Below are 72,089 nucleotides of genomic sequence, written 5' to 3' on the forward strand. Positions count from 1 at the left end.
ATAATTAAAGAGCAGTCATTGTGTGTGTCTTTATGTATGATGTGTTTACATTCCATTGTCATCTAAGGTGTGTGAAAGATTCCCTACCTAAATGTTTTTGTATGCCACCCTTCTATACCACCTGGCGATGCTGGTGGTGTTTATGTAGGAGGTTGTTGTATTGTTAGTGGTAGTTTTTGTAATATTTAGCTTTTCATACAGTGTTTATAAATCATATTATTAGGTGGTGTGTATGCTAGTGATCAGTGGGTGATATTCGGTGTGTGGTAAAGCTGATGTGTTAGGGAAATGAAGTTAGTGCTCCAAGGATACCGAAGTGAGCAAGAGGTGTGTGACCGGCTTCCCATGTCTCCTTGTTATTTGTGGACAAAGTTAATAATTGAAAAATATGCTTCAGAGAGGTACATATTTTGTAAGTGAGGATGGGGATACTTATATTGTGGGTGTGTGGGCAGAGCACATGTGGTGGTGGGTCCCACGTGGCTGATGATATAATGTACGGTGATGACAGCAGTCCAGAGAATCTCGAAGGTCAACACCTCGCTCATTAACCGTCCCTACACACACACACACACACACACACACACACACACACACACACACACACACACACACACACACACACACACACACACACACACACACACATCACCCTTCCTCCCCCTCACATCGTAATTTTAACACTTTTTCACATTTTCCAAGCTTTACAGAGCTGATATTTAAACAATTCTTTCACATATGAATCGATGTCCACTTTATGCTGGAGTGGGTATCAGTTTCTAAGAGCCCACAGTCATGTTTACTATGATTTCATCTTCACCATACAGAAGACGTACTACTACAACTACTAGTACTACTACTACTACTACTACTACTGCTGCATACTCTTTTCCAGCACCATGTCTTGTATTATTTCTTGTTTTCTTCAAGACACTATATTCACCATACAGAGGACATACTTGTAATGAAGGGGAGAATGACACTCTGCTCCTCATTCTGACTGCGATGCCTCCTTCATGATACAGAAGTTTTGTTATTTTATTTTCCGTTCTTTCTATATGATTTTATTCAGCTTAGAAGAGACCCCTCGAACATGATGATATAGATTTAGGCCCATATTTGCGTCAGTTAAGGAGACTCCGTAGCACCTCTTCCTCCATAATTTATTTTTGGATCAGGCTGGCTAATATCCTTTTGTACTATACTTATGCAAAGTTTGGCTATATTAAATTGATTTAAGCAACAAAAAATGCGACAGTAACGTGTAATCAGCAAAACAAATCGCCCCCCAAAAGGTGATATGGTGTTTCCTTAACCGGTCAGAATTCGGGCCTCATCACATGGGTAATAACGAACAATAGGCATGATAAATTGCATAGGGAGAGGTCTTAGGAAGTTTCCTTAACCAACAGGGGTACGGGCCCTAATCTTCCTTCACTCCCTCAACCCTGTATTGACATCAGACCATTTTTCCTTTCCACTGACGTAATAGCCATTGCAGTCTCTTACTCTAGTAGAACTGAATAATACACTATTCACAGACTTTACAACAGAGCCGAGACGATATACATCCTACACATAATTCTTCCAGTGTCATGATGTTTCTTTTAACATAACACATTAATATCATGTACATATGGCAACATATGAGCTTGGGACAGCATCAGTGTGTGATAGAGGTCTGGTATTTGGTACACATGACAACCTTCTCATAATCACTTGTTTGTTAGTGGCACTGATATGTCAAATATTAGTGGAAATAATTACTAAATAACTGTGATGCATGAACGTCGGAAATTCTAGTGAGCCCTCCACATCACACAGAAACTGTCCAGAGTTCTTATGTGGCCAGCAGTACCTCTCTCCTATTACAATCATTTCTATTAAATGACTGGCAGATGAGCTAAACAAATCTTTATTGGGGTCCTTTGGATTCCGAGTTAGGGAAGTCAGGGGCCGCTACAGGACCAATAGGTACAGAAGTATTTAATAATTTAGGGATTAAAAAGGGATTTGCTAAAGTTAAGCACTATATGGACTAGATTAAAGTACAGTATGTTTTTTAGAGACAAACATCTTTCACGTTAAAATCCTCAGAGAGATACTGAATGACTTTACTGCATTTCGCTAGAGTGCACAACCCTGCATGTGAAAATCCAGCGTTAGAGTGCACCACCTTGCACTTGAAAATCCAGCGTAAAAGTCCATCACCTTGTGCGTAAAAATCCTGCATTAGTGTACATCACTTTATGTTTAGAAATCCTGCATTGGAGTACATCACCTTGTGTGTAAGAATAATGCGTTATGGTGCACCACCTTCACTACATTTCGTGTGAAAATCCGCAGGTACGACTGAATGACCGGGTCATCATAGGAATGATTTCACACCAAAAAATATTGGAAAAGCATAATTACAACTTTGCATTATCCTTCTCACTGAGGTAAGCGTTCTAAACAATAGTAGTTGATATAAATTCCAATTTCCACCGTGCCACAAGGGTCAGTTCTGGGGCCAACCCTATTCCTAGTTCATATTAATGATCTCTTATCTGTCACCCACAATCCCATCCATTCATATGCAGATGACCCAACACTTCACAGTTCATTCACACTCAAACATCTGTTTACAGAGTCAAATATCTCTAACTTCCAACCCAGTACAGCCATCTCCATAAATCAACCCTCATCTAAGATCAGTGAATGGGGACAAAATAACCTTTTCTCATTTAATGGTACTAGAACCATTTACTGTACATGCAGTTTACTAATACACAGGTATTGCCAGATTCGTATATTACCTTCAGTGCTACTAATATAACTATCTCCCAAAGTTTTGAAATTCTAGATGTTTCTTGTAACAGTGCCCTCACCTGGACCTCTTTTGTGAGATCGCATGCTAAAACCGCCCCAAAGAAACTTGGATTATTGTACAGAGTCCATAACTTCTTCACCGACGAGCAGCTAGCTATAATTTATAAGAGTCATGTGCACTTTCAGTTTGAATACTGCTCACCCTTTGTGGAATGGATGTGGAAAGGTTGCACTAAAAGTAGACAAAATTCAGAACAAAGTTGTTGGGGTTATTAATAACCCTGCTATTATAAACTACCTCCCTTACGAGTAACAAGGAACGTTGCCTCCCTTCCATTATTTTACAGATACTTTTATGACAAATGCTCAGACGAAGTTGCATCCTTTGTACCATCTCTCCATTCCTTCCCTCGCGCTACACTGGGATCTGGTAGCGCTCAGGACTGGAATGTCACTCGGCTATATTGCAACAATTTTGCTTTTCAGAATTTTTTTCATGGCCCAAACTGCATCTCTCTGAAACTCCCTTCCCTGGACTTACTTTCCCCCAAATTTCAACATACAGCTGTTCAAGTCTAATCGTTACAGATATTATACGAATGGTGGACTCCAGTACTATGGTATATGGAATATTTTTTTATTATTTATTTGTCTTTCCTTTCTCTGCTCCGTTATTTAAAAGAAAGCCAGTCATCCTAAAACATCAGCCGGAAATTATTGCCTTTATTTTGTCACTTAGCTGGTCAGTTATTACCACCATCGTAGCGAAGCTAGCGGAGTGGTAACATTTTCAGCTATGGGGATGGTTGTCTGGCTTTGTTTGTGTATGGGTAAACAAGATATCTCATGAATGTCTTGAGCTATCAACATGAAACTTTTAAAGGTCTCAAGATATGGCCAAAATCTTGGACAGGTTCGAAAATGGGCACTCGGGGTTAGGGTCAAGGTCACCAAAATGGCTGTCATAGGTCAACTAGTTGACCTACAGTGAGCTTGACCTTGACCCTGAGTGCCCATTTTCGAACTCGTCCAGGATTTTGGCCATATCTTGATACCCTGAACGTTTCATATTGATAGCTGAAGCCGTTCATGAGACATCTAGTTTACCCACACACAAATCCAGTAAGCCAACCTCACAACTGCAAACCTCACCACTCCGTTTGCATACCACCCGCGTTGCAAAGCGAGTGGAGTTATAATGTTTTCAGTCGTCAAGTTAGCTGGCTGGCGTGGTTTGTGTGTGTTTTACAGCCTAAATTTGCGTCAAATCAGAAATGGAGGTGCAAAAACATTATGTGCTACGGAAAAACTTTCTAATCTAAATCTAAAATTATCTGTAACTGTTTGATTCGTAATTTATGTTTCTTTTCCCGCAAAGTAAGCCACACTCTCTAGATCAGATAAAAAATATCACTTGGGAACGTGTTTATATTCATTTCAGTACTAAGCTTTCAAGATTAATGCAGGGTGATTATTCTGTGTAATAAACAGTCATTTGACCTTAAATGTAGCCGAATATTATTTTAGTTACTGGTGAAACACTACAAACTTGTGAATGTGTGTGTGTGTGTGTGTGTGTGTGTAAACTTGAAGCCTAACTTAACCTTAGATCTGTCGCATGGTGAGTGTAATTGTAAGCACAAATATTAGAAGCATTAATTTGTCATTGTACAGGAATATAAAGCAAAAGCACATCCTTCGATATTCATATTAAAGAAATAATACGGTGTTGCTGGAGACTGATAATGATACTGAGTAGAAGACGTGTTGCTTGACTTCGTTGCCAATGAAGATCGCAAGTCCCCTTCCGACTGCCAGTGCTTCACCCACCTCCGCACAGTGGTGGCGCTTGTTCTCATCCTCTTCGCTATCATTCGGAATGACAGCCCGCTCAGCCACAGCAGTATAAACATCTCTCGTTCAGCAATCACGGTTTTTCTATGGGTGCGGCGGTGTAGCATCCCCGTCTGTGTAAACCAAAGCACGTGCACTCGGAATCATTACTGAATAGATGACTCGGACGTAAAACTTACTGTATTTGCAGATGTATAATATATTAGAGTTTCCCGTGGAAAGTGTAAGCTATCAAGTATTAGCCGGTTTTCATAGGTCAGTTTTGAGTGAAGTATGATGGTACTGTAACAGGTCATACGAGATTTGCTTCAGGGCCAAACCTGGTCGATGGGAGAGACGGAGTCAAAAGTTTCTCATTCCAAAGCTGGCCAATTGACTTGGTGTCTGTAGTGAGAATCACACATATGGAAATTGATGTATTGGAATGGCGGTTTGTTTGTTTGTTTGTGTGTGTGTGTGTGTGTGTGTGTGTGTGTGTGTGTGTGTGTGTGTGTGTGTGTGTGTGTGTGTGTGAGAGAGATCAGTATGAAACAATAGAGTGTGAACGTACACAAGCATATGAAAACACAAACTACCACTTCTCGCTTTTAATGACAGTCGGGGCTTACGTGTCTAACCTCAGATTCCATGTAGAAGTAGAACAGGAGAAAAAAGCATCTACTTCGATGTTGTAACAACTATTTTTGAATCATCAGTGGTATATGAGCATGAATTCGACATTGCTATTAGGGAGCTACAGTTACTGATTGCCTTAAGGACAAAAATATTCCTCATAATTCTGTAGTTCAATCATTAGGACAACAAGGACTTTAATTTCGTAAACATATTAACGTTTACTGTGTAAATGACAAGGAAATCACAAGAAAAACATCCCCTTCTACAACACTCAAACACTGGTTTAAAAACTAGATCCCTTTTTCAATTCTAGGTTGTAGCAAGGTAAGGTAAAGAGACCCTGCCGAAGAGAATGTTACTGTGAAGGAAACACTCACCTAAATTTTTGCCAGGCTTGCCGCTAAGTAGGAAGGAAGGCCGGGGATAGAGAAAGAGTTAGTTGGATAGACAGAGGACAAGTGTCAGACTTTAAGTCCACTTGCGTTTACAGCATATGGTGGGCAAGTTGCAGCCACACACAGTTACTGTACGTACCAGCCTGTGTGATAAGGAAAGCACTCATAAAACCATTTCCTCAGATTATACGATACAAAAACGTTCCTTTACAAATTCATGTCTCTTTTTCAGTTCTAAGTGCAATCAGCCGATGGTAAAGAGAGCCTGCCCACTGGTCTCGTGGTCAACAGCGAAATCCTTCAGGGGACCTTCGTGTTACGGACCAGGACCGATATTCTTACAGGACTGAGGGAGCACTTTAGCATCTTTAACTAAGCGATGACTTTTTCGATTATCGCCATATTCTCCATCATTAACGTTCATTCATTCATTCATTGCCAGACGCCATGTATCCCAAACAGGGTGGCCAAGGGCTTAGAATTAATTATTTTACAGGGAGGGGCACTAATCCTCCACCAACCCCACTTGACACGTAGGGAGTTATGCCAACAGCATCTGGTTTTCCCAGGCGGTCACCCATCCAAGTACTAACCAGACCCAACGTTGCTTAACTTCGCTGATCGGACGGGAAGCGGTGTACTCAACGTGGTAAGGCACCAGAGGATATTAACTGGCAATAACCAAAAACAAGTTACTGAGGAAGAGGTATTTCGGAGCTTCTTTAACCGTCGAGTACGAACCCACGTTTGGTCCCGATTACACCACCGTTGCTGTTGCTGGGAAGGATAGCACCAGAAGCCAAGAATGAAGGAAAGGATACGTAGGCCAGTGGAAGAACAAGGTTATTATTACTCTTATCTGCCTTTGCAGTATCTTGTCATTAGTCAATAAAACAACCACATAACCAAAACTGACAAGGAACACACCCAAACCTTTCCCCACATAAAGACACACAACCAGCGCTTTACATCGAGGTCCCTAATGCAGATATAGATACAACAGACTAGAATAAAGGCGACCCTGTCTAAAGGTTTCGTGGTTCTTTGGGAATCGAACCTAGGACCTCTTCCTGCAACTGAGTATGGTTCTGATATCACAAACACCACTCACCAGTGTCCATGATAATTTGGTATTATGGTAATCATTCAGGCGAAGAAATCTCTCATAATTCTTCCATAATGCCACCGGTAAAAGTAGCGCTCCTTATGAATGGACCATCATGTTTTGGTTGAATTTGTACTCAAAACCAGCCCTAGAATTAGATCCAAATGTTGTTTACACTTTTTGGTGAGGCACTATATATTTTTCGATACTGATTACTAATACATGTATTGCCTATACCCTTGTTATTCAAATTTGGCCTAATATTGCCCTCTTCCATTCTTACTGCTGAGACGAAGTAAGACATGAACACAGGAAATCGGCTCGAGTCACAAAGAAGTCTTTTGGTAAGAAAGTAGAGTTGTAATATTGCCTTTTCGGATTCTGGGTTTCGTGAATTCAACTGCAACGGTACGAAAATCTGGAGTAGAGTAAAAATACTATATTGACAGTCCTGTAAGCTATTGCCAGTGAGCTTTTATTTAGAAACGATTGGTTGTGCTGAGGAAAAAATTTCTCAGTTCGGATAGTTTTATTAATACGCAGCCGTAAATATATGAAACATTAAAAACTAGAACAAATAATATTAAATTGCGAATCAGATGTGCTGATACAAAAATAATGTATCTTGAACACAAAAGTAGTTCATAACTTAACTATTCCACAGATACTCCAAGTCATATCTATGTTGCATAAAAGCTTTTTCATATTAAAGCCACACCAGCACCACACTAACACCGTCAGCCACACCACCACCACACTAACACCGTCAGCCACACCACCACCACACTAACACAGTCAGCCACACCACCACCACACTAACACCGTCAGCCACACCACCACCACACTAACACCGTCAGCCACACCACCACCACCACACTAACACCGTCAGCCATACCACCACCACACTAACACTGTCAGCCACACCAGCACCACACTAACACCATCAGCCACACCAGCACGGCACAGCACTCTAAAGACTTACCAGCAGAGAGGCGATGGCCAAGCAGCGGCGAGTGAGACAGTCGGCCGCGCAGGGTCAGGCGGCCAGTGAAGGGGACAGGCCAGAGGTTCAGTATTTATCTGTGTCAGCACACCCACACTCCCCTACCACACAGCCAACACGCAGCCGTCAACAGTGGATCAATGTATATTGCAAAATTTTTCCTTTTCCTAAAACTCATACCTCTAAAAAAAAAAAATTGCTTTTTACATGGTATTTATATTGATATACTATGCATGACTGACGTACAAGAGGATAATGGGGTGTAAGGTGCGGAACAAATCGCTGCATATAACTTATTACGAAACCAACAATGTCATCTAGGCCAGTATTATCGTTGCCTAAGGGAGGTTCCTAACACCTCTTCATAAGCAATTTATTTTGCCTATTACACTTTAAAACCATTCTCTGTGTTATACAAATCCTTCTAATACCCGATATTCTGCATAAACTGCATACAAAAGGAGTTTTAAGCAGTCATATCCAAAAATGAATAGTTAAGGAAGAGGTGTTACGAAGCCTCCTTACCTAACGAGAATATGGGCCCAGGTGACCCTGTTGGCTCAGTAGTTCCTTTTACATAGCGATTTGTTCACCACCTGACACCTCATCATAATCTTGTACGTCGTTGATGGAAAGCATGTCGGTTTTGAAAGCGATATAAACAACACAGTATAGACTTTTTGGTTATAATAAGTAAAATAAATCGCTTAGGAAGAGGCGTTACGATGCCTCGACTTACTACACGACCCTTAAACACCGACACAAATATTCTTTCCTTATTAATTGAAAGAAGCCATGTACAAAATTGGCCTGCATAAAATGTATGCAGTCAATAATATTACCTTTATTTATAATGATTATCTTAACTTTTTCTCCCTACGTGTCAAGTGGGGTTGGTGGAGGATTAGTGCCCCTCCTTGTAAAACAGTTAACTCTAAGCCTTTGGCCACCCCGTTTGGGATACATGGCGTCTGGCAATGAATGAATGAAAAGTGAATCTTAACTTTTGTATGACTTAAAGACATAATGAATAGCCTAGCCCTAGGAAAACAGCAGAATCAAACCATTTATTCGGTTTTGTAATGTTAATGAATATACACAAAAATTTAATTTTTGCTACACTACTTTATAAACAAACTGATGCTTGAAGAGAGGCTTATATTTGAAGTCACTGATTCTGTTTCAAGAAGTCGTTTTGCTAAGACTCTTTGCCTAAATATCTGTTTCATAATTTGTCGACTACCGGTAATGTAAAATATCCTCTCTGTTTGTGCGAGCTCAGTATATTACAAATGTACGTATTTGTGTGTGTGTGTGTGTGTGTGTGTGTGTGTGTGTGTGTGTGTGTGTGTGTGTGTGTGTGTGTGTGTGTGTGTGTGTGTGTGTTTCAATATTCTGAACATATTAGTCAGGTAAAATAACATTATATACAATGAATCAACACAAGAAAACATACAAAATCATTGAAAATTTACAAATGTACTGTAGTTACAGTATGTCTTAAATTTTCGCCAAAGCAAAACAAGTAAAGGTACAAGAGTGTTTGAGTGTTCAGCATGCGATTACCTTTTACAGTTTATTCTTTCCCTCTCCAGACGCTTTCATGCAGCATCGCAAAGGCTTTCCTTGCTGGAGAGGAAAATACTTTCGGTTTATTAGGAAATACAGTAACATACCGATATTTTTCACTGTATCCTTTGTCTCTATGAAGACAATGAAGAATGAGAGACTGAGTACAAGAGTGTATGCAAGTGAAGTGGTTTGGGAGAGGAGGAGCGGGAGATCAGGGATAAGATGGGGGAATGGAATGTAGAGATATATGAGAGAGGGGGTTATGAGCTGGAAGGAGGACAGCCGGATGGCATAGGACATGGAGACTTTAAGGTGATTTCTTTGTGGTCACCCCTGACGGGATTGAGCGTCTGGCAATAGATAGATAGATAGATAGATAGATAGGTAGACATGTAGATCCTTGCTGTGTGGAGTAAGTTTTGTAAAGCTTTAGACAGTTCTCGTCTGGGAGGGATTATAAAAAAAATCTTATTCTATTCTTTATTAAGGATCCTTTTACCGTATTAATGTTTTTTTTTTTTTAATGTAGCTTAGAATATACAGGATTTCGTGTACTTAAGAGGTTGCAAACAACGCCGATTAGCTTTTAACTCTTTCAGTCCGGTGACATTGTATTCTATTATAGTCCTGCTATCATTAGATGATTTAATGCAGCGTCAGGGAGACGTGCTGGAGATATTGTGGTGAATGAAGGTCATATTTAATCCACTTCACTTCGAAAAGTTTGTTATAATCTAAATGAATCGTCTGTAGCAAGGATGAAATATAAATTGTTTAAATACGTTGATACCTTTCTTATTTTGTCTTTGCCATTTCAAGACGGTTTCTTTCAGCTTACAAGTGTTTCAGAATGTGTCCAGTCCAACTCGATATCATCCTTCTCTCACAAAAATTTCATTAACAACAAAAATTATATAAAAATGTCGCTTAAACTGAAGAAATTGAAGTTTTATTTATTTTCCTTATAAACTCGGTCTCACAACGTTAGTAATTTAGTCACCAAAACATCTAGTACACAACCCGGTCAGTAACTTGCAATATAAACCCCAAACACCGGTGGATAACTGATTCAACTCTGCCACTCCAACGGCCTCACATCCTTCATCACGGACACATTACCGGAGGTGTGAGTAGATGAGCTCGAAGCAGAACACGTGAAAACTAATTGCCAGGCCAGCCACGTAAACCACCAGTGTTCCCTGCAATGTCAGAGAATATACTTTTATGAAACTGCAACATATTTCGTACAGGGATTACCGGTTCATTTAATTTATTTGAATATATAGAAAGACAGACAGATAGATGCGCAGAGAGAGAGAGAGAGAGAGAGAGAGAGAGAGAGAGAGAGACGTTGATGGATGGATACGTGGGTTCGATCAATGGATGGAATGATAAATAGATAGATAGATGGATGGATAAGTAGAAAGTATGGCTCACTAAAGCACAGTGAGGAAGTTACCCATATATTGGATAGGCTGAGTGAGGATCTGACGGCCATGGTTGTGGGTGGGTTGAGGCAGGTGGTCATGTTGGGGGTGTAGCTGTTGATCCAGTGGTCGTAGATACCTGCTTCTCTCACTGTTATGATCCTGGAAACACGTGATTATGAATGTTACCATAAACCTTTCAAATTAACTTGGCCCAGATTTTCGTCCTTTTGTAGCTTTCTTTACGTAACTACTTCTTCATGAGCAGCACGATTCTAGTGATATGCAGCTATTACAAGACCGTATTCAAAAGGCAGAGATGGCAATTTTTGGCCAAGTTATGGTAGAAACAGACTAGCTAATTGATAATCTATTCATCCAAATAACCTTTTTAAATATTAATATTGATAAAGCCGGATAATCTTAATCACCTCAGAAGTAGCTTAGGAGACCAAGCATATAAAACTGATGTATGGTAGCTGACCTGCGGCTGACAGCGTTGATGAGCGGACTGTCTTTTGGCCCAGTCATGGCAAGCATCGATGTTAGGAACTCCTCACGTGCTAGATAGAAGTCACACTTTCCTGTTGACACCAAGAATATAGTTAAATATAACCAAAATTAGTGCCATGCGTACACAATAAATTATGATCTTTCCGGTAAATGTGTCAGCGATCCTGTGATATATGAAATATATTATCGTAAAATACTGGATGTTAAAAAATCTAATCCTGGTCAACAAAATACAAGCTGAACTGTCACTGAAACCACCAAACATTGTCTCGGAATAATGCTGACTAAAGTTCTTTTATTATGGGGTCCATTTTCCTAATCGTAACTAACAAAAGATCACAAGTACATTTCCAGGTCAAGGTCAACCTGAAAATTGTCTAACGTCTCACGGGAGGGCTGTGAGTAACTGCAACTACATGTTAACACTTTCTGTACTCTCCCTTATTTTGTGATCAATCTCTACCATTCAGGCATTATTTTGTTCAGAATTTCCAGGAGAACAAAACGACAGGAAGCGTGTTTACTTATAACACTATATTCATGATGTAAAATTAGAAAATCTCAAGTATGAAAGCAACCAACACAATTATGCAAATAGAGCAGAAAATATTGAACTTATCCAAAAACCCTTCCTAACAAACTATGCAGCATAACATGCTGATCAAAATGCCTTTTTACTGATGAAAATCCGTCAAGAACTATCCGAAAAAGTACTGATAATGTGCAAATTTGTGCACTTTTACAGTATGGCCATTTGAAATTTGGAATACTTTGCAATACTGTAACTCTGGTACAGTGGCACTAGAACCAGATATACAGTACACCAAGTTTTTCTCATCTTTCTGCTTATCAAACGTCCTTCTATGCAAAAAAAATTATATATATATATATATATATATATATATATATATATATATATATATATATATATATATATATATATATATATATATAGACTAGTCTTTATTATGCTATTTACAAGTCACCTGTAGGCTCAGGTAAAGTGGCAGAAATACCACAAGACACTCCATCACCACCACCGAGATACACTGTATATACCAAGTTTTTCACACCTCGATGCCCATCAAACGTTATTCTGTGAATATATATATATATATATATATATATATATATATATATATATATATATATGTAAAGGCTATATATATATATATATCTATATCTATATACCTAGGCTGCTTCCCCCAAGGAAAGGGAGGTAGCCGAGACAGGACGACTCACTCTCCATTTACTCATCCATTCAAACACATTCATTCGCATCTTAGCCCCAAAGGGGAGAACAGACAGATCCTCACCGCATCACACTGCACAAGGGTCAACTGCGCAATGCAAGCAGTGACATCCACAGCAGGGCCCGACAGCAGAACTGGTTTACCCCTGCCACATCATAACAGACCCATCCCCTTACCCGCACCTGACCTGACTAGCTGATCAGACCAAATGCGGGAGAATATCCCTCAGGGCTGCGTCATCACTTATTCATTCACAATTTCTCTCCATTTATTTCTGTCACGCACAGCCACTCTTCCTTGCTCAACAGACATCCCTCTCGCATCCAGCGCTCTCTTCACACTGTCCATCCATCCTATTCGTGGTCTTCCTCTCAGTCTTACACCTCTCACATCAGATCTAGTTATCTTTTTCTGTCGCTCCTTATCCATTCTCTCCATATGCCCAAACCATTGCAACACCCTCTGCTCAACTCTACCAGCCATCTCCCGAACAACTCCAGTTCTCCTTTGCACTTCATCATTTCGCACTCGATCCATACGCGTCACTCCACACATACTCCTCAGACATCTCATCTCCATTACATTCAAACTTTTCCTCTCTGCTACACCCATATTCCATGTTTCAGCCCCATATAACGCAGTCGGTACCACAACACCCTCATACAGCCTTCTCTTTACATCCAATCTAAGCAAACGACATTTAAACACTTTTTTCATTCCTCCCAGCACCTTTCCTACTTCATTTATTCTAAAATTCACTTCTGCATCTATTCTTCCATCCACAGCAACATGTGACCCTTGATATTTAAAACAATCTACCTCCTCAAGCAACTCACCATTCAAAACTATATTCATCCCCCTACCATCTATCAACCTCGTACACTTCATCACTTTACTCTTATTCTCATTTACTTTCAATTTCCTCCTTTCACACACCCTTCCAAACTCCTCTACCAACTGTCTCAATCTCTCCTCTGAATCAGTCACCAGTGCAGTACCATCTGCAAACAGCAGCTGCTTCAGATTCCACTCTCCTCCATCAACATTTACCAGACTCAGACCACCTAAATCTCTTGCATTCACCTCCCTTACAACACCATCCATGTAAATATTAAACAACCAAGGCGACATCACACATCCCTGTCGCAGCCCCACTCTCACGGGAAACCAATCACTCACAGCATTTCCCACTCTTACACACACTCTACTATTTACATAAAAACTTTTCACCCCTTTTAGTAACCTACCATCAAGTCCATACAATCTTAAAACAGTCCACAAAGCCTCCCTATCAATTCTATCATACACTTTCTCTAAATCCATAAATGCCCAAAACACATCCCTGCCTTTCGCTAAATACTTTTCACACACTTGTCTCACAGCAAACACCTGATCAACGCATCCCCTCCCTCTCCTAAAGCCACACTGCTCATCACTAATCACTCCCTCTGTACCCTCTCTAACTCTCATAATTAACACTCTACCATACACTTTACCTACAACACTCAACAGACTTATACCCCTAAAGCTAGTACATTCATACTTATCACCCATGCCTTTATACAACGGGACCACACAAGCACTTGCCCAGTCAATTGGCACCATACCTTTCTCAAAGCACACATTCAATAATCTTACTAACCAGTCAACAATAGTCACTCCACCACCCTCCAGGCATTCCACAGCACACCCATCCATACCTGCAGCTTTCCCTGTTTTCATCTCCTTTACTGCTTTCTCCACTTCCTCCTTCGTGATCAAAGAATCATTCAACTCACCCAACACATTTATTCCTTGCACCCTTCTATCTGCCACAATCTCAGCCACGTTTTCCTCCTCTACATTTAACAATCTTTCAAAATACTCTGCCCATCTCTTCCTTACTGCATCCATCTCAATTAACATCCTTCCATCCTCTGCTTTTACTCGTTCTTCCTTCCCAGACTCTCCCTTTCGCACCCTTTTCACCTCCTTCCAAAACATTTTCTTATTCTGTTGAAAATTCTCTGTCAGCCGCCTACCCCACCTCTCATCTGCTGCCACTTTAGCATCACGCACAGCCCTTCTCGCTCTATTCCTCTTTTCCTTATACCTTTCATATGACATCTCATCCTTCCTCTGCAGCCACACTTCATATGCACGTCTCTTCTCAGCCACAGCCATACTTACTTCCTCGCACCACCATTCACTTCCTTTTCTTACACCACCACCCACACGTCTCACACCACACACCTCTTCTGCATGCCCCACCACAGCACTCTTAAACAACTGCCATTCCTCCTCCACACTGCCATTTTCCCGATCTTTCACTGCGTTCCACTCATCTTTCAATTTCTCCTGATACTCTATCTTTTTCTCTCTTTTATCCAACTCACTCACTTTCAAAACCTCCCTGCCACACCTAACCCTCCTAGCTCTCACCCATCTCTTACCTACTCTTAACTTTCCCTCCACCAGGTAGTGGTCAGACATACCTCCACCCTCCCCTCTCAGAACTCTCACATCCAACAATCTTCCTATTACATTCCTAGACACAACCACATAGTCCATCAAGGCTCTATCAACAACCCTTCCACCCTCCTGTCTCACCCATGTATACTTATAAATATGTTTCTTCTCAAACAGCGTATTCCCAATCACCATCTCTCGCTCAACACACATCGCTATCATTCGTTCCCCATTTTCATTTCTTCCAGGCACACCATGCATACCAACTACGCCTTCAACTGCTACATTTCCCACTCTAGCATTCAGATCTCCCATCATTACCACATTCACATTCGCTCCAAAACTCTGCAGACACTCATCAACATCATTCCAGAAAGACTCCCTCTCTTGTTCATCCCTTTCACTACCAGGCCCATATGCACTCACAAACACCCACAACTCACGTTCAAATTTCACTTTCACCCACATCAGTCTCGATGACACCTCCTTCCATTCAATCACACACTGCTGTACTTCCGGACTCACTAACAAGGCCACACCTTCTCTTGCCCTTCCTCTATCAACACCTGACAATCTTCCATTCACACTTCCAAACATAGATTCCCCCTTCCCTTTCATCTTCGTTTCACTCAAAGCTAACACATCCAACTTTCTTCTCACAAACATTCTCCCAGTCTCCTCCCTTTTAGCCTCAGTTGTACTACATCCACGCACATTCATAGACCCAATCTTCAGGGTACGGGGATAACTCCATCCCCCGTCCCTTTCTCTGGCCTGTCTCTTTTTAGGAACTAAAAAACAGAGGAGGGGTCCCTAGTCCCTCACCCCGCCCCTTTTAGTCGCCTTTTACGACACGCAGGGAATACGGTGGCAGTATTCTTCCTAACACAACCCGGCCGCAGAGTAGTAGCACCACCCCATAGTGCGGCCAGGTTGTGTCCCCCCCGCCACAGGGGACATATATATATATATATATATATATATATATATATATATATATATATATATATATATATATATATATATATGTAAAGGCTATATATATATATATATGTAAAGGCTAGTTTGTATCATGTTACAAGTCACCTGTAGGCTCAGGTACAAGACCTGCTACCAGACCTGCCACCTGACTTGGCATCACCCCCACCAGGATATCTACTGAGGTTTTCTTACCTTCATGCCTATGAAACGTTCTTCAATGCAAAAAAAATAATAATAATAAATAAAATAAAGACTAGTCTACATTCCACGGTATCCGATTTATTTATGAAAACAAACCTATATAATATACCAACTCACCTGGCGGTGCCGTGCTTCCAGCCTCTGCTCATTTGGCAGCCTTCTTTAAGCTCTATATGGTACCCTACAGCCACATTGCAGGTACTCCAGTCTCATCTTGGAAGCTTTGGTAATCATCAGCACATTTATATTCACCAATATATCGATAGAGATGAAATAATTATCCGTCCAACCTAAATTTTACCCTACCAACACTAAATCACATGACTCACTGGCAGCTGCTTTGTAACTTTGTCTTCACCGATTCACACGTCAAGGAAAACGTCATAGGGGTACCTAAGAGAAAAGTATTTGAAGCAAGAGACCCATTTCAATTCTTTTTACTCTCCATCGCGTACGGCTGGACACTCGCCTCCCACGACTCATGTGGGAAATAGGGCAAGAACACCTGCTTATAACTGAAATATGACAGTAACATATATCTAAATATGTGGACCAGTCACAGACAGAGCACTTAGGCACAAAGGAACCAAACTTTGGTCGAAAATTCGCTCACAACCTCCCCTTATTGTGGGGTCCATTTTCTTCATCGTAAATAACAAAGTATCACAAGTACATTTCCAGGCCAAGGTCAACCTGAACATTGTCTGACGTCTTACAACATATAATAAAAAGAAAATGTGAAGGTTCTATTCTACGGCAAGTAAGCTAAATAAGATGGCCTTTTTTGTTGTTTGTTCTTGATATTGATGAGCCACTTTTTGCATTTTAGGTGAGTCCCTAGACATTGTGTGGGTGTTCTGAGGTACATGACACTCCCATCAGCTCTCATAGATATATTAGTGTAAGGGCAAATTACAGACACTCTCTCTCTCTCTCTCTCTCTCTCTCTCTAACCCACCTGTCACTGAGAAGTCCTGTGCCATCATCATCTTGGTCACCTCCTCCACATTTGTTAGTGTGTGGTACCCACTCCTCACTTTCACATCTAGGTTCTTCGTCAGCTCAGCGGAGTCGAAGGTTTGAAATCTACCTTCCTTCTGTAGATTATTTATGTCGCGGAAAACGCCACTCTCAGCCGTCTGCAGGTGGCAAAATGATTGTCTTAAAGGTTGTACTTACAGGGCCCACCTTCACTAAGGTAGAACTGTACATATTGTTAAGCGACGTGCTTGCTCTTGTATTTATGTCATTGGAAAGCACCAGTCTTAACGGTCTGGAAGTATGGGAATGAATGTATTAAAGTGCTATTTATCCTTTCTACAGTTACCCCAGAACCAGATATACTGTGACCTAAATTCCCGGGCAGTGTAAGTACATTTTAAAACTGGAAGAATAACCTGTATAATCTGTTCAGGTTCTTCGCATATGGCTTCTCATTGTCCCCTAACTCTTGTATTGAGGAACAGCTTGCTCAGAACATGACCTATTGATATGGAATACGCTTAATTTTCTCGCTTTATCTTGGCCTTCATCATAAGACAATTTACCTCAGAATATGCCCGCGTCTTGCCATAGTCGCAGTAGGTCCACTGATTGAGAGAGCCAAGAAATAAATCAATGCCCAATGACGTTATGTGCTACTATACGAGCCTTCATGGGGTATATACTAACCTGAATAATGTAAGCCTGCCTAGTTCCCTCCTGCACTAAAAATGTAAAAGGATTATCAACCACGTCCCTGAGAGACTGTATGGGCATTGGGATGTATCTGACGGCCAGGAGGGACACCAGGTTGCCTGCATAGCTACGTGTCAGCACCACAGTTGTCAACATCCACACGCCCAATACCACACGCTCCCAAACCCACCATGTCCTGACAGGGCTGACATCTGAAATATGCACATGGATTTATTCTAAATTAAGGTATTACTTAGATAGGACTTCATTCTGATAGTTCTCTCATGTGGTATTGTGTTTGTTTACTGCTTGTGTAATCATACTTATTAACCCGTCCCATCCCGACGTTTTCTGGGCAGTGGTACGCCACAGTTCCGACATTTTTGGACCCTATTTTTTTTAGGCTCAAACATTCGCTTTTACTGAGAAACATCGGAAATTCATAGAGAAATCGCTCACCTGAGGTTTAAAATACTCGATCCAGGTACGAGTTCCTCCTTACCTGACTGGGTTTTCTAACAGGCTGGCACCAAAGAAAACGAATTCTATGGGAGGGTAACTATTTTATCCACTCATAAACAGTATTTATTTATTTACTTGGTACGAATTTATATGTAGTACAAGAGTATATTGGTTTTCAAACAGTAATATAGGCATTATAAGTATTGTTTCACTCACTAACTCATCACCATTCATGACCTTTTTTTCCCACATTACCTCATCATCATTTCTGTTTCATCCTCTAATGCTATGTAAACTTTGACCTCCACATTGTCATCGATTGGGGAATCACTCTGGCCCTGAATGTCTTTATTGGCCAGGTCACTGGTAACAGGTGAATTGCGGAGATAATGGCGTGCAGGGGGGGGAGGAGAAGTTATGCGGTGTAAGGCATTGTCCCTGCTTGGCATCTTGTAGAGGAATAGAGGAAGGTGTTCCGTGTATACGTGCCAAAAAAATCACTCGCGAAATCACTCGCGAAAATTGAAAATTGTACAAATTAGGGACCTTGCAATGTTGCCGCATTAATTTACTTCTCCGGGATATGAGTGCACATCGTGTGAGGACGTGAATTCACGTCTCCGGGACGGGGCGGGTTAAGATTATTTTTGCCCCATATATGCATTAACATATTCTTTTGCTTGCATGTATCTTTCTACATGGCCTTCAGCGACAACATTCCTTAGAGTGCAGGAGGTTGTCATAAACTGTAAATCAAGAACCTAATAAAAATTGGTAATATTTGCATGTATATTCACTGTGATGTAGTTGAACCGTTAACAATCGGCATCAGACAAACCTACGTGATATGTCATTATTATTTAAGCAAATGATATCTCAGCTTAGGAAGTGCAATTAGAAATGTTCTCTTTTTGCTGTTTTACTATAAATTTTATCACAAATTATGTCCTGCTACACTGCTAAGTAGTAACCATAAACCAAGGCTGTCTGGCAACTCATTAAGGAACTATGCAGCAAATTCTTTGTAATTTTGATCTTAGGACACTGTACAGTGTGAATAACAGCTACCAATATTACCTACGAATCCATACCGACAGTATTTTTAAGACTGATTTCTCTGATTCTCAGTAATATAATTTGGTGGTAGAAATAGTTTTTTTTTTTTTTATACTAATTCACTACTGCATACATATGTGTGAAAATTATTATAGATATTCAAGATAACCATTCTTATCCCTGCCACCACGTGATATCAAAACAAAACTAAATGCTGGGAATGAGATGTTATAATTAAGACACGGAAGTGGTAAACCCTGATGCAATTCAGCAGGTAATAAGATATTTGTTAAAACTTTGTTGGAAATGACCGAGCAAATGCATCTAGATGCCTGGATCAATAGTCCAATGAACTGTACGACCACATATGGTGGTAGAAAGGCAATACTATCCTGAAAGTGACGACTTCCACAATAACATATAAGACAAGCTGCAGGTCTTACCTTGTTGTAACAGCACTCGAACGCAGCTGGATGCCTTCACCATTAGCCCTGTACAATGACAAGCCTGGGTTTGTAGACATGAGGGAAATATTGTCATTACTGCAAGGACCCCCAACAAAGCCGTAAGAAGCGCTCCCCAAACACAAGAACCCAGGGGTAGTAGGAAGCTCCAGGGGTTCACCTCCGGCTTGCCAAGACCCACGATCATCCTGTTGTACATGGTGTCGACGGGAAAGGTGAAGTCCACTACCTTCGCTCTCGTGGAAGTGATGTCCAAGAGGCCAAGGCTGATGTCCACTTCCTGAAATAAAGAGTTAATTTGTATTTGAAGTGCAATACTCTCAGGTACCTCAAGCTCACACATATTTTCCTAACTACATTTTTTAAAAATCAGCCTCCTATGACTTTTTGTCTGTTTTGTCCCAGGTAGTTTTATCTATTTATCTGTCTATCTTTCAGCCTCTGTACGCATCTCTACTACCAGTTTAATCGAGCTAACTTTCAATGAATTGATTAGATGGCAATATGTAAAGGAGATAAAGTTACTTAATTCACATCCGATACATAATGATGCAAGGTTGTAAATGGACCTACTTCCCTCATTGACATTCCGATCATGCCAGTCCAGGACCCGTTAGGCTGTTCCACTCCCCACGCTCTGTCAGGGGGGATCACGTAGTCGTATCTGCAACGTTAGTGACAGGGAACGAATCTAACACCATTTCCACATTAACATCATAGTTGTATCTATATCTATATATCTATATATATATATATCTATCTATATATATATATATATATATATATATATATATATATATGTGTGTGTGTGTGTGTGTGTGTGTGTGTGTGTGTGTGTGTGTGTGTGTGTGTGTGTGTGTGTGTGTGTGTGTGTGTGTGTGTGTGTGCGCGCGCGCGCGCATGCCCCCGCGTTAATGATAGGCTATAAAGACACTGAATGGTAATTCATGATTTTGAGTTCGACACCCGTTTTCTTACGCAATTGCCTCTTAGGCGATAGGTAGGGGCACTCACCATTTACCCATATGATAAGGTCATAGGAGGAGCGAACACCAAGAAGTTTAATGAATATAGTAAATGTGGACCCAGATACCCGTGCTCGACACATGTGCATGGAACATGTACGAAAAATTGTCTTGATTAAATTTGCATGTATGTTCGAAGCACCATTGTCATGGACATGTTCATAAAGTCGTTTGGAAGCATGTTGGTAGCCCTAGCGTGGAAGTTTCCTGCACTGGACATGAAAGTAGCTGGCCAGATAGTTAACTAAGGACCACAGCTGGTGGTGGGGGGAGGGATTGCCTCATAATCATGAAGTGGGCCAGGGACCAGGTATCATGATTAACAGGACTTTAAGCACATCATGTGTTCTTAGCTCTGACAGACTCAGAATACAAACACGAGATTAAGAAACTAGACACATGGAACAACATCAGTGACATATTTTGGGTGGAACGTGCCGATGTCATAAATAAAATCGATATTTTGATAGGGCAGGTTCGGTGCATGACAGTGTAAATATAGAGAAAATCATGGCAGGATTCAGAGGACGTTTGTAGGGGTTCATCGTCTGCTTCATAAACCAGAGCTTTCTGCAAAAAAAAATATAATCCAATCGCTACATTAGATGCTGAATTTCCGTTAAAAAAATCTGAATAACCCACTCTTACTTACCTGTGCAGCACAAGTCCAGTATCGTCATGTATTATATCACTGATTACACTGTGTCTTTGCCCACTCCTACCACTTCGTGATGGGCATACTTAATATTCGCCCAGACTATTGCTTCTTGCCTACAAATCACCATTGAGACAGCTTCAGCAAGCAACAGAATTTCTTCCGCCAGTATAATGGAAGCTCTACTACAGACGTGTCTGTGTAGACTGCATGTCAGCTTCGAACATGCTGAAGCTGTTGCCACGAAATTTGTCGTGAAACATTGTTATGGACATGTTTGCTGCATGTTCGGCATCAGGATTCTGACCTGTAGGTAAACGTTTGTCTCAATGTTTCGAACAATTTAGACGGCGCGGGTGTCCAAGCAAGAAAACGATATAAGGAAGCTGAGAAAACGAAGAAACTGACAAAGGATCAAATTGGAGGGAGGAAGTATGTAAGAATAAACACTTACCAAAAGTATGGCATTACATAATCAGTTTGGTTGTCATGGGAATGTCTATTTAACAGGTGTATCTGAAACTCTTTTACAAATAGAAACTCAAGAATGTATATTTTTTAATTCAAAGGTTTCAGTCTCTCAATACTTGTGTTTTTCATTTCAGTGCCTATGTGATTTGATGGTTCTGCTTTTGTTATTTTTGTTCAGTAGTTTCTGAATACTATTTCGTCTCAACTTTTTGGTGGAAATTAGGATCGGAATGACAATGATGATGATGATGATGATGATGATTTTTTACCTGATTCCTTGTCAGCGTTTAGGTATAAGAAAGCAAATGTGAGCGCTAAATGTAAGACATTTTACATTTATATAATTGTTGAAGTTAAAGGTATCTGAAACAGTTCGACCTTCTGATATGAGGGTGTTTTCATGTACAGTCGTCAGCATAAATTCGCTGCAAGTCTACTCGTGTGATGTGAGTCCTTTTGTCTGGCAACAGTGTAAGGGGACTAGTTGCCACGTAGACTTTTATACACTTTAACGACGTGTTTTTTAAAAGTGGTACTAGTGGCTGGCTAGAGTACAATATTATGTATACCGTATTTAATTAGTATTTAATAAAAAACAGTGCAAGAGTTGACAAAGTTATGAAACGACATACGAGCTTAATACTCTGACATTCCTCATAACCGTGTCTAAACTCCCTTCCCCTCTCTCCCCCTTTCTTCTCCTGATGTCCCCCCACCCCTCCTTCCCCCTCCTACTCCCCCCTCACGTTCATGCCTCTCCACTTTCTCCTCTCCCACCTCTCTCTACCTTTATTCATTTATCCACGGCACTAACTCGACTGGTGCATCACAATTCTCTCTTGACTGTTTACTAAACCAATATTGTCCTTTTCTCAATTGCTCGAAATGCTTTAATATAATGTATCCAAGGCTAATTACCAATATTCCTTCCAGTTCTAATCCCATTCTCACCCTCCCCGTCTGATTCCCACTCTTTTTATTCCAGTTGTCATTCTTTTCTCCACCCCTTGTCACTACCAACAGCCGCTAGATACTGAAACGTTTGAGGTCTCGTTCTTGTGATGTATTCCTTACTGTGTGTGTGTGTGTGTGTGTGTGTGTGTGTGTGTGTGTGTGTGTGTGTGTGTGTGTGTGTGTGTGTGTGTGTGTGTGTTTAGTGAGCCTGGCAGTTGGTGGCTATTATTTCAGTAGGCGAAATAAAACAAACATTTGTGCCCATTCCTCCTACGTCCTCTCTCTCTCTCTCTCTCTCTCTCTCTCTCTCTCTCTCTCTCTCGTTCCAAGGAAAATGTTCCCATCCTCCTCATACTGTTCACTGATTCATGAAGCAGGATCAGAACCCATGTTTCGAACTATTGCATCACGTTCGGAGTAAAGAATGGGTGAAAAAGACTGAGGCATGGCACGATACTCTCGAATGTAAGGAGCTAAAACGTTACAGGAAGAGACAAGAAATGGAGAAGAGTGCAGTTCATTACGTAGATCTGCGCCGTGGTTAAGGTAGACAGGGTGCGGAGAGAGGGGAGTGAAAATGAAGGAACATGGGGGGGGGGTTGAGAGGTAGGGTTGGGAGGGACATGGAGTGGGTACGAGGGAGAGAGCAGAAGTTTTATCACTCTACAACATTCTTCTGTCGTCTTTTGCTCATTTTTATGCTAATCAGATATAAAGACTATTGCATTCTGGGCGATTTATAGCACAAATTCTTACAAACACGTCTTTAAAGCATATAAAAGCCTGTGTGGCAACTAGTTCCTATACACTCTTGCCAGACAAAACAAGCACATCACACGAGCAGGCTTGCGGCGAATTTGTGCTGACGACTGTACCACCATCTATAACATTTACGTATTTCTTTAGGAATATGATAATGGACTCATGCCATTTTTTGAAACACACACACACACACACACACACACACACACACACACACACACACACACACACTCTTATGGTCACATGCACAGTCACACTCAGGCTCACGCCCATATTCTCGCTCATACACTGAAACACGCAGCACAGTCACCGTCACACTGACACTTGCTCACATACACTTGATTGCAAGTCAGATCTCTTACGTGAAGTTCATAGCCTTTGAAACAGTTTCAAGCAATGTGGCTCTGGGGCTCAACATGATGACCCGCTTCCCCCCAGGGGCATCTGGGTCATTGGCCTCCTTTGTTTTGAACACCGAATTTGGAACATGAGCCACCAGCAGACGAGGACCATTTGACAATCTGCAGGGGAAGACTTGGATTTATGGCTCTGCTGTGCAAAAGCCATTAAGTGAAATGATCAGTGTTTGTCATGTCCAAACAAGTGTTGCCAACTCCTTATCTATCTTTAAATTCTTTTCACCTGTTTGATTTGTATGTCTCATATTTATGCCTATAGGTTACTAGTTTTATAAAGGATTTCAGTTTTTAATTTCCTAACATTCCCCTTTGAACCCGTTACCAATTTCTCACATATATAATCTGAACTACTGACCTCCGGCTGCATAAAAAACTTCTTCAAAATTGGATTCATATTATTTTACACAAGAGTTCTTCCCTATTCCATTTTTTCCACAACTTTGCCTTCCACTTTGTTAAACACAGTACAAAGAGATCTCAGATGCCTTAATGAAGAAAAAAGTCGCTAAACTGAAGGAATACGTCTTTAGTGACAAGATGATGTCTAATGGTTATTCATTAATGATTTTAACCAGAGGCATCCTGTTGACATATGGGTATGTCACAACGTTTTGTTACGGTGAATCCCGTCAACGTATCACTAAATTTTCAATTGCGAGGTCCGTCACTTGCAAATCGCACGTGATTTTTCCTGCATACGCAGGAGACCTTCCTCTACCCTCCACCAGGTGGCAACACTGCTTTACCCTGCATGAAGCACGCCATTGTCTTAGCAACTTACCTGTAAGCGGCGACCTGGTCAGTAAAGACATGTCACACCACGGTACGAAATTCAAGGCAAGAGTGATTCCCCAATCGTTGACGATGTGGAGAAGAATGAATACGTGGCACCAGAAGAAGAAACAAGATGAAGTGATGAGGAGGTAACGTCGCCAAGGAAGGTGCGGTATGTTGATGTGTTCAGTGAGTGAAACAATGCTTATATGACCTATATTATTGTATGAAAACCTTATATCGTGTACTACATATAAATTTGTACCAAATGAACAATTATCTACCTATTCTGAGTGGTTTGCAATAGTTACTGCAACCATAGAAAATGCGACACCTGCAGCGTGGCTCCAGAGAAAACAGTACCAGGTGTTTAAAGGGTCACCTGTATTGCCCATTTCTAAGCTTAGGTGAGCACTTTTTCTGTGATTTGCCACTGTATCTCACAAAATGCAGAGGGTTGAGGAAAAAAAAAAAAAAAATCCAAAATCTGCCAGGAGTGGGGGGGTCAGTGGTGAAATATCTGCCGGGATGCGGTGGGTTAAGTTTATTTGATAAAACCTGACCATTTTGTTATAGCACGTTCACAATGATGACATCTATTTGTAGTTTATTCTTGCTATCTCCAGACGGCTCGAAGCACAAAGCGGGTGAGGGATTGTACCATCTTTCATAGGTGCTTGAAGATGATGCCTATGCTATGGGAGAAGGAACATTCTTCTTTGTGGTGGCACCGAAATTCCTTCATAAGATTTAATTTTTAATGGTTTCAGTGTTTTACTTTTACCCCTTTATCTTACGGTATTATAGACTTTTGTTCTTTATATTGTCGCCATTTTCACAATTATCCTTTATAAAAGAACCTGGCAGTTTTGCTGCCAGTTTTTATTAAATTATTCACTTACTCATCCCCATGCGTATTTATGCTGTTTAGGAGAAATCTGAAGGTTCGTCGCAGAAGGGTCGATTATAGCTATTTCACTGGCCTCTTTACAGCAAAATGGGTACCGTAAGATGTATAAATTTGCCTGACGGAATTAAGAACAAAAAGACTTCAGCGTATTGAATAGGTGATGTTTGTTACTAAAATCAGCTGATGGTAGTTTCTTCTCTAATTTAGGTAAAAGCCTGGTGATGGAGAGAACGCACTCAATACGCTTACCTGTAAAACTTGTCGGGAAAAAGTGGGAGGAGGAAGGTGTGAGTGAGACCACGTGAAGGAGTCCACCAGGCAACCTTCTGTGGAGGTGAGTCTCCCGAGCTGTAGGGCAACTCCACCAACACGCTGCACCTTTGAAAGTAAATACAAATAATTAATTCATTGGCTGTGGTGAGGTTCCGTAAGCTGAACAGAATTTTGTCTTAGCTGAAGAGGGCGAGGGGATGTAAGACATAGTTATATGAGTGGGGTATGTAAATTAGCGGGATGGCAACTAAACAGTAAAAAGAAAAGGCGAAGTGGAGGTGATTTGTTTCTGTTCATCCCTTGCGAGATTAAGGTGTCTGGCAATAGAAAAGCAAAAGCTGCAATAATTATTATTATTTTTTTTTATGCTTTAGCACAGGAATCTTGATAGTTTTTTTTTTTTACGTTTTGGGTGTGTATATCTTTTCCTTGAGTATTGTTAAATCCTCTGACAATTTGCAGTTAAAGGGTGAGGTGATGACTTTATCCTTTAGGCATAATGAATCTATCTTATTATTTTCCTCAATCCCGTTCAAGATGTCCATTTAGAATACAGAGTAGACAGATATCAGAAAACGAGCATAGACAATAATGAAAAGTTAATCAATACTATGCTGTGGCGTCTTTTGTATTCTGCTCTGTCAATAATCAGACGATATTCTTCATGTTATGAAGCCCTCCAATATCATGTGTATCTCCTAAGCAACTGTCTGGCGGTAATGTGAGTGTACTATTATAATACGTCAAAGGATTTTATAGGTTAATTACTGTGTTTTATTCCTTCATTCTTTCCTCTTCCTTCTGCCCGTGGGTGGCTCTACACTGAGTGACAAGCCAAATGGTTTCCTGTACACCAGGAAACAATTTACTACGCTGGGTGGTAACCATATAACCAAATTTTGGCGCCTGGTGGTTTAGTGGGTAATTATTATGCTCCAGTCGTATTGAGCCAGTGAAGGTTTATATCCAAGGGAAGGTTGGGGTTTATTTCTCACGTAATGCCACTCAGGGATGAGTGAGGCTGGTCACTCTCATCTTAAATGTTAGGACCAACTGCCTAGCCCCGGGCTCCTACGCTCCTCATGGGGCAACGTAGGATTGGATGATGGATGATTACGGAAATGCCAGTGGCAATTACCTTTATGTTAATAAGACCTCCAGTCTGATGTTTATCTCCTAAACTACCTTCAGTAGGTGGTGTGAATATACTACTATAATACTGTGCGTCACGGGAATCAAGAGGTTAACATCGGAATGCCCAGTGATGTAGTCCATAACTTCTAAGAAGAGCCTAGGAACTTCTTAGAATCACTCAAAGAATAGCCCACTTTGCAATGCTCCTTCTTGCATCTTTTCCAAACAAACACTCACAAAATTTGTCCTTCCCCCTAATAAAACGTCTCTTTCCTCTTGATTCACAGTTTAGTGCATTTAAGAAATATAAGAAAAAAATCACTGGATCCTTGATCTCATTCATTATTATCTTCAATCATGTTCAGTCGTTTCGTTTCTCGACACAGGTTGTGATGTTTCGTGCACTCGTTTACCACGATTTGTCACCTGTGTCTTAAGACATGAGGTACATGGAAGCTATGTGTGCTTCATTTTTGTAGTTAGTGTGCACCACCCTGTTTCCCCACCACCGTCATCCAGCTCTTCGGGCATAATCTATTCCAATCATGACTCATTCTATCACCCACATTGCGAAGGGAGCGGATTGGTAATTTTTTCAGTTGTGAGGTTGGCTGGCTGGCTTTGTTTGTGAGTTGTATATCCTGAATTTGCGTCAAATCACAAATGGAAGTGCAAACTTATGTACCATGGAAAAACTTTCCGGCTGTTCGGGTGCTGAGATCCCATCGTGAAATGGCTTCAATTTTCCTACTCAAACACCACTCTTAACATCGACGGTGTATGAGATAACTAACATTCCCTGCATTTGTCATCTTCATATATATTCCCGTCTTCAAAGGGCATACTGCTGCCATTGTAAGCACCACCACCACACTCATGCTATCTCACACACACCTTTCCATCCAACTCACCCATTTTTCAACCCTAATTATTGACCTTCACTTTATTGGCTAACCTACAGCACACATCTTCACATGATAGCCAATAAACAACTTGTATTTATATCTTGTGCTTGTGACCCAAGGTGGTAACACGGGTAGAGCTCTTATCGTCATATATAATGGTTTCTGCTACGATCAAGTCATGCATAATGTGTTCTGCTGCAATTAATGATCAGGAATTTGAGAACCATGCATAAGTATTGCATGCAATATAGTATGTACGACAAAAGACTTACATAGGAGAGGGCTTATGGTTTATGATGATAAGCATGGAGTTGGTCTTTGCCAGGGTGCTGCGCAAGTGTAGGAGGCGGTTGAGAGAGAGGCTGGTGAGGACAAGGAACCTTGTTGACCACACCTGGAGGCGGCCCTTGAAAGACCACTCGGCGAAGGCGGCAAGGAAGGCTGGGTCGTCACCCACCACCACGACCGTTATGGATCTTGAACTTTTCCTTATCTGGAAAAGGACGACATATTCATATGCAAGTGTGTGTACAGATATATATTTACTCAGTTACAGAGAGAGAGAGAGAGAGAGAGAGAGAGAGAGAGAGAGCATTATTTTACCAGAATTAGTCTATTAATGTATGAATACTGACATCAAAGTCCAGTTATGCAGAAAAAAATGTCAGATATCTATGATATGGATATATTGCCGAACCACGATCCAGCCCAAACAGTTGTGTAAAATGGGAAACATGTGAAAAAATAACACAAGGAAATATAAGAGCAGAAAAATTTCAAGGACATTTGGAATGTATGATGTGATGGTGTTGCAGTAATGTAATCTGACAGATGGTGAAGGGATAACTGGGCAGCTCTGGCATTCACAAAACCAGGTATGAGTATCCGTGGACAGGGTAAACTCTTTGAGGGAGGTAGTTGTCTATGAATCAGGAACTGAGAAGAAATATCAGCTATTGACGACAGTTTTAAGCCTCAGATGATAAATAGGGTCCTTATCATTATATCTGAACTTGTTGACACTTTTAACTTGAAGTGACTGAATGAGAACAGGGCCTCTTACAGTATGTGACTGATGACGCAGATTGATTTTGGATGGTCGAGCATTGATGTAAAGGGCGGCTTTTGTGTGCCTTAATTCCCGTCCACACAAGTAGGCAGCGCCCGATGGGCAAAAATTGTTACCAAATCACGTTTCACACAATCCTGTACTGTTAGCTTTAAGTGCCCTATGACGGTTTTTGCTGTAACCCATATTGTCATATGGCACTCAGTTCCTCCAAGCGCCTACTCTGTCCACTACCAGACTTCGACTGCCCAACCACTGTCCGGTCTGCCGTGTGGACAAAAACGCAGGTGTTCCCGGCAGTGGCCACAGCCCGCCAGGAACTTCTCAGTCTGGTAACTGCTAAAGAAGAGAGGGATATATGCTCAGTGGCCCATCATATGGACGGGCAAGGAAACACCATTGGACTCTTGCTGAAAAACTAAAAAAGATGTAAACAAGTAGGTGTAATTTAAGCACAAACTTGCACAGGGAAGACCTAGCTGGAAGGACAGTATGAAATTATAATCTAGCCTTGTTTGTGTTTTTACTGTGCAATTATATACATTCTTATACGGTATCAAAGATAAACTATCATTAGTTCCCAAACAGCTAGAGTATAAGATGCCATCACGACAGATGTGGCAAGTCAGTTTTATATCTGTTCTTAAGCTATTTCCAGTTCGTTCACTCGTTCGTTTATTAAGGCTCTAGCACGCTTGCAAGCGTCGGTCTTGGTTTCCTAATGGAAGTTCTCCATTCTGCTCGATCTCCAGCAGTTATTCCCAATAAAAGTTGATAGCTGCAAGTTAACCCACAGCTTGGTTAGTTTATCCGTAGGTACTTATCAGAGTTGACTCGGGGATACACTCTGACAATTTTTTGTGATCATCCACTGCTATCCCAGGGAGGCACTATAGCTGTGACAAAGACAATTGTTATGTGGATCCTGGAGTCTTGATCAGGTTTGCCAGACAGTGCTATAATATACTAGTGATTTCGGGAGTGCGGAATCTGGCTGGTCGGTCTAGGCAGTGGGGAGTGCAGTGGGATCTTTGGCGTTGAAAAGGGGGTTGGCTGCTTTATCCCCCTCATGAGGCACCATGTTGTCAGTGCCAGTGAGATCAGTGGATCTGAAGGGGCTTTGTTTGATGTTACCAGTGACTCCTTCTATCACCTCTTTCAGGAACTGTGTTAGTGTACTGAATGATGTCTTGTGGAGATCACTGTCAGAGAGCTCAGTTAAACTTATCCATGCAGTTAACTTAGAAAGTGGTCTGGTCTCGACCAAAGTGCTACTGAAAGAGTAGGTGCAAGGAAGTCTCTGAGAATGGCCAGTGGGTCTCTTTACTGTGCTTCCTGTTTCTTCTCATTAGGTATTGCTTTGTGAAAGTTAATCCACATGACAAAGCAATATTAATAGAAAGTTCTGTGTGAAAGGGTTTTGACTATTTTATCCTTCAGTGTCATTTGTGAAGTCCCATATCTGATTCCAAATCTGCAGCAAGGTTTGATTACCTTACTGACGATGGAAGAGTGGCCCACATTCCTCAGCAGTGAAACGTGAAATTAACTTACAAAGCCCACCTGGCCAACCACATGGGAGAGCTGTGCTTCCGTGGTGTTAGCATCCTGACCACTCGCCGCCACTTTGAACACACACACACCCCATGGCGCTGCCACCTCACTTACACCACTGAACTGTGAATGTTTCGAACAGCAATTTCTCATCCTCCAGCTGATATCATAATGGACTGTAAATTCGTATTGAAGCAGTAAAATACAGAAGACCATTATCAAATGCATGTACAGTATAGTATGAAAATTCGTACCGAGTAATTCTTTGTAATAAAGACAATGCAATGATCTTGTTCCATTGCAGCTCCAAGTATCGCATTCAGAACTTCGATTACTAGTCCTTCCTCCTCAGTCGCATCTGGATACGGTTATCAAGAATTACAAAAGAGGTACTGGAAGGCATAAGAATTTATTGTTTGGAAATAAGAGCAATTACTTACATTAGGCTATTACATATAGTGTACATTCTGTAAATAGTGCTTCACAAAAAAGCACGAACATCAGTTCAGCCTCACGAGCCAACCCAAAGCACAATAATTTTAGACAGTTTTTGTAGTTGATGAGTGGGGTGTTGCTTCAGAGATGGATGAGCATGGCAGTGCTGTAGTGGACATTTGTGCCGGAAGGGGGATGGTGATAGTCATTATACTCTTCAGACACAAAATGATTCATGGGTATACGTGGCGAGTGATGAGAAGGGTGGGTAGTGAACTGAAGGATCGGAAGGCAATGATTGATCATGTGTGTGTCATTGATAGGATGAGAAGGTGCAAGAGCATATAGAGGTTGGGGGAGTGGACTTTCTTACCACCACTTGGTGGTGGTGAGAATCAAGGTCCAAATGAAATGGAGAAATCGAAGAGGGGAAGGACAGAAGGAAGTAGTTCATACAAGGAGGGTGGAAAGGTTACAAGAGGTTGGAGTAAGGCACAATATTAGAGAGAACTATAGGAACGATAGGGTAAATATGGACTGGAGCAAATGGGGAACAAGGGAGGTGAGTGCAGGATATTCACAGAAGAAATCTGTCAGCACGTGAGGTGGTGTCTGGGGTGAAGAAAAGACGAAACGGGGTGCAGAGAACAGCATTGTGGAATGACGAGGTGCTGTGGCACAAAAGAAGGAAGCATATAGTGACTGGATGAGAAACAGGGGCGTGGAAGAAGCTGAGAGACGGAAGAGAGAGTTGTATATAGAGAGGAAAAGAGAGGTCAAAAGATTTGTAAAAGAGTAAGGACAGTTGGAGAGAACACATTAAGGAATTGACGAACATAGAGAATCAAAGTAATGAGTATAAGTGGCTGGGGAATGGCTGGGAGAAGGAGGGATGCGAGATGAGCCGAGGAAATCAGTAGGATGGAAGTTGTGGAAGCAATGAAGAATGTTATGATGGGGAAAGCCCCAGGAAGTGATTGAGTGTGTGGTGAAAGGCTGAAACATGGGGGAGAGATATTAGTAGAATGAATGTGGAAGATGTGCGGATTGGCTAGGAGGAAGGTAGAATCCCGGAGGATTGAAGGCCAGGTATAATTATTCCCTTGTACAAAGAAATAGGGGGAAAAGATGTGTGTTGTAATTATAGGGGCATTTGTCTTCTCAGTGTAATAGGAGAAGTATATAGCAGGATACTTATGGAGAGAGTTAGGGAAATAACAGAGGAATTAGTTGGAGAAAAACAGGGAGGTTTTAGGAAGGGAATAGATTGTGTAGATCAGATATTCATTCCTACATTAATAGCAGAAAAAATTCTGGAGAAGGGAAGGAAGTTGTATGTGGCCTTCATTGATTTGGAGAAAGCATATGGCAGGGTGGATAGACAAGGATTGTAGAATTTATTAAGGATATATGGAGTAAATGCGAGGTTGTTGAATGCCATGAGGAGTATTTATGAGGGTGCTAAGGCTGCAGTGTGTGTGGATGGTGAACTGAGTGAATTTTTCTATTTGAAGGTTGGAATGAAACAAGGATGTGTCATGTCTCCATGGTTGTTCAATCTACATATGGATGGCGTTATAAACGACATACAAGATAGGGCAGTGGATGTTGATGAGTCCCTGATGGGAGAGGGCAGTGTTTGGAAACTCCCTATACTGTTGTTTGTAAATGATACTGTGTTGTTAAGGGAAGACGAAGGGAAGCTGCAAGGCTTGATGGATGAGTTTGAGAGCTTGTGTCAGAAACGGTACCTAAATGTGAATGTAGGAAATAGTAAAGTTATGGTCCTCGAGTGAAATGACGTTACTGAATGTCCAGTGAGGCTGGATGAGGAAGAAATGGAAAATGAGTGCATTTAAGTACTTGGGTTGTGTGATAAGTAAGGATGGATGTTTAGGGGGTGAAGTGCTTGAAATGGTACAACAAGGAAGTGAGGTTGCTGATTCCTTGAAAGCAGTGATAAGAAACAGGGAAGTGGGCATGGAAGTGAAAAAGTTACTACATGGCAGCACTGTGATACCATCTTTAACGCATGGAAGTGAAGCTTGGTCCTTCCTGGAGGGACAGAAGTCAAGAGTGAGAGCAGGGGAAATTTAGTTATTTGAGAGGAGCGTGTGGAGTCACATGGAGTGACAGACTGACAAATGCGGAAGTGAAGGAGCGTTGTCGTGTGGATGTAGATGTGATAGGAAGCGTGAGGAGAGACACATTAAAGTGGTTTGGCCATGTGGAGAGGATGGAAAGTGAGAGATTGACTAGGAGAGTATGTGGGTGTGGTGGAGGGGGAGGGAGAGGGAGGGGAAGGCCAAGGATTAGAAGGAGGAATGGAGTGGAGAGATATATGAGAGACGGGGGTGTGAGCTGGGAGCAGGGCAATGAAATGGCAGGGGACAGGGCGACATGGAGGCGATTGTTTCTGGCCATCCCTTACGGGATTAAGGGATCAGGCAAAAGATATATAGATAGGCTTTGTGCTCGGCGTTGACTGTTAGTAATTACTTTAAGATAATTAGGCACATAGGCCACACACACACCTTATAGAACAATGTGTTGGTCCAACAATAATAATACAAACAGAATTAAATGACACAGTATATATAACACCAAGAAAACTCTTCGTTCACATTAATTTGCCATTAGCGATACATGGAGAAAATACCCGAGGGAACTTGCTTGGCAAAGGCAAAACAAAAATTAATAGCATTTTCCTGCTGCCTTAATATTCAGAAAACTTTATACAATGAGCTTGCCTTAATTGTGTATTTATTTTCTGGTGCATCTTTTTTTTTTTTTTTTTTCTTTATAGTAAACTAAAGCAGAAATAATGTGGTTCATATAGCATTCATTCATTACATATTCTTGTTAATCATATTGATAGACATCTATATTAAGATTGTGATTAAGAAGATATATAATGACACCAGCATACAACTTTTTAATGACTCTGCATTTAAACAGATTAACCTGCCTTTCAATAAACTAAGATCAGTAGTATAGATGTGCATATTATTATCTAACTTAACTTTTGTTCCCAAATAACAGTGTAATGCTCAGGAGATTATATATATATATATATATATATATATATATATATATATATATATATATATATATATATATATATATATATATATATATATATATAATTTTGAAACATCAGTTTATCTCTTGGCCCACGTTATAAATTAAAGATAATTGTATTTCCTTTAGCCACTCTTCATAGTTTTAGTTTATAATGAAGGAATTGTGTAATCTGTCCTCGAACAAATTCTGAATCGACCAATTCAGATAATAAATGACAATTCTAAAACTTGTCTGATTAACCTTTCGTACGGAGGAAAAGCGGTTTCTTTACCGATATATGAACATTTTATGTTTTCTGAAATATGAATCTCATAGAATTTGACACAAATTGTGTGTGTGTGTGTGTGTGTGTGTGTGTGTGTGTGTGTGTGTGTGTGTGTGTGTGTGTGTGTGTGTGTGTGTGTTTCCCAGTCTACAATTCACTCTCCGTGGGCATGGCGCTGCTTGGCCCCAGACAGAGGATGTTGACGAAAATGTTTAAAGAAGAGTGTTACAGAAAACAGTTTTAGAGCTAAATGTGATATTAGTACAGTCACGTTTTTTAGGGATAATTGTGGTATTATGTGCGTTTACTGTAAGCCTCTCGGTTTCATTGACTTCTGTTGTGGGTAGGAATTCACGTTACTCGTAATGTTGTGTCTGAATCATCATCGCATACACAGAAAGGTTTGTAAGACTTCCAGCATGTAACATTTAATTATCTACGTATTACCAGACCATTTCTCTGCCCTGCTCCCAACTCACACCTCCCCCTCTCATATACCTCTCCACTCCATCCCTCCACCTCATCCTTGGCCTTCCCCTCCCTCTCTTCCCCTCCACACCACTCACATACACTCTCCTAGTCAGTCTCTCACTCTCCATCATCTCCATATGGCCAAACCACCTCAGTATGTTTCTCCTAACGCTTCCTATCACATCCACATCCACACCACAACGCTCCTTTATATACTCATTCGTCAGCCTGTCTCTCCATATGACTCCAGAGGCTACTTTCAAAAACTCATATCCACTGCTCTCACTCTTGACTTGTATCCCTCCAACAACGTCCAAGCTTCACTTCCATACGTTAGAGCTGGTATCACAATACTATCATGTAATAACTTTTTCACTTCCATGCTCACTTCCCTGTTTCTTATCACTGCCTTCGAGGAACCAGCAACCTTCCTTCCTTGCTGTACTCTTTCACGCACATCACCCTCCAAACTTCCGTCCTACTTCATCACACTACCCAAGTACTTAAACGTACTCACATTTTCCATTTCCTCATCATCCAACCTCACTGTACATTCACTAAATTCACCTCTCTCGAAGACCATAACTTTACTCTTCCCTACATTCACATTTAGATTACGTTTCTTACACACTTTCCCAAACTCATCCACCAAGCCTTGCAGCTCCCCTTTGTCTTCACTTAACAACACAGTATCATCTGCAAACAACAATATAGGGAGTTTCCGAACACTGCCCTCTTTCATTAGGACCACTCCAACATCCACTGCCCTACCTTGTATCTCTTTTATAACCCCATCCATGTATAGATTGAACAACCATGGAGACATGACGCATCCCTGTTTCAACCCAACCTTCATATAGAAAAACTCACTCAGTTCACTATCCACACGCACTGCAGCCTTAGCACCCTCATACTTTCTCTTCACAGCATTCAGGAACTTCCCATTCACTCCATATATTCTTAATTCTTTCCACAATCCTTGTATATCCACATTTAACACTCATCTAAAAAAATGATGCTACTTGGAAGACCAATCAGTTATTATTATTATTATTATTATTATTATTATTTTATTATTATTAATATGCTGTTAATTCAGAAGACCGCATTTCCAGATTAACATAATATGCAAATTTGGTTACTGTATTGCTTAACCCTAAGCCTATATCACTTCGTCTATTCAAATAATATACAACAGAATTAAATGCTGAGCCATATGGAACCCCACTGCTGAAGATCATCCGGGGGAAGATAAAACATCAACCGCTTTTCAGTCTCCTGTCTGTTAGCCAGTTTGTTAACCAGTTATGTTATTTACCCGTAGTTTCCAAGCTCATTCCTCAGCCCGTCAATTTTTAATATCTTATCAAATATCTTGGAAACTTAAGTATAAGGCGTTATAAACACGAGATATTGAAGCAGATCACTTAGACATTATTTCCCTTTCTGAGGCTGTATTGTTTTCCCTTAATTAGTCTCTGGGATTTTAGGTGTAACATCGATGTATCTCTCAATAATGGACTAAGCATTTTTCATACAACTAACGTGAAACTGCCTGGTTTGTGCTTTTCAGTATAAACTTTACTACCCTTTCTGAAAACCGATGAAACATTTACCAATTTTCAGTCCTGTGGCACCACCACTTGGTGAAGTGATTGATTAACTTATGAACGAGATGTTTAACTACATGTCCACAACAACTAATTACAACTACACCATTGGTGTAAATTTGTTTGGCCTTGAAGTTTGATTTTAAAAATATCTGCTGTATTTCCCCGTCTGAAATTATTTAATTTCCACCTGTGTTCATTCTGTGGTTCCGTCTCAGTGATCTAATGACTAGCCATGACAGTTAATCATATAAAAAAATGACTCACACAAACTATGAATAATATATTCACTAATATCTACCGGTTCGTCAGTACCTTAAATTAAAGGTCATATTTCACTCTCATGCTGTTCACAGACCTACAGTAGTTTATGCTTATTTGTGACTTAACGTTCTGATATGAAGCCTTAATAAGAAAACTTCAAAGACTGTATGTGTTATAGGTTACCATTGGTAAAAATAACAGTATTCTTTGCAACCAGTATGTAACAATGGAAAGAACTATACCCTTTTATTGAGAGTTATTCTTAGAGATAGTACTTCAGTGTGTGAATGGCAGAGCCCATCCCCCCAGACACAATGAAACTTGGTGGTGGGATGAGGGGTTAGAAGCTGCAGTTATGGAGAAAAGAAGGTTTTTCTGGGAATGAAAAAGGGATGGTAACAAACAAAGAATACTTGGCTGCCAAGCATTTGGCTAGAAAATAGCTAAAAAAAAAAAATCTGAGTTTCAGATATTTTTTCTACATAACCTGATTAGTGTGGGAAGGAAGAATATCATATTTAAGCTGGCATACCAGATGAAGAGGGAAAACAGGAATATCATAGGTAAGCAATGTGTGAAAAATTAAGAAGGAAAGGTGATGATCAACAGCAGGGATAATACAGATGCCTGGAGAATGAATTATAACCGGTTGTTGAATGAGGAGTTTGACTGCAATAGGGAAGGTTTGCAGTCAGCAGATCCAGTCTTTGACCTTTGGTCGTTGTTTGAATGATATTGTTACTGTGAGCTGGGCAATAGGAAGGATGCAAGTGGGGAAGGCAGTTGGTGTGTTTGGTTGACTACTGAAATGCTTAAGGCCTCCTGAGGTATAGGAGTGAGATTAGTTACAGACTTAATAAATACGATTATATAATAGTGGTGTTGTCCCAGACGAAGAGTGTGATTGTGATTGTGTACAAGGGGAAGGATGATGCCCCGGAAAAATAAAATAATAGAGGCATAAAACTTTCTGACCAGATATTGAAGGTAATGGAGAGAGATCTAGAAAGTATGATTAGAGAAACAGTGTTGATGGGATGCAGTTTGGATTTTTGCCATGAAAGGGACCACTAAAGTCATATTCATTGTTCGACAGCTTCAGTACAAATATATAGTAAAGAAAAAGGATCTGTTATTTGTTTCTGTTGATTTCCAGAAGGCCTTTGACAGAGTCCGTGGGGAGGTGGTGAAGTGGACAATGGGAAAACTTGGGATCAATGAGAAGCAGGTTAGAGTAGTTATAGCTTGTATGCAGGTGCTCACATCCATGAAAGAGGGAATGGAGATTTAAGTGATGAGTTACCATGAATGTTGGTGCGCATCTGGCGACAGTCTTGAGTCCGTCTTTGTTTATCATGGTGCTTGAAGCCATTTCACTGACTTCAGAAAAGGACTCCCGTGGAAGATGTTGTATGCCGATGATTTGGTGTTGACTGCAGTGAATGGAAGGGAGATGTAGGAAACATTTTGGAAGTGGAGAGACTGTATGAGGCACATGTACTTGAAAGTAAATGCAGATAAACTGGAAAGGATTAAGACAGCGCATACCTCCGCCAATGCCATTGCTATTTAAAATAATCCGGATCCGTTAAGTTGGGATCCGGATCCGGTTCCGCCCCCAAATTTAAAAATTCTTTATTTGCCCATGGCCTAACCTTCCACAAAATTTCAGTGAAATTCATTGTGAGCTTTTGGAGATATCGCCTGGACAACCAACAGACAGAAAGACAGAATATATACGAGGATACATAACATCCTCCAACCTCGTTGTCGCGGTAAAAAAGGTGATGGTATCTAGGTTTGGCGGCAGTGCTGTCAAATAAGTTGGGAGATGGCTATGTGTGGTTTGCCACAAGGGCGTGGGAAGTATTTCCATCTTGTGCACTGTTTGTGATAAGTGGGTGCATATGAGGTATGGTGGTATTAGTGGGAGACAGCGAGATAATGGTGATTTCACGTGTCCGGTTTGTCAAGGAGAGCATGTGGAGATTGTCAGGCGTGAAGTGATTGATCATGCTGGAGAGTCTCTTACGTATATGGGATACTTTTATTATTTGGGAGACATATGTATTGGAGGTAGGGCTGGAGCTAGGTCTGTGGCTAGTGTGATGAATGGTTGGAAGAGATTCTGGAAGCTGTTTACTCTCCTGACAGTGAGAGGGCTCTTCTCCCATGCTAAGGGATCTTTGTTTGTGGCATGTGTCAGGAGTGTAATGGTGTATGGTAGTGAGGCCTGGGCAGTAAAGGAAGAGGATATTCCCAGGCTCAAACGTACGGAAATGACAATGATTAGGTGGATGTGCAGTACGTCCTTGAATACAAGACCTGGGGGGGAGGGGCGCTAGGTTTACATTGGAAGAGGTAAGAGGAAGGACAGGACTGGAGTGTATTGATGCTGTGATGAAGGGAGGTAGATTGGGATGGTTTGGTCATGTGGACATGATGGGGGAAGACAACTGAGTGGAGATACTAAGAAGTGTTTACGTTAGGGGTAGGGTTGTGAGAGTTAGATTCAAAACGACCTGGGATGAAGTAATTTACTGAGAACTCAAGGATAAAGGACTGAATATGGAGGCTGCTAGAGATTGCACAGCATTGAAAGCCGCCATTAGGTGACCAAGGTCGACGCATGCAAGCGTGTTGGAGCCATTACAAGCGAAACGAAATGAACTTATTGAATTATGATTCAACATGAAAAACTTCTGAAATAGTGTTTAACAGTTCCCAACCAACTTGGGCCCTCTGATAAGGAATACAGTCAGGCAGAACCGTTTGTATCTTCATTATATGACAGTATACTGTAAATATGTGGGTAATGTTCTTCAGTTGAAGTATTCATGGCACTTTCAAAACACGACCTTAATGCAACATTGTCATGCAATATTAAGCTCTGTGCCTGAAAATGTTGCCGAAAGTGATGTACAGTAGTTTTTAATTGTCATGTTACATGCATTATCATGCATGTCAATTTCGCCGAAAGTGAAGTAGATTTTCATGAGTTTGGTGATATTGGAATGAAATAGGAATAAACTCGTCTCATGTACTGGAGTGTGTACTTATGCTAACCTGGATACAGCTGAACACCATCCACAGTCTTTAACGCCGCCATAACAAAAATAAACCAAAGAGCAACTGCTGCTGCCACTGTCCTCTGCATTTGTGTAATAGTTTCTGGAAAATTAAAAATGAACATGATACACTAAAAGGGTTAATGTTTCACTACAAGGACTTTTACTATTATTGGTATTTGTATTATTAGTATTATTGGTATTATTATTATTATTAATTATTATTATTATTATTATTATTATTATTATTATTATTATTATTATTACTACTACTACTACTACTACTACTATTATTATTATTATTACTACTACTGCTACTACTACTATTATTATTATTATTATTGTTGTTGTTGTTATTATTATTTACCCATGTTAGGTACCTCCAGCTACTTCTGTATCGCTCTGTAGAAACCCTTAAAAATAATACAGGTTGGGCTCTTCCTCCATTAACATTTTAACGATTAGTATCATACATTAGCTACAGCATAATGAAAAGATGACCTCTGCATGAGTGAATTGCTGCAAATACTTATGAAAGGAAATATTCACTTGATTAACCATCTATTTACACAGCTAAAAAAAAAAATCATATGAATGTTGAAAAACTATGATTATCTACTGTGCACTCCATTTACGTATTAAATATTTAAGTAGGAAGAAATAATAAAGTGAAAGGCTGCAAAACCTTTCCCTTCTTAGAGAATTGAGCAAAAGAAGCCAGAATTAAAATCCGTAAAGAACAATAGTCCTGGCAATACTGAGCTGAAGAGTCATGAGTTCATAGGAAGTGGGAACGGGAGAATGACCACAACTGCAGATTTGACTTTTTTTTCTTTTTTTTTATGAGACACCTTCGGACTTATCCACATCATTTGCCAGGTCGTTTTATGTGTACCTTTCCCAGATCTATAACACACACACACACACACACAATATTCTCTCAACACCCTGTCTCAAACATCCACATATTACATGCTTTCAATAACCCCCAACCAAAGGATTTATTTTTTTTTTTTTTCAAACTTTAGTTAAAAACACATGCTTTTTATTTAAACTTCAATTGACCCAATATTAATTTACCTTTGCATAGACCTATTGAAGCAAAGGAATTCTGTTGTCTTCACTACCACTATCAACAGTTCCTGAAGAGGGGTGCCTTCACGTGGTGGGACTGATATTACTGTGTGATGGAGCTCCTCCGTTATACAAACGTCCAACAGCAACTTCCCTATCCTCCGAAAAGAAGATGGTAAGCTGCGGGAGGAGGGTAATTTCCGCCTCCAGTTTACTGGCTTCTTTTCGGATGAATCTAGTTGCTCCTCCTCCTTCTCATCCTCCGACTACAACTACATCTAATACTATTACCAGTATTGCAGCAGCAGCAGCAACAACAACAACAACAACAAAAACAACAACTACTACTAATACTACTACTACTACTACATACTCTCATCCAACACCATGTCTTGTATTAATTCTTGTTTCCTTCAAGCGATTATCTTCACCATACAGAGGACGTACTTGTAATGAAGGAGAGAATGACACTCTGCTCTTCATATTCTGACTGCGATGCCCCCTTCATGATACAGAAGTCTTGCAATTTTATTTTCTGTTCTTTCCATATGATATTGTTGAGCATAGAAGAGATCCCTAGAACCTGACCATATTTTGTGAGTAGCAGGGGTAGGCAGTCCCGCCCCGGGAAGTACTACCACCAAGGTAACGGGAGACTCAGGGAATAACCTGGATTCCATTTTCTCTCCTAAGCCTTAGTAGCTGGTTACACATCTTTTTGCCTCAAACATCAGAGGTTATCAGGCTGCCCTCTTTACACAACACACACATCCACAGTGTATCACATTGTCTTAAACCAGCTATTGTCTCTCCATAAAACACCAATCTTGTCATTACATATCAAACACATTTCACAACACATCCCTGTTCTCCCCCCCATAAAAAGAACCATGGCTGCTGCTATACTGGGAATTAGTGCGGTGGTTTCTCGGGTGACCACCACCGGCAGGGCTGGGTTGTTTGCACAGGGCCTTCCCGGTCGTCATCAAGCGCCTGTGCCATTTCCAGTGTTGCGGCGCCCTAAATCTGCTCGTCAGTGCAGTAAAGTTTTCTTTTGCAATTTTAGGGGTCTTCACTCCAACATCAGTTCTGTTCAAAATTTCCTCCAGTTTGAATCCCCTGATCTGCTATTTTTGACAGAGACACAAGTAAGCTCCACCTCCTGATTTAGCTAGATTTAATTTTCCTGGTTATATCTTGATTTAAAATATCAGACTCAAAGGAGGTGTATGTTGCCTTGCTAAATCAGAAATTGCCCTGGAGGAGATTACTAAATCTAATTGTCCTTATTTCGACTATTCCATATACAAATTAAATTCTTTTGGTAAAATTAAGTATTTCTGTTGTGTTTATCGTTCCCCTAATGCCCCTCTGAGCCGAGTTTATTTGACTCTCTGTCTTCACAACTAAGTGTCCTCAACAATAATACTGCATCAGAAATTACTATTCTGGGTGATTTTAATGTCCATAATGTTGAATGGCTCACTTATTCACCCAGAACTGATGACTCTGGTCTTGAATGTGAGCATTTTGCAAACTCATTTAATCTCACCCAGTTAGTCAGTCAACCCACCCGTGTACCAGACAACCCTGATCAAAATCCCCACCTATTGGACTTGTTTCTAACAACCAATTCAGATAATTATAGTGTCGAAGTGAAGTACCCCCTCGGATCCTCGGATCATTGTCAGATTCAAGCCACCAGTTTAACACCTACCACACCCTCCTGCTCTGAACCTGTCGTGGTTACTAAATGGCACTATGACAGGGCAGACTGGGAGGGACTCCATAATTTTTTCATGAATGTTCCTTGGACCTCCTTTTTCTCCCAAGGTGTAAATTCCACATTGGGCCACATACAAGATTTCATTAAAGTCGGCATGGAAACATTCATTCCCCCATCATAGTTACAGAAAAAAGATGTAATTCTCCCAAATGGTTTGACCACATTTGTGCTAGAGTAACAGAACATAAAACAATAGCCTATAACACTTATACAAGGACCAAAACCAAAGAAGCCTTTAAAGATTATAGAAATATCAGAAACCATGCTAAAATTATCATCAATCTTTCTAAATCAAACTTTCTGCATAGACTGGCTAACAAACTACTAAACAACCCAAATAATAGCAAAATATTCTGGTCATCCCTTAATTCATTCAAAACTAACTTCACTACCTCCTCTTCCATTCCGCCTTTACAGTCCCCCAAGGGAAATCTAGTAACTGATCCACGTGGAAAAGCCAAACTTCTTGTTGACATTTTTTCAACACTCAGCCCTAAATACAGAAAATTACAACACTCCTGTACTTGATTTTGATTCCCCTCAAATACCTCCTTTCATGATTCACACCAGATACGTACAAGCTGTATTACAGAATCTCTCAGCAGACAAAGTTACTGGTCCAGATGAAATTCCTTCAATAGTACTTAAAAATTGTTACTCAGTGTTGGCTCCTGTATTGGCAAAATTTTTCCGCTTATGCATCCGTACCTCAAGTTTTCCATCCCCTTGGAAACAAGTAAATATCCATCCTGTTCCTAAAAAGGGGGCAACTTCTGATCCATCAAACTATAGACCAATTGCAATAACTTCCTTTCTTTGCAAAGTTTTTGAGATGCTAATTAACAAACACATAATCAAGCATCTAGAAATTAATAAATTAATCATTGACCGGCAATATGGATTTAGACAAGAACGTTCAACTGTAGATATTCTTTCCCTTCTTACCCATCAGATTAACAAAACGATAGACCAACATGGTGAAACACACACAGTAGCACTAGATATATCAAAAGCATTTGACAGAGTATGGCACCAGGCCTTATTGTCTAAGATGTCACACTATGGACTTGCATCACTGGTTCCTCTAATTTCTTCTTACCTTCATAATAGAAAAATACGGGTCATGGTAGATGGTATTTATTCTCAGTTTCATTCCATAAATGCTGGCGTACCTCAGAGATCAGTTTTGGCGCCAACCCTCTTTCTCATTCATATAAATGACCTCCTATCTGTCACTCACAACCCAATACACTCTTATGCTGATGACTCGATCCTTCATAGTTCTTTCACATTTAGTACCTCCTTTACACAATTTGATATTATAAATTCCCAAATTAACACAGCTATTTCTCTGAACCAGGACTTTTCTAAAATTAATCAATAAGGACAAACAAATCTGGTCTCATTTAATGCTCAGAAAACTAAATACATTAATTTCTGCAACAGAAAGAATCCCTCAGACTCTCACATAATTTTCAATGATGTCAATATTCCCATATCCACTACAATTGATATCCTAGGTGTTACTCTAAACCCCAACCTAAGCTGGACAGCTTATGTTAAATCTCTTGCTAAAAATGCTTCAAAAAATTGGGACTTATGTACAGAGTTCGTGAGTTCTTCACTGACGAGGAGATGGCCACAATATACAAAAGTCATGTGCGTTCTCAGATCGAATACTGTTCACCACTGTGGAGTGGATGTGGAGCGGTTGCATTGAGGCAGTTGGACAAAATTCAAAATAATGCCATTAGATTAATCAATAATCCTGCCATCACGCAAGACCTTCCTCCATTATCAGTACGTAGAGATGCTGTTTCTTTAGCATTATTTTATAGATATTTCTACTGTAAGTGTTCAGACGAACTGGCTTCAATTGTTCCTCCCCTTCACATTTTCTCTCGAAATACTCGGGCAACTGGGAGTGCCCATGAATTCACACTACCTCCCCCGCAATGCAGATCCTCTGCTTATCAAAATTCATTTATCCCCATAACTACTACTCTCTGGAATTCCCTTCCTGAGAGTTGTTTCCCACAAATATTTGATCCACTTCAGTTCAAGTCCAGTTGTTATGGGTATTTTATGAATGGAGGATGCCTTTAGGCACATGGACTAATTTTTTTTCCCTTTGTTTTTCCTTCCTCCATTCATTATCTATTAAAAAAAAAAAACCTTAAGGAGGCTCCGGAGCACCTCTTGCTCCATGATTTATTTTTGGATCAGGCTGGTTAATATATTCTTTTGTACTATACTTATGCAAAGTATGGAGGTATAAAATGATTTAAGTAACAAGAAATGCGGTAGTAACGTATAATATGCAAAATAAATCTCTTGAGAGAAGGTGCAATATAACTTCCTTACCTGACCAGAGTTCGGGCATCATCACATGGGTAGTAACGAACAATAAGAAAAATAATTCGAACAGGGAGAGGTGTTAGGAAGCTTCCTTAACCGACAGGGATACGGGCCCTAGTCTTCCTTAACTCCCTCATCTTGACATTTGAACATTTTCTTTCCACTGACGTGATAGCCATATCAGTCTCTTACGCTAGTTGAAATCAGTAATACACTACTCACAGACTTTACACCAGATCCGAGACAATTTACATACCACACATCATTCTTCTAGTTTCATGCTGTTTCATCCAACATAACACATGGATATCATGTACAGATGGCAACATATGAGCTTGGCACAGCATCAATGTGTAACAGAGGTCTGGCATTTGGTATACTTGACAACCTTGACATAATCACTTGTTTGTTGGTGGCACTGACATGTCAAATATTAGCTGAAATTACTAAATAACTGTGATGCATGAACGTCAGAAATTGTAGCTAGGCCTCCACTTCACACAGAAATTGTCTAAGGTTCTTGTGTGGCCCGCTATACCTGTTTCCTGTCGCAATTATTTCTATTAACGGACAGGCAGATGAGCTAATCTATCCTTTATATAGGTCCATTGGGTTCCTGGCTAGGGAAGTCAGGGGCCACTACATGAGCAATAGGTAGAGAAGTATTAAATAATTTTTGGCTTAAAAAGGGATTCACTAATGTTAAGCACTATATGGGCTAAATTTCAGTACATTTTGGACATAGAGTGAAACATCTTTCATGTGAAAATCCTCAGGGAGAAAGTAAATGATTTTATTGGGTTGAGTTAGACAGTACAACTTTCCATGTGAAAATCCAGCATAAGAGTGAACCACCTTGCACTTGAAAACCAAGCGTTAAAGTGCACCACCTTGAGTGTAAAAATCTGCATTAGAGTACATCACCTTGTGTGTAAGAATCCTGTGTTTTACTGCACCACCTTCACTACCTTGTGTATGAAAATCCGTTGGTATGACTGAATGCCAGGGTCGTCCTAGGAATGCTTTCACACAAAAAAATATCGGAGAAACAAAATTATAACTGCATTATCCGTATTATTGATCTACGTGTTCTAAAAAAATAGTTGACGTATTTTCCAATTTCCACTCAGACAACGCCAGAGTGCCACAAAGATCAGTTCTGGCACCAACCCTATCCCTAGTTCTTATTAATGATCTCTTAGCTGTCACCCACAGTCCTATCCATTCATATGCAGATGACTCAACACTTCACAATTTTTCACACTCAAACATCCATTTACAAAGTTTAATACCTCTAATTCACAATTCAGTACAGCCATCTCCATAAATCAAGACTTACCTAGGATCAGTGAATAGGGACAAAATGACCTTGTCTCACTTAATGACAGTAAAACCAAATATATACCGTTTACTAATAGAGTGATATTGCCAGATTCGTATATTACCTTCAATGCTACTAATATTTCCATCTCTAAAAGTATTGAAATTCTCGGTGTTTCACTACAATGCCCTAAGCTGAAACGCTCATGACAGAGCAATTGCTAAAACCACCTCAAAGAAACTGGGATTATTGTACAGAGTCCGTAACTTCTTCACTGACGTGTAGTTTGCTATAATTTATAAGAGTCATGTGTGCTCTCAGCTTGATTATTGCTCACGCTTGTGGAATGGATGTGGAGAGGTTGCAATAAAACAACTAGACAAAATTCGGAACAAAGATGTTGGAATTATTAATAACCCTGCTGTTATAAATAAACTATCTTCCCTACAAGAAACAAGGAATGTTGCCTCCCTTGCATTATTTTACAGATACTTTTAGGGCAAATGGTCAGACAAAGTTGCGTTCATTGTGCCACCTCTCCATACATTCCCTCATGCTACGCGGACATCTGGTAGCTCTCATGACTGCAATATCACACAGCCATATTGCAGAGCTTCTGCCAATCAGAATTCTTTTATTCCCCGAACTGCATCTCTCTAGAACTTGTTTCCCTGGAGTTGTTTTCTGCCCAAACTTCAACTTGCAGCTGTTCAATTCCAACTGTTACAGATATTTTATGGATGGAGGACGCCAGTAATCTGGTGTTTGGATTATGTTTTTTATTCATTTTTTCCTTCCTCTGCTCTGTTACAAAAAAAAAAAAAAAAAAAAAAAAAAGAGCCATTCTAAAACATCAGCCATAAATTATTGCTTTTTATTTGGTCATTTAGCCGATCAGTTATTTCCACCCGCGTTGCAAAGAAAGTGGAGTGAATATGTTTTCAGTTATAAGGTTGGCTGGCTTTGTTTGTGTGTGGGTAACCAAGATATCTTATGAACGGCTTGAGCTATAAACATGAAACATTCAGGGTATGAAGATATGGCCAAACTCTTGGACAGGTACGAAAATGGGCACTCGGGGTTAAGGTCAAATTCACCAAAAATGGCTGTCAAAGGTCAACCAGAGGACCTTTGGTGACATTGGCCTTCACCCTGAGTGGCCACTTTTGAACTCGTCCAAGATCTTGGCCATATCTTGATACCCTGAAAGTTTCATGTTGATAGCTCAAGCCGTTCGAGAGACATCTTGTTTACCCCAACACAAATCTAGTCAGTCAACCTCACAACTGAAAACATTACCACTCTGCTTGCTTACCACTTGCTTTGTGAAGCGAACGGAGTGGTATTGTTCTTAGTTGTGAAGTTGGCTGGCTGGCTTGTTTGTGTGTGATTTACATCCTGAATTTGCGTCATATAAGAAATGGAGGTGCAAATTATATGCCAAGAAAAACTTTCAAGCTATGCGGGTGGTGAGATCCCATCGTTCGATGGCGTCTAGTGTGAAAATCATATCGCATCACTGAATCTAGAATTATTTGTAACTCCTAGCTTGTGTTTCTTCTTTCCCGCAATGGAAGCTACATGCTCTAGGTGAAATGGAAAATAATACTCGGGACTGTGTTTATTTTCATTTCAATACGAAACTTCCAAGATTAATAATTACTGCAGGGTGATTATTCTGTGTATTACGAGTATACAGATATTTGTCATTAACTGTTGCTGAATATTAGTTTAGTTACTGATGAAACATTAAAAACTTGTGAATGTGTGTATGTGTGTGTGTGTGTGTGTGTGTGTGTGTGTGTGTGTGTGTGTGTGTGTGTGTGTGTGTGTGTGTGTGTGTGTGTGTGTGTTGAAACTTGAAACCTAACTTAACATTATACCGTATCTGCCGCATGGTGTTTGTATTTGTAAGCACAAATATTAGAAACATTTGCCATTGCAGAGAAACATAAAGCAATGGCATATTCTTCGATATTCATATTACAGAAATAATACGGTGTTGCTGGAGACTGATAATGATACTGAGTAGAAGATGTGTTGTTTGACTTCGTTGCCAATGAAGATCGCAAGTCCCCTTCCGACTGCCAGTGCCTCACCCACCTCCGCACAGTGGTGACGCTTGTTCTCATCCTCTTTGCTATCATTCGGAATGATAGCCCGCTCAGCCACAGCAGTATAAACATCTGTCGTTCAGCAATCACGGTTTTTTTGTGCGTGCGGCGGTGTAGCATCCCCGTCTGTGTAAACCAAGGCACGTGCAGTCGAAATCATTGTTGAATAGATGACTTAGACGAAAAAATTATTTGCAGATGTATAGTATATCAGGGTAACCCATGGAATGTGTAAGCTATCAAGCAAAAGCCGCTTTTCATTGGTCAGTTTTGAGTGAACTATATTGGTACTGTAAAGGTCATATGAGATTTGCTTCAGGACTAAACCTGCTCAAAGGAAGATGGTAGCCCAAAGTTTCTCATTCCAAAGCTAGCCAAGTGAGAAAGGAGACTTGGTGTATATAGTGAGAATCATACATATGGAAACTGATACACTGGATGGCTGTGTGTGTGTGTGTGTGTGTGTGTGTGTGTGTGTGTGTGTGTGTGTGTGTGTGTGTGTGTGTGTGTGTCATAAGTATGAAACAACAGATTGCGAAAGTATACTAGCATATGAAAACGCAAACTGCGATTACACACTTCTAATGACACTCGCGGCTTACGTTTCTAACTTTAGAGTCGATGTAGACGTAGAACGAAAGACAGACGCATCCACCTCGATGTTGTACCTACTAATGTTGAGTGACAAATGCTATATCAGCGTGAATCCGACATTGCAATTAGGAAGCTACAGTTACTGATTACCTTATGGGGAAAGATGTTCCTCATAATTCTCCAGTTCACTCATTAGGACAACAAGAACTTTAATTTCGTAAAAGATTAACGTTTCTGTGTAAATGGCAAGGAAATCATTAGACAAATATCCCCTTCTACAACACGCAAACACTGGTATAAATACTAGATCCCCTTCTTAATTTTTGGTTCTAACAGGGTAAGGTGAGGAGACCCTGCCGAAGAGAATGTTACTTTGGAGGAAACACTCACCTAAATTATTGCTAGGCTTGTCTCTTAGCTGGAAGGAAGGCCGGGGTTAGAGGAAGAGTTAAATGGATAGAAAGTGAATTTCATGAGAGAGGACGAGTATCAGACCTTAACTCCCCTGGTGTTGACAGCATTTTGTGAGTAAGGAGCATTCACACACAGTTACATACTAGCGTTTGTGAAAAGCAAAGCACCGAAAAACCATTCCCTCAGACTACGATACAAACATTCCTTTACAAATCCATGTATCTTTTTCAGTTCTAAGTGTGAACAGCAAAGGGTAAGGACAGCCCAGTGGTCTCGTTGTAAACCGCGAAATCGTATTGGAGACCATTGTGTTATGGGCCAGGGACCATATTCTCAAAGGATTGAGAAACCACTTCAGTATTTTTAAGTAAGCGATGAATCTTTCTAATATCGCCATACTCTCCATAAGTAACATACCAAAGAATATTAACTTGCCATAACCAAAAATAAATAACTAAGGAAGAGGTATTTGGGAGCTTCCTTAACCGTCGAGAATACGAACACAGGCTTGCTCCTGATTACACCACAGTTGCTGTTTCTGAGAAGGATAGCCCAAGTACCCAAGAATGAAGATAAGAACGAACAGGTCAGGGAAAGAACGAGATTATCATTATTTGCCTGTGTAGTATTTTGTGGGCAAGGCACAAACACAACCACATAAGCAAGACTGACAAGGAGAGCACCAAAACCTCCCCTCATTAAGACACACAATCGGCGCTTTACATCCAGGTCTCTAATTCAGCCCTAGATACTAAAGGCTAGAATAAAGGCGACCCTGTCTAAAGGTCTTGTGATTCTCCGGAAATCGAACCTGGGACCTCTTTCCTGCGCATGAGAGTGGTACTGATATCACAAGCACCACTCACCACAGTGTCCATGATAACTCGGTATTATAGTGATGATTCAGGAAAAGAAGTCTCTCAAAATTAGTCCATAATGCCACCAGTAAAAGTAGCCCGTCTCATAAGTGGACCATCATGTGCTGATTGAATTTATTACTAAAAAGCAGCCCTAGAAAATAAGTTCCAAATCTTTTTACACTTTTTGTGAGGCACTATATATATTTCGATATTCATTACTAATGCATAATGTCTTGACTATACCATTGCTATTCAAATTTGGCCTAAAATTGCCCTCTCTCCATCTTAACTGCTGAGACATAGTAAGAGATGAACACAAGATATCGGTGCTAGTCACAAAGAAGTACTTTGGAAAGAACGTAGAGCCGTAATATTGTCTTTTTTGGCTTTTTGCATTTCGTGAATTAAACTGCAAAGGTACGAAAATCTGGGTGGGAGTAAAAAGATTATATTGATAGTCCTTTAAGCTTTTGTCAATGATCTTTAAATTAGAAATACTTGTTTGTTCTGAGGAATAAATTTCACTGTTCTGATTCTTTTATTAAGAAGCAGCTGTTAATATACGAAAAATTAGTAACAAGAACAAATGACATTAAAATGCGATTCAGGTGTTTATCTATCTACTATCTATAGCCCGACGCCCTAATCCCGCAAAGGGTGGCCGCAGACAAAACGCCTCCAAGTCGCTCTGTCACCCACCATTTGACTACCCTCCCCCCCAGCTCACCCCCCCTCCCTCATATACCTCTCAACTCCATCTCTCCACCTCATCCTCGGTCTACCTCTCCTTCTCCCTCCCTCCACCTCACCTACATATACCCTCTTAGTCAGTCTTTCATTCTCCATTCTCTTCACATGTCCAAACCACCTCAGTGTATTTCTCCTAATCTTCTCAACCACATCCACATCCACCCCACAGTGTTCCTTCACTTCTTCATTCGTCAACCTGTCCCTCCACGTCACTCCACATGCTCCTCTCAAGTAACTCATTTTCACTGCTCTCACTCTTGACTTGTTCCCCTCTTGCAAGGTCCATGCCTCGCTTCCATACGTCAGGGTAGGGATCACATGCAGTGACTTCTTAACTTCGATACTCACCTCCCTATTGCTCATCACTGCTTTCAGTGTACCAACAACCTTCCTTCCCTGCTGTACCCATTCACGCACTTCATCCCCCAAAGTTCCATCCCTACTCATCACACTACCCAAGTACTTGAATGCACTCACATTCTCCATATCCTCACCATCCAACCTCACTGCACACTCTGACTTCATTCCTCTCAAACACCATAACTTTATTTTGTTTACATTAACTTTCAGATTCCTCCTCCTACACACTGTCCCAAATTCATTCACCAAACCTTGCAACTCCCATTCATCTTCACTCAACAGTACTGTATCATCAGCAAACAGCAACACCAGAAGCTTGCAAATCTCACCCTCATTCATTAGAGCCACCCCCACATCCACTGCCCTACCCTGCACCTCGTTTACAACCCCATCCACGTATATATTAAACAGCCATGGAGACATCACACAACCCTGTTTCAGTCCCACACTGAGATCAAAGAGCTCACTCAGCTCACCATCCACTCACACCGCAGCCCTAGCTCCCTCGTACATACTCTTCACAGCACTCAACAATTTCCCCTCCACTCCATATATTCTTAATACTTTCCACATACCTTGCCTATCTATTCTGTCATAAGCTTTCTCCAAGTCCATGAAGGCAGCATACACTTTCTTTCCCTTCTCTAGATACTTCTCCACTAAACATCTTAGAACAAATATCTGATCTACACACCCTTTTACCTTCCTAAATCCCCCTTGTTCTTCTCCAACCAGCTCCTCTGTCATATGCCTAACCCTATCAATGAGTATTCTACCATATATTTTACCAGTCACACTAAGTAGGCAAATACCCCTATGGTTACCACATACTTCTCTCTCCCCTTTTCCTTTGTATAAAGGAACAATTAAACCTGATTTCCAGTCCTCTGGAACCCTTCCCTCTTCCCAAGCCAATCTACACAACTTCCATATCCACTCCACAACAATCTCATCCCCATACCTAAGCAATTCACCACACTCTCCATCAATTCCTGGGGCCTTTCCCAACTTAATCTTCTTCATCGCTTCCACTACTTCCGCCCTACTGATCTCCTCCTCCCTCCTCTCATCTCTTCTTCTCCCAGCCATTCCCCGACCACTTATACTCGCACTGCTCTCACTCTCTACATTCAACAAATCCTCAAAGTGCTCCTTCCATCTCCTCAGTTTCTCTCTCTTCTCCACCAACAATCTATTAATCCTATCTTTCACTCCCCTGCAATTTCCCCTTTCACACTGCCTTACTTTCTTTACCTCCTTCCAAAACAATTTCTTACTCTCCCTCCATTTCACGCTCAGATTCCTCCCAAACTCTTCATCCACTTTCTTTTTACTCTCCTTCACCAGTCTCTTAACCTCCCTTCTCCTGCTCACATATACCTCTCTCTTCTCTCTCTCATCTTCTCTCCTACCTCTACTCGCTAACCATTCACTATATGCCTTCTTCTTTTGTTCCACAGCTCGTTCAGGTGTGCTTATATCAAATAATGTATCTTGACCACAAACGTAATTTATAATTTAAATATTCCACAGATACTCCAAGTCAAATCTTTATTACATAAAAGTTTCTTTCATACAAAATCCACTCCAGCAACACACTAACACCGTCAGCCACACCACCACCACACTAACACCGTCAGCCACACCACCACCACACTAACACCGTCAGCCACACCACCACCACACTAACACCGTCAGCCACACCACCACCACACTAACACCGTCAGCCATACCACCACCACACTAACACCGTCAGCCACACCACTACCACACTAACACCGTCAGCCACACCAGCACGGCACCACACTCTCAAGACTTACCAGCAGAGAGGCGATGGTCAGGCAGCGGCGAGTGAGACAGTCTGCCGTGCAGGTTCAGGCGGCCAGTGAGGGGGACAGGCCAGAGGCTCAGTATTTATCTGTGTCAGCACACCCACACTCCCCTACCACACAGCCAACACGCAGCCGTCAACAGTGGATCACGGTATATTGCAAAATTTTTCATTTTCCCAACAAGCATAAATTAAAAAGAAAAAAAAAATTGCTTTTTACATCGTTTGTATATTGATATACTATGCATGAGTGACGTACAAGAGGATAATGGGGTGTAAGGTGCGGAACAAATCGCTGAGTATAACTTATTACGAAACCAACAATGTCATCTTGTCCCGTATTCTCGTCGGGTAAAAGAGCTTCCTAACACTTTTTCCTAAGCAATTTAATTTGCCTATTACAATTTAAAGCCCTATTCTGTGCTACATAAATCCTTCTAATATCGCCATACTCTGCATAAACTGCGTACAAAAGAATATCAACCAGTCATATCTAAAAATTAATAGTTAAGGAAGATGTGTTACGAAGCCTCCTTACCTGACGAGAATATGGGCCCAGGTGACCCTGTTGGCTCAGTAGTTCCTTTTTCATAGGGATTTGTTCCTCACCTGACACCTCAGCATAATCTTGTACGTCGCTGATGGAAAGCATGTCGATTTTGAAAGCGATATACAAGGCACAGACAAGACTTTTTCGGTGTAATAAGATAAATAAATCGCTTAGGAAGAAGCGTTACTATGTCCCTTGACTAAAAAACATACACGACCCTATAACACCAGCACAAATACTCTTTTCTTATTAATTCAGACAAGCCTTGTACCAAATTGGCTACCATATAATGTAGTCAGTTAGGAATATTACCTATATGTATAATGATTAAGTTTTGTATGACTTAAAGGTATACTGAATAGCCTTGGAAAACAGCAGGATCAGGCCGTGTCTTCGGTTTTGTAGTGTTTACTGAATATACAAAAAGCTTAAATGTTCCCTAGATTAATAAACAAACAGATACTAGATGCGAATCTTATATTTGGAGTCACTATTTCTGTTTCAAGAAATCATCTTGCTAAGCCTATTTGCCTCGATATTCTTGTGTTCCAAAACTTGACGACTAATGTAAAATTACCTCTCTGGTAGTTCCAGTACAGTATATTACAACTGTTCGAATTTCTGTGTGTGTGTGTGTGTGTGTGTGTGTGTGTGTGTGTGTGTGTAATTCACCGGGTCGGTCAGGATCACTTGATGGTCGTGATCGACAGCTTTTACCCTCCCGGAAGGGAGCTGAGATCTCATATAGTCCGATCTAAGGGCAAGGCTGTGACCTTCACACAAACACACACCCGTCCCCTTGCTCAAGGGGGACAGTAACCACCCACTTCGTCAGTGAAACTTTTCGCAACCTGAGCGAGGCGCGAACTCCCGTCCACCAGTTGGCAAGCGAGAACGTTACCACTGCACCAGCGAGCAGTGTGTGTGTGTGTGTGTGTGTGTGTGTGTGTGTGTGTGTGTGTGTGTGTGTGTGTGTGTGTGTGTGTGTGTGTGTGTGTGTGTGTGTGTGTGTGTGTGTGTGTGTGTGTGTGTGTGTGTGTGTGTGTGTGTGTGTGTGTGTCAACATCCTGAATCTATTAGTCAGAAAAAATATCGGTATATACAGTGAATGAACGCAAGAAAACATACAAAATCAATGAAAACATACAAAAGTAGTTACAGTATAATTATATTTTGTGCCAGAGCAAAACAAGTAAGGGTACCAGAGTGGTTGAGTCTTCAGCATGCGATTACCTCTCACAGTTTATTCTTCCCTCTCCAGACGCTCTCATGCAGCATTGAGAAGGCTTTCCTTGCTGGAGTGGAAAATACTTTGATCTTTTTTTTTTTTAGATAATACACTAACATACTGGGATTTTTCATTGCATCCTTTGTCTATGTGGAAAGGATGAAGAATGAGAGAGTGACTAGAAGAGTGTATGTGAGTGAGGTGGTTTGGGAGAGGAGGAGGGGGAGATCAGGGATGAGATGGAGGAGTGGAGTGTAGAGATATATGTAGGAGGTGGTTATGAACCGGAGGGAGGACAGCCGGATGGAAGAACACAGGGAGGCTTGAACGCCATTTTTTTCTGGTCACCCCTTACTGGATTCAGGCATCTGGCAATTGATAGGTAAATAGATAGATGGATAGAGGCATAAGTAGATAGGTCCTTCCTCTGTCGAGTCTGCTTTGTAAAGTGTAACAGTTATCGTGTGGAAGGGATTATAAACAATCTGTAGTATCTTTTTCTTTATTAAGGAGTCTTATATCAAATATTTGTTATTTTTAGATTATTTTGTTTAGCTCTGAATACACAACATTCCGTGTACTAAAGAGGTTACAAACAATATCCATTAGCTTTTTAACCTTTTCAGTTCGATAATATTTTATTCTATATTATTCCTGCTATCACTAGACGATTTAATTCAACTTCGGGGAGACGTACCGAAGATGAAGTGGTAAATTAAAGTCATATCTAACCCGCTTCATTTCGATAAGCTTGTCTTAAGTTGAATAAATCGTCTGCAGCAAGGATGAAATATAAATTGATTAAAAACGTTAAAATCTTTCCTAATTTCTCTTTGCCATTTCAAGACGATTTCCTTCGACTTAGAAAAGTTTCAGAATGTGTCCAGTCCAATTCGAGATTATCCTCCTCTCTCAATAAAAGTTTCTTTAATGGCAAAAATGAAATATAAATGACGCCAGACCTCAAGAAAATTTTTTTTTTTCTTTTTTTTCTTATAAACTCGATCTCGCAACATTAGTAATTTGGTCTGCAAAATATCTAGTATACAACCTGGTCAGTAACTTGCAATATAAACCCCAAACGCCGGTGGATAACTGATTCGACTCTGCCACTCCAACAGCCTCACATCCTTCATCACGGACACATTACCGGAGGTGTGAGTAGATGAGCTCGAAGCAGAACACGTGAAAACTAATTGCCAGGCCAGCCACGTAAACCACCAGTGTTCCCTGCAATGTGAGAGAATATACTTTTAGGAAACTGCAACATATTTAGTACAAGTATTACCGGTTCACTTAATATATATGAAAAAAATAGATAGACAGACAGATAGATACGCAGAGAGAGAGAGAGAGAGAGACGTTGATGGATGGATACGTGGGTTCGATCAATGGATGGAGCGACAGACAGACAGAGAGATGGATGGAGTGGAAAGTATGGCTCACTAAAGCACAGTGAGGAAGTTACCCATATATTGGATAGGCTGAGTGAGGATCTGACGGCCATGGTTGTGGGTGGGTTGAGGCAGGTGGTCATGTTGGGGGTGTAGCTGTTGATCCAGTGGTCGTAGATACCTGCTTCTCTCACTGTTATGATCCTGGAAACACGTGATTATGAATATGTTACGATAAACTTTTCACTTTAACTTGGCCAATATTTTCGTCCTTTTGTAGCTTTGTTCTTGTAACTACTCCTTCATGACCAGCACAATTTTAATGATAAGCAAGTATTACAATTCCACATTCTAAATGCAGAGATGGCGGTTTTAAGCCAAGTTAAGGCAAAAACACAGTAGCTAACTGATAACCTGTTCATCCAAATAAACTTTTCAAAAAATATCCTTGATAAAGCTATATGATCTTAATCACCACAAGAGTAACGTACCTGATCAACCAGATAAAACTGATGTATGATAGCTGACCTGCGGCTGACAGCGTTGATGAGTGGGCTGTTCTTGGGCCCCGTCATGGCAACCATGGAGGTTAGGAACTCCTAACGTGGTAGACAGAAGTCACACTTTCCTCTTGACACCAAGAAAATTGTTCAGTACAGGCAAAATTAGTGCCATGAATACGCAACATAACCCTCCCGGTATATCTGTCAGCGGTCTTACGAGATACAAAGTAATATTTTCGTAAAACACTACATGGTAAAAAAATGTAATCATGCTCTACAAAATACAAGCCGGACTGACGCTGAAACTACTAAACACTGTCTCGAAATAATGCTGACTACAGTTCTTTAATTATGGGGTCCATTTTTAAAATCGTAAATAACAAAGGAGCACAAGTATATTTACAGGCCAAGGTCAACCTGAAAATTGTCTGCTATCTCCCCAAATCAATCTATATACCTAGGTTGGTTCACGCAAAGAATGGGGGGTAGCCGAGACAGGACGACACACTCCCTATTTACTCATCCACACACACACACATTTACTCATATCTTAGCCCCAGTGGGAGAAATGACAGATCCTCACCACACCACACCGCACAAGGGTCAACTGCGCAATGCAATCAGCAACATCCGCAACAGGGCCCAACAGCAGAGCTGGTTTACTTCTACCACATCATAAAGGGGCCATCCCCTTACCTGCACCCAACTTGATCAGATGATCATATCAAATGTGGGAGAATATCGCCCTGGGCCCGCATCACAATTTATGCATTCACATGTCTTTCCAGTCATCCATATGACGCGTAGCCACTCCTCCTTGCTCTACAAACATCCTTCTCACATCAAACGCTCTCTTCACACTGGCCATCCATCCTTTTCGAGGTCTTCCTCTCAGCCTTACACCTCTCACATCAGATCCAGTTATCTTGTTCACCAGACGCTCTTCATCCGTTCTCTTCACCTGCCCAAACCATCGCAACAGTCGCTGCTCAACTCGGTCAGCCATCTCCCGCATAACTCCAGTTCTCCTTCGCACTTCATCATTTCTCACATATCATACTCCTCAGACACCTCATCTCCATTATATTCAAACTCTTCCTCTCTGCTACACCCATATTCCATGTTTTAGCCCCATATAACGCAGTCGGTACCAATACACTCTCAAGCTGCTTTCTCTTTACATCCATTCTAGGCAGACAACATCTAAACACTTTTTTCATTCCTCCCAGCATCTTTCCTACTTCATTCATTCTAAACTTCACCTCTACATCTATTCTTCCATCCACAGCAACATATGACCGTAAATACGGTACTTAAAACACCCTACCTCCTCAAGCTACTCTTCATCATTTTACTCGCATTCTCATTTACTCTCAGTTTCCTCCTTTCACACACCCTTTCAAATTCCTCTACCAACTGTCTCAGTCTCTCCTTCGAATCAGTCACCAGTGCAGTATTATCCTCAAAAAGCAGCTGATTCAGAGTCCACTCTCTACAATCAGCATTGTCCAGACTCAAACCTCCACCTAAAACTCTCGCATTCCCCTCCCTTACAACACCGTCCATATAAATGTAAAACAACCAATCACACATCACACATCGCTGACGCAGCCCCTCTCTCACGGGTAACAAATCAGCCACAGTATTTCCCACTCTTACACATGCTTTGCTATTTACATAAAACCTTTTGCTAATTTTAAGAACCTACCTTCAAGTCCATACAACCTCAAAATAGTCCACGAAACCCCACTATCAATTGTATCACACGCGTTCTCTGAATCCATGAGCGCCCAGAACACATCCTTACCTTTCGCCAAATATTTCTCACACACATGTCGCACAGCAAACACATGATCCACGCATCCCCTCCCTCTCCTAAATCCAAGCTGCTCATCAGCAGTGACTCCCTCTGTTGCCTCTTTAACTCTCTTCACATTCTACCATACATCTTACCTACAACACTCAACAGACTTATACCCCTAAAACTAGTACATTCATGCTTATCACCCTTACCTTTATAAAACGGAACCACTCATACACTTGCTCAGCCAGTCAGCAGCATACCACTCAGAAGATACACATTCAGGTGTTTTACCAGTCACTCAACAATAGTCACTCCACCACCTTTCCGACATTCCACAGCACACTCATCCATACCTGGAGCTTTCCCTGCTTTCACTTCCTTTACTCCCTCCTGAACTTCCTCCATCGTGGTCAAAGAATCATTCAACTCTCCCAACACGTTTATTTCTTGCACCTTTCCATCTGCCATAATCTCAGCTTCCCTTTCCTCCTCTACATTTAACAATCTTTCATGATACTCCGCCCATCTCTTCCTTCCTGTATCCATCTCACCATCCTCTGCTTTTACTAGCTCTTCCTTCCCAGACTTCCCCCTCGCACTCTCTTCACCTCCATCCAAAATAATTTCCTATTCTGTTGAAAATTCTCAACCAACTTCCTACCCCACTTCTCACCTGCTGCCACTTTAGCATGACGCACAGCCCTTCTTGCCCTATTCTTCTTTTTCTTATACTTCTCATATGACACTTCATCCTCCTCTGCAGCCACACTTCATATGCATGTCTCTTCTCAGCCACAGCCATATTTCCTCGAACCACCAATCACTTCTCTTTCTTACAACACCACCCACTCGTCTAACACCACACACCTCTTCTGCATATCCCACCACAGCACTCTTAAACAACTGCCATTCCTCCTCCATACCGTCATTTTCCTGATCTTTCAATGCATTCCACTCATCTTTCAACTTTTGATACTCTATCGTTTTCTCTCTTTTATCCAACTCACTGACTTTCAAAACCTCCCTGCCGCACTTATTTCTCCTAGCTGTCACCCATCTCATACCAACTCTTAACTTTCCCTCCATCATGTAGTGGTCAGACATTCCTCTGTCCTCACCTTCCAAAACTTTCACATCCAACAATCTTCCTTTTACATTCCTTGACACATCCATATAGTCCATCAGTGATCTATCAACAACCCATCCACCCTCGTATCTCACCCATGTATACTTATATATGTCTTTCTTCTCAAGAAGGTTTTTCCAATCACCATGTCTTGCTCAACACACATCCTTATCATTCTTTCCCCATTATCATTTTTTCCAGGCATACCTTGCAAACCAACAACACCTTCAGCTGCTACATTTCCTTCTTTAGCATTCAGATCTCCCATCCTTACCACATTCACATTTGCTCCAAAACTCTACAGAGACTCATCAACATCATTCTAGAAAGATTCCCTCTCTTCTTCATCCCTTTCACTACCAGGCCCATATGCGTTCACAGATAAGGGTAGACCGGGTCTACTCGCTACAAATTTTACTCTTTGCTTCAGAACTCCAACTCAAAGGCAAATTAAAACATTGTTGTTTGCATTTTAGAAAATGTGTGTTTTTTTTTATATTTGTCGACCAAATAAATGAAAACATTATTTTCACACAGTTGTATCAAGATTTGTGAATGCACGTCATCCGTTATAATATACTCCAGGTGCTGGTCAACCCGTTACATACCCTGGGGTAAATTGATGCATATTTACAAAAAGTAAATTGATTAATATTTATTGGGTAACCTGAACATGCAGGTAGAAACATATTGTCATATTTTATGTAGACAGTTAAAATTAAATTTCAATATTTCTCCAATAAGAAATAAAAAAAGAAAAACATTTATTGAAAATATATTCATATAAAAACTATTAATCAATCATCTGACTCTTTGCATTTCTCACATCTAGACATATCTTTTCCACTGGAACGGTCGATGTGAGCCCATTCTGGATCCACTCATCTCCTCTGGCCGAATGTGAATACTAATCACTGCAAACTATGCACTTCCAATCATTTTTAGTTGTCTTGCGAACTTGCTTTCCTTTCTGAGGTTGTGTTTTTTATTATCATGTTTTGTCCTGCTTTTCTAATTATATTTTCTCCTTTTGCTTTAATATGTTCTATCATTTCTGCTTTTCTGGAGTGCTAGTTAGAATGGCATAGTAGCACTTCTTTCGGCCTCCTACTTTCTTCATAGAACCAACTTTAGGAAGTGGTCGCAGCAGACAAATTAGGCAAGGGTATATTCACTGTTGCTTCACAGTTATCCTCAACAGTGTCACTCTCTGTCGAGACCATAGGACGGTGTGTAATGTAACCTGAAGGAAACTCTTCATCAAAGATGTTTCAAGGGTATACACCACTTCAAATCCTTTCCGAATATTTCGTAGGGTTACTGCATGAGACAGTGCTTTCTTCAGAATTCCTGGAAGATCATAAATTGTCATGGTTTTATCAGGATGAGATTTCATCCATCCATCACATGCTGTATTTACATATTTCTTGAGGTCTGGAGGTTGGTGTTTGTGTGAACAGTGGGGTGGAAATGACAAAAGGATTTTACCGCTGTCTCTGCAATAGTCAATAACAGGTAGCGAAATGTGTGAATGATGATTGTCAAGTAAGAGCAAGACTGGATGCTCCTTCCTGCACCGGGTATGTTTAGCGAAGTTTTGCAGAAAGTGTTGAAAATCTTTATCTTGCATCCAACAGTTTGCATTAGCTGATCCACAGCACCCTAGGGGTCCATTTGAGAAAAATTGTTCACGGAAATGTACTCTAGGGAATACAAGCATTGGGAGTAGGCTATTGCCAATGCGATTAACAGCCATGTACACCGTAACTAACGTTCCTTTCTCAGCTGAAGTTAGAGACCCTACCTGCTTTGCTCCTTTCTGTGCTACAACGCGATGAGGTCGTTGTATTGTTGTTATTCTTGTTTTATCGCAATTATATACAGGTATATCTTTGCTGTCAAACTTGTAATACTTATGAACATCACTGAGGTTGTCAAAAATAAATATATATATATATATATATATATATATATATATATATATATATATATATATATATATATATATATATATATATATATATATATATATATATATATATAGTTTTATTAAAACTGGTCCCCCTGCTTAATTTTGTGGGTTCAGGTGTGCGAAGTGAGAAACATGTGTTCAGTTTCATGAAGCTTGAAAACCACTCTTCACCAGCAGTCTCATTACTAAACCATGTAGGAGGGCACTTTATACCGTTTCCATTTGCATACCCGTATGTAAGCTTCCTAATCTCCCTCGGAGTTAATCCCATGTAGATAATTGCAGCCTTGATGATATATGAAACTACACTATCCTCTTGATCTTTGGAAAACACAGCTCGGGGTGTTGAATATCTTGTTTGAATAATACTTCTGTCTTTAAAGTTCTTGCAGTTCCTCTGAAGTGTCATGGAGTTTACCTGTAAACATGAAAAGACGAGTAAGAATATAATTATACTGTATACACACACACACACACACACACACACACACACACACACACACACACACGTCTATCTATCTATCTATCTATATCTATATCTATATATATCTATAAATATATATATATATATATATATATATATATATATATATATATATATATATGGTTGTAAATATAGATCTTTTGACCAACACTCTCATTTGTCATATACTAACCTTTCACATTGTTTGGATTATACTGATCTGCAGGACTTCTAAGTGATTCATTATTCTCCACAACTCGTTTGACTGATGCTGTCATGATATCACGGGGTGTCTTCCCTCTGTCTGACTTCCGTTGATATTTCCGAGGCATGGCTCAAATGGCACCTGAAAAGATTGGGGTGTGTTGTTACAGCGGTACTCGAAGGAGGTAGGTTCATTCAGTAACAACTGGCCCGTAACAACAAATCCCAACACTGTTGTACCTTACACTTGGCCATTTTTTGTCAACACATATGGCACCACCATTATGGGCCTATGCTCATTTCATAGCCTTTTCACAGGTATTGTACAACTATCCAAGCCACCAAGGTACACTTGCAGTAAAAAGTTCTGTCCTGATCCCAGGCACAAGATGAATCTCTACCAGGTTCGAACAACGGTGCTTCGAGAGGAGGGGGATGCGATATGCCGAGGCGGCAGGAGACGGGGTCAGAGGGAGGGATTCAGAGTCCAGATCCATGTGATGATAAGCAACCAGTGTTGCCATGATCTCAATATGATTCACTGTGATACTGAAGACCTACAATAATATGAGTATGGTCAAGTACTCCATGAGACTGTGAGAATGCTTGAATGTTAGCCTTGGTCCTCTCGTAGTGATTTTCACCCTCTGCAGTTCAGTGGTGGAGGAAACAGACAGCACGACGTGATGAGGTTAAGCAGATTATAGAAATATCCCGGACTACTACTACCTTCAAACAAAATAAGTAGCTCTGTTTATTTTGTCTTATTCCCCTGTATCTCCATCCCTTTCTCTTACATCTCAGTCTCCATTCCACTCGTTCTCACCCTTCCTGTCAGCCTCCAACCTCTTTCTTCCCTCTTCCTTACCTCTCTCCGCCCACTTTCATTCTTCCTACCTACTTTCTCCCTCCGCTGAGGATCCATGGACTTCCTGCTTGTATCCAGTGCTATATGTGATAAAAAAAAAAAAAACAGGGAGAACTAACTGGTGATCCAAAAAACAGTGGTAGTGGAAAGTTTCCCTTTAATACGTATACCACGACATTCATAGCATAAATATTATCTAGAGACAGTCTAGCCAACATTATTCGTAGCCTCTTGATTATCAGATAAAATACTCATTTTCCAAACCTTCCCTTATTCATTGCACGAATCTCTCTCTCTTTCTCTCACTGTATATAATGTATATATAAAAATATATAGTATGTACAATATATATATATATATATATATATATATATATATATATATATATATATATATATATATCACATGCTGCACATATTTCTTCTGTAAATATCCTGCACACACCTTCCACGTCCCCCATCTGCTCCAATTCATATTTCCCCAATCGTTCCTCCACTTCTCTCTTATACTCTGCCTTTTTCTCATCCTCTTGTAACCTTTCCACTCTCCTGGCAACTACTCCTTCCTCCCGTCTTTCCCTTCTTCTATTTCTCCATCTTGCTTGGATCCTAATTCTGGCCACTACCAAAGTAATGGTCAGAAAGTCCACTCCCCCAACCTCTATAAGCTCTTGCATCCATTACATATCTTCGCATCCTTTCATCCACACACACATAATCAATCATTGCCTTCCTTTAATTCAGTTCACCACCCATCCTTCTCATCACTCGCCATGTATACCTGTGGATCATTTTATGCCTGAAGAGGGTATTGGCTATCACCAACCCCCTCCCAGCACAAATGTCCACTAACGCACTGCCATTCTCATTTATCTCAGCAGGCACACCCCACTCACCAACTATTCCATCCACCTTCACATTCCCTACTTTACCATTCATATCACCGATCAAAAACACTCTCTCATTCCTTCCAAACTTTCCCATGCACACTTCCACATTTGTCCAGATCTCTTCTCTCACTCTGCTAGCACGATCTTGCATTGACGTATATACACACAATCGCCCACATTTGTATTCCAACTTTCAACCTTAGCCACACAATCCTTGACCCAAGTGATCCATACTGTCTTATTCTCTTCTTCCATCTTTTACTCACAACTATACATACTCCTTCTTTTGCCCTCTCATTCTCACCTACTCCTGCACATATACCCCATTCATACTACCATTCTCTCACACTTTCTCCCCTCCATTTTGTTATTGGCTATCACCAACCTCCTCCCGGAACAAATGTCCACTAACGCACTGCCATTCTCATCTATCTCAGCAGGCACACCCAACTAACCAACTTTCCATCTGCCTTCACATTCCCTTCTTTACCATTCATATCACCAATCAAGAACAGTTAATGATAACACCTGTGTGTTACGAGCTTTTATAGCTTGGGAAAAATAAATCGTGAGTATTACTTAGAGTTTTAATTTTTTTCAGAATCTGACTTTCGCATAACCCAATAAGAGTGTAAGGACTTGTGGACTAGTGTTTTTTTTTTTTTTCTTAATGCTGAAAATACCTTAGTAATACACAGTGTAGGCTACCCCTGGATGCGTTTTCTACATTATTCATGTTCCCTCCAAATGATTACTAATAGAATGAATGTAAGAATAATGATGTCCTCAGGATGAAGAGGTCAAATACAAATTTCTGTTATGGGCCTGTTTTGTGTCAATAATAAAACAAATCTTCCTACAGGAATGGTATGGAAAAATAATCAGTCTCTTGTTAGTTTTGTAGGTCCCGGAATAGGAGAAGAGAGAAGCTTCGACATCAGCAGCCTCTCCACCACAAAAGCCACACTACCCAGGATGATGCCCACCAAAACAAGCAGCAGAGGTCCCTGCATATGGGTAACAGACAGACTTCTAAAATTAGTTTGACTGTGTTCTGTTGTTTCCTGCCCTTGTTGTTTTATTTCTTCCCTCTGTTTTACTCGACTTGCACGTGCAGCGGCTTCCAGTGTTTCCTTTTTCCACTGCTCATACAGACCAGCCTGAAAACAGAAAGTTGCAACTGTGAGTCGTGGAAGAACCTAGAATAGGCTTCGTCACGTCCCAATGCAGTATTTTTTTTTTTTTTTTTAACTGTGAAGGAATCTCTTAACCAATACTGCTTTAACATTTATATTTACCCTTTCGTCATCTAATGCAACGGACATACTGAAATTATGAGCGGTCACCAGATATGTGCATACATAAACAAAGTTTAATGAAAATTTAATGGACTGATGAATTTTTTGCGGAGAAGCGAATAACCAGGGATTTAGCACCCCTTTTAAATGTGACAGGGTTTGAACTGGCTGTATCAGAAAGGTATATGTGAGGCTACAGAACGGTGTGAATTTTTTTTTGCCCATCTGATGGAGGCCGGATTTCTAGGGCTTGACTGATGAGCGAATGGAAGCGTGGCCCATTGAATTGGGAAAACTTTGTCTGGACGTTGCTACTCCTCAGCCTGCCCTAGGGTAGGAAAGGTTCCAATGATGATGATGATGTTGATGATGATAGCATATTAAGAATCGATTTAACAATCTGTTCTACAACTCTAATAAAACGAAAGCATTAAATAATGCACCAGTCTAGGCTGGCCGTCCTTTTTTCCCATTCAGCCGTTGCCTGAACTATCAACTAACCAGCCAGGTTAGGTGATAGTTCAGGCAACGGCTACGAATACTCTACCGCCTCATGCTACTCAGTTTTACGATTACATTACTTTTTATCCGCCCGTTTGGACTACTTTGATATACCGTACCGTGGCCTAAATAATGATGCCGTTACTTGCCCCTATGTACCATGCTTTTGAACGGTGTGACCGCACCATCAGTAATTAGTTAATTATTTTATTATCAGGGAATATAATCCTCCCCAATTTATCCTTTTTATACTCTTTGTGGAAAAAGATACGGTGCATATGAACCGTACAAATACGATAATTTACGTATTATATCGCTTAATCAAACAGCCTGTGAAATGAGGGCCATTACTATATAATGCTACAAAATTATCTATATTTGATTCTGTATAATGCATCTGAAATGAAAACTTGCTACTCTGTTTAAGAGTGCAAATATAAATAGGCACCTTTTAAAAATATGAACGCTGATATACTTTCATGTCACATTCAGTAAAAACATGTAAACCTCCGATGTTTAATCGCTTGACCGGGTCTTCTATGGAACAGATTGCCATTTAAATCATATGGCTTTTGTTCAAGTATGAAGTGTATCGCATTACCTGTATAAATGTAAATGGTAACCATCCTCAAAATTCTTCATAATCTTTTAAATCAAAGGATTATTTTCATGTTTTGGACTTGTGACATAGGCCTATATAGGACTATTGTGATTTATAGAACCCTCTGGTACATTCCTATGTATCTCCACTCTTACCAGGGGAAGAAAGGTATAAATTCTAACGAATAACACGTTTGGCCTACATTTAAAAGTTTATGCGCGGTTATCAAGGACCACCTGCAAAGGACTGACAAAACTGTCTGTTTAAAAAATCTGCTCCAACTGGAACATGAACAGTCAGGCGAACAAGATCCGTTAACACTTCTTGCAAAATGTGTCCTTTATTAGTTTATGCCAATAATGTGTCTCTTTGAAGCAAGATATAGTATCCGTTTTGTTCTTATGCGATCTTCTTATACAGGCTTTTACTGCTGATTACAAATGCATATTTTAGCCATCAAAGAAAACCCTTCATCTGCTATGCCTCCCAAATACAGTGAAGGTAAATGAAGATTTCACCGATTTTTGCCTTTAAGATCGCTGGGATAACACTTTATAGGGAATGTTTGAGAGAGAGAGAGAGAGAGAGAGAGAGAGAGAGAGAGAGAGAGAGAGAGAGAGAGAGAGAGATCGGGGTGGGATTTCCAAGGAGAAGTAGTACCTCAGAGGGTCTTACAACCTATACCTCAGAGGAACTATGAATGTATTTACTAGGTAACTTGTTAATCAATTAGTGAAAGGAAAGTATACAGAAGTAGGGATGAAAGCTTTCTCCGTCCATCTCTACCACCATACAAAACGGACTCGGAAATAAAAATACACCTATAACTCGGGGGGGAAAAGAGCAGACTTGGAAATTGGAGGAAATATTCAAAGTTGGGTCTGACAAAATTCTGAGCTGCTCTGTCGAGGAACTGTCAACTACCTGCATCAGATCGTACATGTGAAAAAAATTGCTTAACCCTGGATAGGTAACCTTCAAAATCATGTTTTTAAAGGTAAACTGGTACCGAATGTGGTCCAGCAACTTTAGAAATTAAGTGTTCATAAAGTTGCAATGGGAGACTGTTTACACATGTCCAAAATTCAAGCAACCATCCCTTAATACTAAGTAAAAAGTTTATGAAAATTGCATGATATTTAGTATTTTATTCATTTTTTTTTTTTTTTACAAAAATAAGTGACGTAAAAAGTGACTAGTAATAAAAGATGTGAAAAAACAACTTAAAAATTTCTTGAGTGGGTTGCCTCTTGGACGGTATGGAGGGGAGGGGTGGAGTCCTTGTGGTCCGAGTCTTGGCCCTGTAGAGCCCATAGGAGCTGAACGGGAAAGAAAATAAAATAGAGTAAGCTTTTTTTAACCCCCCAAATCATCCCCTACTTTCAAAAATTCGTAGAGATACCTAAATATACAGGGATCGGCAGGAAAATCTATATGCATGTGCCCATATCATCTAAGAATTCTGTTACCATAGAAAAAAGGGAATTGGAATGCAATAATGCCACAAAAAAATCATTATGTCAAGTTGTATCACGTGGCACAAACATCTGGCTGAGTTGCCTATGAACATCATAAACCAAACTCCATTACCCTGTGCTATGAGGCAATTGGCAAGGTAGTGAAGAAAATAAAAAGTACTTACCAGGTAAGGTGGGGTTGTTTTCATGCCCAGCAGACTTTCTGTCGCCAAGGATATGGGAGAGATCAGAGCAGCACCTCAACTCACCATCGACTCAAGGCCCATACTGAATTGCTGCAGGCTGACCCGCCAGGTATCGGCCCACCTGACTGCGTGAACGCGAAAAATGACATTTTGCACAGATGCCTGGGATGTTTTTGACCCCACTTTTCCTCTCCAGGATTAATGTATCATGTGGAATCGTCATTGGAAGGGTATCAACAACCGGTTCAGATGGAGTAACAAGGCTATATAACAAAAGTAATTTAATCAGTCCATAGTGTAGAGAGGAAAATAAAAAAATAAACAGATCAGTTATTTATCCATGTTACTGTACAATATGGTTTTCTCTTTACATGCTGGTTATTTGATATTATTGTGTGATTACAGTGTGATATTCATAGTTGTTAACAATACACACTGCTAACAGATCCATAAAAAGAGCTGGGATGTTACAGACAAGTAATGATTTGTATCATCATTTTAGCAATGCGGGCGATATAGTTTGTGTGTGTGTGTGTGTGTGTGTGTGTGTGTGTGTGTGTGTGTGTGTGTGTGTGTGTGTGTGTGTGTGTGTGTGTGTGTGTGTGTGCCTGAAATATCTTGAAAAGTTGTGGAAGAATTTTCAGCAAACCAGGAGGAAATGGCAACTATGAGGATGAGCAGAAGTAATTAACTTTGGGTGATTATTTGATCAAAGACGACCGAATACCGCTGCCATTGCATTATGATCAATATCTCAGCAATAGATTCAGATATTTTCCTAAAATTTGGTTTGTAGGTAGCTTGTAACTTAGCCAAAATAATTTGCTGGTCATTAGCATTCGAACTCCGAATGAATTTGTTTTTCATTTTACCACGTTTGAACAGGCGTTATATCGAGAGATCTCTTCTTAATTTAACCCTGTAGAAACCACTGTCACCCTGGGGTGACGGTTCAGCGCAGCATTTTACATAAAAAATGAGAGAGCCCAAGGTCGGGTCCAATGGTCCTAGGGATTATGATCTGATAGACGATTGGTGGTATGCTAAGAACCTTCCCCACAAAACCCCAAGTGCAGCAACTCAGGGTTTTGGACGGTTAAGTGTGGTGGCTGAGTATGTAACCCACCTTTCATAATATTCTTTAAAAGCTGCAGTAAACTTCTCTTATCATTTGCGTGAAGATAACCAGCCGTGTCTGACCCAGTAACGGTTGCTCAGCAATGGCGCTGTAGAGATATTAGAGCAAATTGGGAGGAACGTCATCTGCTCCTGTCTAAGTTTCGCCGTCTGTGTTTGCCTTCAGAAGACTATGGTCGGAGACAAGACGCCACCTGCTCAAAGAGGATATACAGTTTTCCACTCACCAGCTCTTATGGATTGTGGTTCTCGATGTAGCTGTGCTCTTCTGTGCCATACTGATGTTCCATTTTCTTCCTCTCCTGTCCAGTCTATCCTTCAGGCTGTGGCTTTTCAATTACATCTGGGGAGGAGCTACGTATTTTATTGCCTTTATTAACCCTCCCCCTCCCCGCCCCTCTGTGCCTTGACCACTCTATTCGTCAGCTTCCTAGGCCATTTGTTCTTTTATGTGACGTAAATGGGCGTCATGCACGTCATGCTTTGTGGAGTGAAACTATATGTAACACCTACGGTGATCCCCTGGCTCTTTTGACCAAGGATTTGAACCTGGTTCTTCTGACCACGGGAGACCTGACACATTTCATGTACAAACTGGTACTTTAATTGGTCTTTCATGATACTTCACTGAACTTTTCATGTGAGATTTTGCCTAACCTGAATGGTACTGATAATTACCCTATTGTGGTTCAAGCATGCAACTCTGTGCTGGTGAAGTATGTCTCATGCTGGTGTATGGTTACGACTAACGAGGTAGAATTTGCAGAACACTGTGGTCTTGACTGTAGTGCTGCCAACTTTCAGAGTGTTGATGATGATAACAGTATTTCACATCTACTGTATATCACGCTGGCCATTCTTCTATGCCACTGACGTCTGGAAAGTTTTGCAGGAGACCTACGCCTTTGTGGGATGAGCAGTGTGCTTTAGCTGTGTCCACAAAGCAACTTGAAGAAAATTTAAGAAGAATAAATGTTTTCTTTAAAGTTCAGTTTAAGAAAGCTCGTGGCCGTTATCAGTGGGTTCTAAAGAACTCGTGTCACACCTTGTGGAGAACCTATGTCTCATCTGTCACCTCATCCACTCTTTTACAACTGGTACATAAGGTGATAAAAATAACGGGTAAGTAATCGCCTTCTCCTCCCCTGGTACTAAAAATTCTTATGTATCCAACTCATTTGATGTAGCTTCTGCCCTGGTAGAGCACTTTTACAATCTTGTTTGTTCAGATCCCTCAAAACCATTTAGCTTTTTCCAGCGTCAACGGGAAAAGTTAGGTATTTCATTACTGTACACTGATTGGGAACCTTTTGTAATCTTTACCGTCTGTGAACTGCAGGTTGGACATTCCTTTTGCTGTGATTTGCCTTTTGCTGTATGATTGTCTGTTGTTTTAATAAAAAGTTTATATAGGAAAAGGGATGAAGATAAAGTATCCACTAATTGGGTGGGTATAGTTTTTCCAATTCCTAAGCTGCCTAAAAATTACTTTAATGTGCCTAACTGTCGTCCCACTTGTTTGACTTTTTGGGTATGTAAACTGTTTGAGAAGATGATCAGCGTGAGGCTAGTTCAGTATCTAAAGAAAAGGTTTCTTCTGTCCATCACAAAGTGGGTTTCATAGGAAGAGATTTACTGTACAGTGGACTACCTCATCAGACTTAAGTCAGCAGTCTGTGAGGGTTTTGCATCTGGACTACATCTTGTAGCTTTGTTCAGTGGAGTTCCTCATCAGACTTGAGTCAGCAATCTGTGAGGGTTCTGCATCTGGACAACAACTTGTAGCTTTGCTCGTTGAACTGGGAAAGACAAATGATACTCCATAGCACCACAGCATTCTGAATCAACTTTTCAGTTTGGGGCTGCACGGCCAGCTGCCATTGTTCCTTAGTAACTTCTTGTTGAACCGAAGGTTTCAGGTCCGTGTGCTCTCTGCAATCCGTCCTATGAGCTCAGGGAGTTTTTTTCCACAGAGGAGTGTGCTAAGTGTTCCTTACTTGCTGTTGTCACCAACGGCATCCTGATTCCCTGCCACAGAGGGTGTCTTCCTCCCTTCAGGTGGATGGTCTAATGATATGGTTTGCTGGCTCCCAGATTTGTGCTGTGGAGAGAAGGCTGCAGCTGGTGCTGGAAAGGGTAGCCAGGTGGGCAGACTGGAAAGATTTCCGTTTTTCTTCAGGCAAGAGTGTAGCCATCCATTTTTACAGATTAAAGTGGTTGGCGCCTGCTACACTGCCTGGAGTACCTAAGCTTCTTTGCTTAACGTTTGACTGTCAGGTTACATGAGTTTTACATTTGAAACTTCTACGAGTGTCTTGTATGCAAGTAATGAATTTGTTGAAGGTACTGTCTGAGTATCTCACACTTTGTCAGGAGCTGGTCGGAGAACACTCCTATACCCGTAACAAGCCATCGTGGGAACTAAGCTTGCCTATGGTTGTGAGGTGTACTCTTCCTCTACTGTATCATGGCTTAGTTTTCTCAATC

The 72,089-nt window shown here is 40.6% G+C and overlaps 1 protein-coding gene and 1 pseudogene across 1 annotated transcript; both read right to left on the reverse strand.

Moving 5' to 3' along the window:
• Positions 1-6,219: 6,219 nt before the first annotated feature.
• LOC145397284 (5S ribosomal RNA) lies at positions 6,220-6,338 on the reverse strand (annotated as a pseudogene).
• A 4,876-nt stretch (positions 6,339-11,214) lies between these two features.
• Positions 11,215-29,382, reverse strand: LOC145397163 (uncharacterized). The gene is made up of 8 exons (XM_080270360.1): positions 29,305-29,382; positions 28,392-28,612; positions 24,067-24,225; positions 20,411-20,501; positions 19,967-20,117; positions 17,850-18,067; positions 17,137-17,317; positions 11,215-11,366 (listed from the first exon to the last, which is right to left on the reverse strand). Exons 1-8 carry the CDS (start codon positions 29,380-29,382, stop codon positions 11,215-11,217), a joined length of 1,251 nt encoding a protein of 416 aa, XP_080126486.1.
• Positions 29,383-72,089: the final 42,707 nt, after the last annotated feature.

The sequence above is a fragment of the Coenobita brevimanus genome, chromosome 40 (assembly GCF_032717465.1).
Source record: "Coenobita brevimanus isolate Jiangsu-jjx chromosome 40, ASM3271746v2, whole genome shotgun sequence".
Classification (NCBI taxonomy): Eukaryota; Metazoa; Arthropoda; class Malacostraca; order Decapoda; family Coenobitidae; genus Coenobita; species Coenobita brevimanus.

Coding starts and splice junctions, on each gene's coding strand:
- LOC145397163 (XM_080270360.1), bottom strand. CDS start 29,382: ATGACAATATGGGTTACAGCAAAAACCGTCATAGGGCACTTAAAGCTA. Junction 20,502..24,066: donor TCAAAGGCTATGAACTTCAC/GTAAGAGATCTG, acceptor CTAACGTTGCAG/ATACGACTACGTGATCCCCC. Junction 11,367..17,136: donor ACAGGACTTCTCAGTGACAG/GTGGGTTAGAGA, acceptor TGGTGTCAACAG/GAAAGTGTGACTTCTATCTA.